Here is a 71,877-nt window from a genome sequence, read left to right as displayed (position 1 = left end):
CAACCTTTATGAACTTGTGGCCAATCTTATTTCCCAACATCATATTATTTTCATCTAGAGTATGTCAGTATGTATTTCTGAAAGATAAGCACTCGTTAGAAAATTAAACCTCAATACCGTGTTTTCAGTTAAAAAATAATAATTCCTAAATATTGTCAAATATCCATTCAGTCTTCACATTACCCTGATTTTTAATATAATTAGGCACATACTGTTGGTTGTCTTTCTCTTAGTGATGCCATTGGTTATTGGTAAGCAGTGCCCGGATCCATTTATTCACAAGGGGTGACAAAATGAAATGTTCTGATCTCTCCTATTTCCTTCATTTCTTAACCCTAATCTCTCTATATAAAAACCTAATATGCTAAGTGTCCATCCGACCGTTCAACCAGTCCCTATGATGTGCACTGACCACCAGGGGGCAGACGCTCCGACTGGTAGGTTAGCTTGCTGCTGGGGTCCGGCCGATCGGGACTGGGCCAGACACACGCCCTGCAGCTAATCTCCCGTGCTCCCTCCCTGGCCTCTAAAATATTTCTTCTAATTAATTTCCTTTCAATGTGCATGCATCCATGCACCGGGCCTCTAGTATTTTTTTAAAATATATCTTTATTGATTTCAGAGAGAAAGGGAGAGGGAGAAAGAGAGATAGAAACATCAATGATGAGCTGAAACCGGTTTGGCTCAGTGGATAGAGCGTTGGCCTGTGGACTGAGGGGTCCCGGGTTCAATTCCGGTCGGGGGCACGTGCCTTGGTTGCGGGCACATCCCCAGTGGGAGGTGTGCGGGAGGCAGCTGATCGATGTTTCTCTCTCATCGATGTTTCTAGCTCTCTGTCCCTCTCCCTTCCTCTCTGTAAAATATCAATAAAATATATATATATTTTTTTAAAAAAGAAACATCAATGATGAGAGAGAATCATTGATCGGCTGCCTCCTGCATGCCCCCCACTGGGGATCAAGCCCGCAACCAAGGCACGTGACTGGAATCGAATCTGGGACCCTTCAGTCCGCAGGCCGACGCTCTATCCACTGAGCCAAACCAGCCAAGGCATCTAGTATTTTTATAAAGGAGAACTTCCCCTTGCCAACTCTTTGGCTTCTATAAGAAAAACAAAATAGCCAAAACCTGTTTGGCTCAGTGGATAGAGCGTCAACCTGCGGACTGAAGGGTCCCGGGTTTGATTCCTGTCAGGGGCATGTACCTTGGTTGCGGGCACATCCTCAGTGGGAGGTGTGCAGGAGGCAGCTGATCGATGTTTCTCTCTCATCGATGTTTCTAGCTCTCTACCCTCTCCCTTCCTCTCTGTGAAATATCAATAAAATATATTAAAAAAAATAAAAATAAATAAACGCTTGATTCTTCCCTGTATTTACCAGTTTTCAATATAAAGAGTTGTTTCCCCATCATCTTTCCCAAGTTGACCAATGAGCTATCTTTATTTGTATCATCTTGAACTTGTGGATTGTAAGCATGCTTCTCTTTAATGTGTGTCAAGCCATTGCAATTATAATCCTTGTTGATGCTCAAATTGTCCCATCTGCAATCAGTGGGATCACCGTCAACTTGCCTTCCGGAGCCTTTTCTCAGGATTTTGGGATTTTCAACTCTAACAAAGCACGCCTTTTTTTTTTTTTTTTTTTAAATATATTTTATTGACATTTTACAGAGAGGAAGGGAGAGGGATAGAGAGCTAGAAACATCGATCAGCTGCCTCCTGCACACCTCCTACTGGGGATGTGCCTGCAACCAAGGTACATGCCCTTGACTGGAATCGAACCCGGAACCCTTCAGTCCGAAGGCCGACGCTCTATCCACTGAGCCAGACCGGTTTCGGCAAAGCACGCCTTTCTTTCCCATATTACAGGCTCATCCTGTTTGTCCATGTGGCTTGCCACTTTGTCAGAGGTTCCTCTTGGTGACAGTGTTGCTCCAGAAATGCCAAGAAGCCCGCATTCCCTCCACCTACCCCCATCTACATGGCCTCTTTTCCCACCCTCAGGGTCTGGGGAAAAAATGCCACCAAGTTGAAGGCTTCTGGGAAGGAAGCTGCCTGATGGGGGTTTGCTGGAAACCTGCTCACTGCTGCGGTACTTGCCTTTCTTCTTTGAATCAGGAATCAATCTGAGGCCTAAACTGCCATCTCTCATCAGATATCATTTCTAGAATTCCATCTTTTGCATTTCCAGAATTCCATTTCTACTTGACCTAGGCTTTGTAAGTCCGCCCCAGTGAACTCCACATTACATCCCACAATTTTTCTGTGTCCTGCGTTGTCAGAAATTCTGGAAACTAAAGGCCTGGAGGGGTGAGCCATCTGCAGCTACCAAGCTGTAGGGTGCAGAGCCTTGCACACCTTAAAAAAAATAAAAATAAATAAATAAATAAATAAATAAATAAATAAATAAATAAATAATTTATATATAATTTAATTGATTTATTTTAGAGAGAAAGAGAGGGAGAAAGAGAAACATCAATTTGTTGTTCCACTTATTTATGCATTCATTGGTTGCTTCTTGTATTTGCCCTGACCCGTGATCGAACCCGCAACCTTGGTGTATGGGGATGATGCTATAACTAACCAAGCTACCCGCTAGGGCTGGCCTCTCACACCTCTGGGCTACAGGTGGCCTCCTCCATTTGCAGATCCAGATACTAGGCCAGTGGTTCTGAAAGTGTGGTACTTAGAAGCATCCACAACACTAGGAACTTTTTAGAAATGCAAATTCTGAGATCCTCACTCCAGACCCACTGTGGGGGTGGGCCCCTTAGCCTATGTCTTAACAGACCCTCCAGTGGATTCTGAGAACCAGGGCACTAGACCAGCTGTGCTAAGCAGGAAGTAGCTACTGGGGGCAAGGCCTTGAAGGACCAGACAAAAGGTCCCCATCGGTCCATCAGTGTGGCCCATGCGATGCTCACCCAGAGGACACACACATGGTTCCTATTTCTTTCACTTTCATTTCAGAAAGAGTACTTTCTCTTACCACTAGCAAAGGCATCCACACTGCGTGCACGTGTTTCAGAAAAGAAGGAACTCTGTTGTAGAAATAAATGGCAGACATAAACCCAATATCCTAGCAGTAACTTCTCATTTCTGTACTTTGCATTTATGCATTTCTAAATCTCCATGTTTATATTTACATAAATATGTTTATATAAAATTGGGTTCACTATTGTTAGGGTCGCCAAAGGAGGAATGCACAAGGGCAAAGTGGTGAGGGATTATAAATTTATGAGGTCATCTGGAAACCAGATGGGCTGAGCCCCAAAATGATACCAGCACCCAGGGACAGGGAGTCAGAGATTTTAAAGGACTCCAGGCGGGCTTCTTCAGGGCGGAGAATTCTCTATGCTGGTCTGGATCCTGGGAAGGTCCCAAGGGGAGAGATAATGGTCTTAGCAAGTGGAATGTGTGGTCTTAGCAAGTGGAATGCGGTCTCAGCGAAAGGGAATGTTGGTTGTGAAGTGGCCTAAAGGTCAGTTCCCAGGGGAGGGGTATCGATTCAATGATTTGATCAAACCTAACATATCATTTTGGATCATACTTTTTCACTTCTGCATGCACTGTTACATCATATGCAGTTTTCCAGTAACAATAACTTGTGAATGCATATTTCACCATCTATACTAATAAAAGGGTAATACGCTAATTAGACTGGACATCTTCTGGATGTCCTTCTGGACAAAGCTGTGGTGGCAGGGGCGAGGCAGAGGCAGTTAGGGGCGATCAGGTCAGCAGGGAGCAGTTAGGGGCATCAGGCAGGCAGGCAGGCGAGCGGTTAAGAGCCAGGGGTCCCAGATTGCGAGAGGGATGTCCCGGATTGGAGAGGGTGCAGGCTGGGCTGAGGGGACCCCCCCCCCGCCCTGCACGAATTTTGTGCACCAGGCCTCTAGTTTAAAAATAAAAATGCAGCCCTGGGCAAGAACCAGGAGAGAGGGACAGATCTTATCTTGCCTCAGCGGCCTCAGCAATAGCAACCAGAGTTTGTGACCTGCAGATAAGCCCAGGGTTCACCCTCATGCCACAGATGAGATGAGAACCGAGGACAGGGAGATGCTGCTGCCACCACCATGCCCCTGACCAAAGACTGTTGACTTCCTCATGGACCAGTTCTTAGAGTTAGGACAAGCTTTCCTAGGAATCTTAGCAAAAGAAGTATGTCAGCCCAGCCAGTGTGGCTCAGTAGTTGAGAGTCCACCCCGGAACCAAGAGGTCAAAAGGTCAATTCCCTGTCAGGGCACATGCCCGGGTTGTGGGCTCAATCCCTTGCATAGGGTGTGCAGGAGGCAGCTGATCAATGATGTTTCTCTCTTCCCCCCTCTCTAAAAATCATATATAAAGAAGTATTTCATTTTCTTGGCTTGAAATATATATATTGATTTCAGAGAGGAAGGGAAAGGAAGAGAGAGATAGAAATATCAGTGATGAGAGAGAATCATTGATCGGCTGCCTCCTGTACACTCCCCCCCCCCCTGCGCCGACTTGGGATCTAGCCCACAACCCAGGCATGTGCCCGTGACTGTAATCAAACCTGGGACCCTTCAGTCTGCAGGCCAATACTCTTATCCACTGAACCAAACCGGCCAGGGCTTGAAATCAGAGTTTTCCAGGCTTTCACAAATAGACTAGGGTTTCTGTGCTAGCTCCCACTTTCCCCCCAACTCATCACCAATAACAAGTGAGGTGCAGTCACATCAATTTCTTAAGCCAAGAAGGGATCACAGGTGCTCCTGGGCCTTAACACTATGAAAAATACCTTTGTTCCCTACTTCCCTCAAAAGATCTCCCAAAGTTTTACCAGAACCCCCACGTTTATTTCCTTATCCCTTCAGGAGATGTCCCATCCTACATGACCTTGAAAAGTAGAAGAAGTTTCCTTGCCTTCTCTCTCTCCTGTTCAATCTTTTTTTTTTTTAATATATTTTATTGATTTGTTACAGAGAGGAAGGAAGAGGGATAGAGAGTTAGAAACATCGATGGGAGAGAAACATCGATCAGCTGCCTCTTGCACACCTCCTACTGGGGATGTGCCCGCAACCAAGGTACATGCCCTTGACCGGAATCGAACCTGGGACCCTTCAGTCCGCAGGCCGACGCTCTATCCACTGAGCCAAACCGGTCAGGGCTCTCCTGTTCAATCTTTAACATCTTCACACCCATTCTTGCTTCCTTCTCTGGAGCTCACCAGGATGACTGGCTATATACTAAAATTATGTCCTTCCTATTTTTTTTATGTGAAAATAATTTTTTATTTTGTAAAGTGATGGTGAGAATAGTTACAAGTTGAGGCTTTGTTAGTTTGTTAGTGTCCAAAGTTGGCAAAATTGAAAGTTGGCCAACCTTTTGTCCTCTCCTACACATACCCATACATGGATACACGTGTGTGTGTGTGTGTGTGTGTGTGTGTGTGTGTGTGTGTGTGTGGAGGGGGGGCACGAGGAATTCATTAGTCCATCAAAACTTGACTAGTGTCCATATTGTGTTTAAATTTTCTTAGACTTTAAATATGTGCTCTCTCTCTCTTTCTCTCCCTCTCTTCCTCTCTCTAAAATCAATAAACATATCCTCGGGTGACGATTAAAAAACAAAGAAAGAAAAAAGTGAATGTCCTGTGTCTAATGTGTGGCCCAGGGTATCATCCTTGTCCTGTAGTCCCACAGACTTATATAACCAGGAAAGCACAAGACTTTTAGAGACAGTGATATGAACTGCCAAGAAGTAAATAATATGTAATATATATAAAAAAAAAAAAACCTGATGAGGTTAAACCATTTATTAAAGAAGTTTGCCCAGCTGGCATGGCTCAGTGGTTGAGCATCGACCTATGAACCAGGAGGTCACGGTTCGATTCCTGGTCAGGGCACATGCCTCGGTTATGAGCTCAATAACTGGTGTGGGGCGTGCAGGAGGCAGCCGATCATTGATCCTTTCTCATCATTGATGTTTCTATCTCTCCCTATCCCTTCCTCTTTGAAGTATATATATAAAGGAGATATAGGTCTGGGGCTTGACCTGCCCAGTTAGGAATTTATGATTGGAACATCCTGTGAGGTTACTTTCTTTTTTCACCCACAGTTTATTTTCGTTGACAAATTAAAAATTGTATATATTTAGGTTGTAAAACATGTTTTGATGTATGTATACATTGTGGAGTGGAATGATTAGAACTATCAGCCTAACATTTTCATCACCTCTAATTGTTATGTCAATGTAAGAAGCATTCAAAACTGTGAAGAATTTTTGTGAGTTTATTTAAGCCAAACTGACGACAATTGCTGGGAAGCAAAATCCCAACAGATTGAGATAATGCTTGGGGAATGGCAGTTTTGCAACTTATTTTATATATTGCAATGAAAAGAGGAGACATCGTGGGTTACATGAAATCCATTGGTGATAGCTTAGGGAGGTGGGAGAAAGCAAAGGGGGGAAACCTCTGGGATTGGATAGAAAGTAAAATGATAGACACATCTTTTACATCGGTGGGTACAGGATAGTTAAAAAAATACTGATGGCCGAAACCGGTTTGGCTCAGTGGATAGTGTCAACCTGCAGACTGAGGGGTCCCGGGTTCGATTCTGGTCGGGGGCACGTGCCTTGGTTGCAGGCACATCCCCAGTGGGAGGTGTGCAGGAGGCAGCTGATCGATGTTTCTCTCTCATCGATGTTTCTAGCTCTCTATCCCTCTCCCTTCCTCTCTGTGAAATATCAATAAAATATATTTTAAAAATAAATAAATAAATAAATAAATAAATAAATAAATAAATAAATACTGGTGATGATGATGACGACAGAATAATACAATGTAGGGAAACTTGGACTCTGGCTAAGGAGCCTTGTTTCATGAACTACATGGGATTTAATGTCAAGTGCCTCTGTCAAAATTCTGTTTTCCAGAGGCCCTGTTCTTTGCATTCTATCCTTCCTTTTTATTTATTTATTTTCCAATTATAGTTGTCCACATGATTTCACTTTATGTGGCATCTAAAGAACAATTTAAAAGAACAAACAGAAACAGACTCATAGGCACAGAGAACAAACTGGTGGTTGCCAGCGGGGAGGGGGTGGGGGACTGGGTGAAAGAGGTAGAGAGATTGAGAAGCACAGATTGGTCGTTACAAAGCAGTCACCAGGACGTCAAGTACAGCACAGGGAAGATAGTCAATATATTGTAATAACTAGGTATGGGGCCAGGTGGGTACTGGAAATATCAGGGGGAACACTCAGTAAAGTATATAAATACACCCCACCTTTTTAAAAAATATGTTTTTACATCAACTGAAGGACTTGTATGCATGCATATAAGCATAACCAATGGACGCAGGACACTGGGGGTGGGGTGGGGTGGGGTGGGCTGAGGGCATGTGCTGGGTGGGGGGGGGGGAGTGGAGGGGAGGCCGGGGGAAGGTCAACGGGGGGAAAAAAGGAGACATGTGTACTACTATTTGTAATACTTTAAACAATAAAAAAAGAAGAAAAATATGTTTTTATTGATTTCAGAGAGGAAGGGAGAGGGAGAGAGAGACAGAAGCATCAATGATGAGAGAGAATCATGGATCGGCTGTCTCCTGCACGCCCCACACTGGGGACCGAACCCGCAACCCGGGCACGTGCCCTGACCGGGAATCAAACCGTGACCTCCTAGTTCCTAGGTCCACGCTCAACCACTGAGCCACTCCAGCTGGGCCCACCCTTTCTTGACGCTGTTTCCAAAATGTGTGTGTCTCTGGTCGGGGAAATAGCTTTGCACGTGGGTATTGGCTCCCCCTGATTCTGTTCTTCCTCTTGCACCCCGAGCCCCTCTTCAGCAATACATTTCTGGAGAGGAGAAGCCAGGCCAGTTTCATTACCTTTGGCATTGCCGGGCAAACTGCCTCGTGCAACAAGGTAATGAATACATTTTAAAAAAACCAACAAATCCAAAACAATTTCTAGTCCCTTGGGAATCCCTGGAGAACTGCGGCCGAACAAAGGCGGTAGAATTCGGTGGCTAAAGGCCCAAAAGGGATGCTATTTCTACCGTGAAGATTTCAAACACATGCCAACGGCGTAGTAAAGGAATGAATTAAAAGGATGTGTCTTCAGCAACATCCGATGTTTTCCCTTGACCGTAATCAAACATTGACTTTGGTTTTTCACGTCCCCACAAGGTGGCAGTAGGAATCTCTTCTTAGCGCAGAGTTGCCCAGAGGGCAGAAGAGGAACAGCGGGAAGCAGGGGGGGCCTGGGAGGCAGGTGGAGCGACCGGGAGCAGCGGGGAGCCAGGGGAACGATGGGGGGCAAGGGGGATCAGGGAAGCAAGGGGGCAGGGGGAGGCAGGTGAAGCAGCAGGAAGGGGGCTGGGGGAGCAGCGGGGAGCAGGGGGGCAGGTGAAGCAGCAGGAAGAGGGGCAGGGGGAGCAGCGGGAGGCAGGGAGTCAGGGGAAGCAGGGGGGCTCCTCCCCACCTGTGGCCCAATTAGGAAGCCATTGATTTCACAGAAGGCCGAGGAGACTCACGGGGCCAGGCCTGGGGTTCTCTTTGTTCCTCCTCTTTTCCCATGCAAAGACCTGAAAGAAAAAAATGCTGAATGACAAGAATTAATGGTGTCACACAAATACCATCAAAGACAATTTAAGAATTGCTCTTCTCTGTCTGAAAGGAATGAAGAAGACAGAAGAGTGGTGGCTCCCTTTTTACCATTAACTACTCTATTTTGGAGAGAACAGATGAAAAGTGTTTTTCACTGCGTTGTATTGTCATTCAGCTTGATCAATGCTCACAAATTAACAGTTTAAAAGAGTGTTTGAGCGGACAGTTTGCTACAAATCATAGTTTTTGAATGATCATAAGCATAACCTTATTTATAATCATAACCTTGTTTATAATCTCAGAATGCCAACATGCCTAAAATGACTATAAAATTGTCGTTTCGAATCTTTTATAAAATAGACTTTTTAAGAGCAGTTTTTGGTACACAGCAAAATTGAGCAGAAATTGTAGAGGGTTCCCATATACTCCCTGTACCCACACACGCACAGGTTCCGCCCCCCCCCCCCCAGCAACACCTGCACCAGAGTGGTACGTTTGTTACGGTCAGTGAACCAACATTGACACATCATTATCATCCAAAGTCCACGGTTCACATTAGGGTTCATTCTATGGATTTGGACAAATACATCATGACGTGTATCCATCATTATAGCATCGCCACTGCCCTAAAAATCCCTTGTGCTCTGCCTGTTCATCCCTCTCTCCTCTGTAACCCCTGGCAACCACTGATGTTTTTACTGTCTCCATAGCTTTGCTTCTTTCCATAATGTCATATCGTTGGAATCAGACAGTGGGTAGCCTTTTCAGATTGGCTTCTTTCACGTAGTAATGTGCATTTACGTTTCCTCCTTCCTTGTCTTTTCCTAGCTTGGTGATTCATTTCCTTCTGGCACTGAATACTGTGCCATTGTCTCGATGTATCACAGTTTATTTTTTAATATGTTTTTATTCCTTTGTAAGGAGAGAGGACGGGAGAGGTAGATAGAAACATCCATGAGAAACATCATCGATCAGCTGCATTCTGCACACCCCTTACTGGGGATCAAGCCCACAACCCGGGCACGTGCCCTGATGGAAATGGAACCAGAGACCTCTCGGTTCATGGGTCGACACTCAACCACTGAGCTACGCTGGTAGGACAATAAAACATGTTTTTTTTGTGATTTTTAAAAAATTTCTTTATTGATTAAAGTGTTACATATGTGTCCTTCTTCCCCCATTACCCCCCATTCCCCCCCACTCATGCCCTCACCCCCCTGTTGTCTGTGTCCATTTAAAACATGTTTTTTACAAATACAAAATAAAATGGGGATAATAATAGTGTTTACCCCATAGGGTTATATATAAGAGATTTAAAGCAGATCTTGAAACATTTGTTATATAATTAATACTAATTTCAATATTTAAATGATTTGGTGAGGACAAAAGGTATAGTTTGTCAAGTGTCAGAGACATGAATGAAAAGGAATGGTGGAGCCCTAGCCGGTTTGGCTCAGTGGATAGAGCGTCGGCCTGCGGACTGAAGGGTCCCGGGTTCGATTTCGATCAAGGGCATATGCCCAGGTTGTGGGCTCCATCCCCAGTAGGGGGTGTGCAGGAGGCAGCTGATCAATGATTCTCTCTCATCATTGATGTTCCTATCTCACTCTCCCTCTCCCTTCCTCTCTGAAATCAATAAAAATACATTTTTAAAAAAGAAAAGAAAAGCAATGGTGGAAATCTAAGTTGAAAGGCATGGCGGTTGCACTCATTCTCCACTGAGCAGCACCAGTTCTGTTGCGGAAGCTGCTTCAAAGCTACTTTCTTTCTTTTTCTTTTTTGCCAAGCAACTTCCATCTATTTTGTACAGAACGCTAACAGTGACAATGAAGCAAATTGATAAGGAATTTTTGGACTGGAACCCGGATTCTTTATCTGCTGGAATCGAAGAATGAATCCACGGACAGAAAGTGGTCTAGCAAAGGTGGATATTTATTGAAGAACAAGGATAGACTCCCACGTGGGGAGAGGGAAAGAGTCCCACAGAATGGACTCCCACGTGGGGAGGGGAAAAGGGGTCCCCTGAGTTCCTTTTCCCTATGGCTTATACTGGTAAAGGCTGCAGATCCTGGTGCCTTGATATCCCCTCTGAGTGGTCACTATTCCCCTAGACTGGTTACTATAGTAACTGCTAGGCTTAAAGGTCCAACCTCACATGGGACATGTGAGGTTCTCCCTGCTCCTTCCCTATTGCTTTCCTATTCCCTTTGGGCTTTCCTCTTCTCCTTCTGGATGAAGGGCTTCCTTCTCTGTATTTTGTAAATATCCACCTTTTGCTGTTCCCAGCTCCCTCATTGTATGGAAATGTACCTGTTGCAGCTTTTCAGCTTCCCTATTCTATGGAAATATACCTTCTGCTGCTCTGAAGCCCTGTGCTTCCTCCATGGACCCCCTAATTTCTAAAAGTTCCTAAACCAGTCCTATTTTACCCCTAAAATTCCTGTTTCAAACTGAAGTTGAGACATCTGAGGTCTCTCCACAAATCACTTTACTCTTCTATGACCAAGTTATGTGTTACTCATTTTTTAAATTATCTGTATTTTTTCTGTATTTTATGGTTTACGCTGGGACATTTTGGAGCCTTGCTAATCCTGGAGAGACTACTCTCCCAAGGCTAGCTAATTCCTAGAGATAGCAAACAACAAATTCGACCTTGAGCAATGCCTTTGATCTGCAAACCAACCAATCCCAAATCCAGACCCTCAATCCCTCCTTTATCTGACTTCCGTGTGTTTTAGAACAACTTCTGACAGCAAATGTGTATCAGTCCTTACCCATAGCTTTAAAATCCTAAGAATTTCATAACTGACTCAAAGGGGATTTTCTCCCATTTCCATAATTTGGTTTTTGAGTTTCAATGTTGAAGCAATGTGCCAAAACTGCTTTTATTTTCCCTAATTAAAAATATACTATCTGCCGAAACCGGTTTGGCTCAGTGGATAGAGCGTCGGCCTGCGGACTGAAGGGTCCCAGGTTCGATTCCGGTCAAGGGCATGTACCTTGGTTGCGGGCACATCCCCAGTGGGAGGTGTGCAGGAGGCAGCTGATCGGTGTTTCTCTCTCATCGATGTTTCTAGCTCTCTATCCTTCTCCCTTCCTCTCTGTAAAATATCAATAAAATATATTTTAAAAAAATAAAAATAAAAATATACTATCTATTCTTATTAGCAAAGAAACAAAGATATATTACAGAGGGAAAAGTAACATAAAAATAGGATAGTCCTCTTCCTTTCAGGATCACAAAAAGAGCGTAAAGAATTAAACTCTATACATTTCCCAAATTCTGAAACAGAAACCTCTCGTGGAAGTTCTCATTCTACTCCCTGTAAACATTCCTTTGGCTCATCCACCTGCCCTCGGGCTGCCCAGCAGGTGATGACAGGTGTGGTATTTGGCCTGGAGCTGGCGTTATGTCTACCTGCAGCAGTGAAATCTGAAACTATTAGACCAGGAAATTCTGCATTAGGCTCTGAGGGACAAACAGATTGCTCAACATATTTATAAGGAAGCAGTACATTACATATCACACACATATATACCTTTATCTTTTTAAAAACATTTTTTAATTGATTTCAGAGAAGGAGAGAGAGATAGAAACATCAAGGATGAGAGAGAATCATTGATCGGCTGCGTCCTGCACGCCCCACTCTAGGGATCGAGCCCGCACCCCAGGCATGTGCCCTGACCCGGAATCAAACCGTGACCTCCTGGTTGGTTCATAGGTCGATGCTCAACCACTGAGCAACGCTGGCCAGACTACCTTTCTCTTGATCTGACCTGAGCACTGTGGAGGGAGCACAGAAATATGAGTCACTCAATAGTCTCATCCTTCTTGGGAGTTCAGCCCTGTACTGTCTAGAGAACCGGCTGAGCAAGGACGGGAGCTGGGAGTCTGGAGGGAAGGGAACATACGACTGAGTAGTGCACGCTCCGTGGAGGAACTGGGCTTGAGAAGGTGAGAGCCTTGAGAAGGGGACAAAGGGACGAGCGAAATGCCCTGGAATTACTGGCAAATAATAAGCCGCTTGTAATAATGTCCACTTGTATAATAACTCACTCACAGGTAAGTGTGTTTATTCCATTTGTCAGCATCTGCCTCTAAGGATGTCAGTTTCTTTTTTTAAAAAAATAAATCTTTATTGTTGAAAGTATTACATATGTCCTCTTTTTCCCCGCATTGGCCCCCTCCAGCCCACTGCCACCCCCACCCCAGGCCCTCACCGCCCCATTGTCTGTGTCCATGGGTTATGCATACATGCATACAAGGTCCTTGGTTGATTACCTCCCACCCACCCACCCTCTAAAGGTGTCAGTTCATAATGTATATTCATGTAATTTTTCTCATACATATTTGAATTGAGAAACTCATTTGGACAAACCAAGCATTGTTTGCCTCATCTCCCTTAACACCAGTTTATTTTCCTTCCCTCCGCAGACCTCCCTCCGCCCCACTGTTTTCTCCACCACACTGCATTTCCCTCCGTTGTTTTCGGCATTGTCTCCCTAATTAGCAGTTAACCCACCAGGTGGGACTCATTCATTTCTGTTCCCTGTGCCCCACCCCAGGGGGCTCAGCCCCGGGCCAGCTCTAAATAAGGAGGCACTTCTTGTGATGAGAAACTCTGGGAGGTTGTGGAAACCTTTGGAATGCATGTCATGCATTCATTTATTCACTCATTCAACTGCTATTTCTTTCTTTTGTTGTTTTTTTTAAAAAATATATTTTATTACAGAGAGGAAAGGGAGAGGATAGATAGTTAGAAACATCGATGAGAGAGAAACATCAATTAGCTGCCTCCTGCACACCTCCCACTGGGGATTGCCTGCAACCCAGGTACATGCCCTTAACCGGAATCGAACCCGGGACCCTTCAGTCCGCAGGCCGACACTCTATCCACTGAGCCAAACCGGTCAGGGCTCTTTTGTTGTTTTTTAAAAATATTTTTTATTGATTTCAGAGAGGAAGGGAGAGGGGGAGAGATAGAAACATCAATGATGAGAGAGAATCATTCATAGGCTGCCTCCTGCACGCTCCACACTGAGGGTAGAGCCCTCAACCTGGGCATGTGCCCTGACTGGAATCGAACCTGTGACCTCCTGGTTCATAGGTTGATGCTCAACCGCTGAGCCATGCCACCCAGGCCCTTTCTTTTGTTTGTTTAAGATCTTTTATTATTGAGGTAATATTGGTTAATAACATTATATTACCCCTCTGGTAACCACCAATCTGTTTTCTGTATCTATGAGTTTGCATTTGTTTTGCTCCGTTCATATCTTTCTTGTTTGTGTTATATTGTACATACACATACATGAAATAAGATTTTTGTCCTTTTTTCTTTGGATTTATTTCACTTAATACCCTCAAGGTCCATCTATGTTTTTGTGAATGGCGATATGTCATCCTTTTTAAAGGTCGAGTAGTATTCCATTATACATATGTACCGCATCTTTATTCATTCGTCTATTGATGGCTGTGATACGGAATTTTTAGACTGGAACCTGGATTCTTTGTCTGCTGGAATCGAAGAATGAATCCACGGACAGAAAGTGGTATAGCAAAGGTGGACATTTATTGAAGAACAAGTACAGACTCCCACGTGGGGAGAGGGAAAGAGTCCCACAGAATGGACTCCCACGTGGGGAGGGGGAAAGGGTCCCCCTGAGTTCCTTTTCCCTATGGCTTATACTGGTAAAGGCTGCAGATCCTGGTGCCTTGATATCCCTTCTGATTGGTCACTATTCCCCTAGACTGGTTACTATAGTAACTGCTAGGCTTAAAGGTCCAACCTCACATGGGACATGTGAGGTTCTCCCCCAACCCTTCCCCATCGTTCCCCTATTCCAGCCGTGGGCAAACTACGGCCCGCGGGCCGGATCCGGCCCGTTCGGCTGTTCTATCTGGGGCCCGCGGAGCTGAAAGAGCGGAGCTCTTGCTCTCCCCTTCGCTCCTTCACCAGCAGCAGTGTTAACATGGCAACGTCGGGAAACACGGCCGCAGCTCCTTCTTCTGAGTGGGCGGATTTATATCCGCCCATTCAGTAGAAGGAACAACCTCTCCATCTTCCAGAGGCTCCTTGCAATGCCCGCGCCGCGTCCCCCGCCATCACCCTGGGAATGCGTAGACACGCTATCGTGGTGATGTAGGGAGACACGCCCCTGGAGAGCACAGGATCAGAGCATTAGCTAAAAAGGAGACCAACAACACTGTTCCCACTGAAGTTGATGTTTTAAAGACCAAAAACCTTTCAACCCAGTCTACATTGCGATCTACATCTACGTCCCGGGCATAATTTGGAAGCTGCACTAAAGAAAATGTTTAATTTACTGTTTACACATTTTGTTCTTTTCTATTTGTTTTAGTTTTAAATTATTTTATTATATTTAAGTTTAATTGGAAAGGCTTTTGTACCTTTCCTTTGTTAGGCAATTTTATTTTGCCTTTGCCATCTTCAATATAAGGTATGTTATTGTGCTAGGATTCCTCCATTTTTTGAAGTTTCAAATTATAATAATTAGTGTTTACATTCTTCTTGTTAAAATGTTTGAAATGAATAAAACTATTGAAATAATAATAAAAAAAAGACCGTACCCTTTTATGTAATGATGTTTACTTTGAATTTATATTAGTTCACACAAACACTCCATCCATGCTTTTGTTCCGGCCCTCCGGTCCAGTTTAAGAACCCATGTGGTCCTCGAGTCAAAAAGTTTGCCCACCCCTGCCCTATTCCCTTTGGGCTTTCTTCTTCTTCTGGATGAAGGGCTCCCTTCTCGTTATTTTGTAAATATAGACCTTTTGCTGTTCCCAGCTTCCCCATTCTATGGAAATGTACCTTCTGCTGCTCTGAAGCCCTGTGCTTCCTCCACGGACCCCCTAATTTCCAAAATTTCCTAAACCTGTCCTATTTTACCCCCCAAATTCCTGTTTCAGCTGCTTCCATATCTTGGCTATTGTAAATAATGCTTCAATAAACATAGGGTGCATATATCTTCAAATTAGTGTTTTCATATTCTTTGGATAACTACTCAGAAGTTGAATCCCTGGATCATATGGTAGTTCTATTTTCCAAAACTTATTTCTTGTCTTTTTTATAATAGCCATTTTAACAGATGTGAAGTGATATATCATTGTTATTTGACTTGCATTTCCCTGATGATTAGTGATGTCAAATGTCTTTTCATGTGTTCCAACAGCTCTTTCCTGACCGGCAGCTACGAACCTGAAATTGGGAAATAAGGCTGGCAATTTAGTACTTACAGAGGAGGGATACATGAGCGTAAATGTGATGGGTAAGTTCAAGGGGCCATAGGAACATACATGAGAGGCACAGAACCTGAACTCAGGGTGTGAAGGTACAAATCAGGGAAAGTGAGGTCTCAGCTAAGATCAGAAGCATGAATAGGAGTTTGATAGGTGAGTGAGATGAAAGGATGGGCAGCTGGGGGCAAGATTTTAGAGTACATAGTTCTCAGCTTTATCTGTGCTGGTTGTGGGCCTTGATCAAACGGGTCACCTAAATTCTCTGGATTTCAGTTTCCTCAGTAGTAAAATGGGGACAAAAGTAGCTTCTTCATGCATTTGTTCAGACGGTTAAAGGAGAGACTGTATATATAGCATCTGGAAGAATTCTGGTAATCTGATGGTGTAGAGCAGTGGTCGGCAAACTCATTAGTCAACAGAGCCAAATATCAACAGTACAACTGTTGCAGAAGACCAAAGAAAACCAAGGATGCTTCTGAGAAAAAAAGGAGGGACACTGTTTAATACACCGGTGGACTCAGGGAACAGCCTTCGAAATCTGAGTGAAGGAACACGCATGGGGCTTTCCTTTATATCCCACAAACATGGATTATGCTTCCGGTCCTTTTCGAGGGCCTTGCAAGAAGGCTCCCAGGTGTTGGGGGTCTCCAGGCCATATCTGATGGTCTGGCCTGGTGCTAGCGTTAATAACCCTCCCTCCGGGGCAGTGCACTGTTCACAGTAACAGGTTCTGCAAGACCAGTATCTGGGAAGGAGATAGGGACTTAATTATGGTTATCAGGAATGTACACTGAGCTTGCTGGCTTGGATTCAGATCACTAGCCCCAAATATCAGGGTTACATTGGAATTAGCCTTTTTTAGCCTTCTCACAATGATTGAAATTTCTTTTGAGAGCCAAATTTTTTAAACTTAAACTATATAGGTAGGTACATTGTTATTAACTTAATTAGGGTACTCCTAAGCTGGCCTTTGCTAAAAACTCAAGGGGCCAAAGAGCTGCATGTGGCTCGTGAACCGCAGTTTGCTGACCACTGGTGTAGAGATACCTCAGTCATTCTGAAGCATAGTAACCTCCATCTTGGGTAAAAACTGCTGTTTGAAATTTTAACCCTGCTTTCTTGGTTTCTGTAAATACTTGCTTGCTTAAATAATAGGGAAAAATAAGACTACTCCCATTCCAGAGAGGCCATAAACTATGCCCCAGACAGAATTGTCAGTGCTGCCGCCAGGCCTTGAGATACGGTCTCACAACCCTGTCCCAGCACACAGGACTTTTTCTCAGAAGGTCTGGAAGTCTCATTTCAAATTTGGAAGAGAAAGAACTGAAAAAGGTATATATAGGAAAGACTTCCTCTATTTGGGGCCTCAGAATTTGAGAAGCAATATTTCCTCTGGGCTCGCTAGCACTAGCGAAATGAAAAATGTCTCCAAATTAATTTGGCTTATTGATTAAGGCGTCTTCTGATTTACAATATAACAGTTCATCGGCTCAGCTCCCCTCTATTAAAGCAAGGAAGTGTTTTGGGGCAAATATCCAGTTTTAGAGTCAACTCACCTTGGCTTTGCAAACTGAGTAGATTAGACTGAGTGGACTAGGAAGGCATCAAAAGTTTTGCTGCCCTGGCTGGTTTTGCTCAGTGGATAGAGCATTGGCCTGTGGACTGAAGGGTCCCGGGTTCGATTCCTGTCAAAGGCACATGCCTGGGTTGTGGGTTTGGTCCCCAGCGTGGGGCTCGCAGGTGGCAGCCATCCGATGATTCCCTCTCATCGATGTTTCTATCTCTCTCCCTCTCCCTTCCTCTCTGAAATCAATAAAAATGTTTTTTTAAAAAAGAGTTCTGTTATTACACCCTGGACGGTTTGGCTCAGTGGATAAAGCATCAGCCCGCCCACTGAAGGGTCTGGAGTTCAGTTCCAGTCAAGGGCATGTCAAGGCCCTGGTCGGGGGTGTGCGGAAACCAGTCGATGTGTCTCTCTCAAATAGGTGTTTCTCTCTGTCTCTCCCTCTCCCTTCCACTCTCTCTAAAGATCAATGGGGGAAAATATCCTTGGGTGAGGATTTAAAAAAAACACACACAAAAGTTTTCAATTAAAAAAAAAAAAGAATTCCGCTATTACACAGACAATAGGGTGACGGAGGCCTGGGGCAGGGGCAGGCTTGATGGGGTAAATGGGAAAAAAAGGGGGACATATGTAATACTCTTAACAATAAAGATTTAATAAAAAAATAAACAATACAGCCGAAACCGGTTTGGCTCAGTGGATAGAGTGTCGGCCTGCGGACTGAAGGGTCCTGGGTTCGATTCCGGTCAAGGGCATGTACCTTGGTTGCGGGCACATCCTCAGTGGGAGGTGTGCAGGAGGCAGCTGATCGATGTTTCTCTCTCATCGATGTTTCTAGCTCTCTGTCCCTCTCCCTTCCTCTCTGTGAAATATCAATAAAATACATTTAAAAAAAAAATAAACAATACATTCTCAAAGAAAGTAATAATAATAATAAAGAGTTCCACTATTGATGACAGCTAACCAAACCAGTAGGTGGTTACTACAGATGCAGGCCATCAGAGGCCAAATAATTTTGTTTTGCAAATTATATATCAGAACAAAAGGGAAATTGATCCCAAAAGTTCCAATTCGTAGATGCAGGGATGCACTAAAGAAATCTCTAAAGGCTGGGGAAGGAATGGCTGATGGTGCTCTAATTGGTTTATCACCTCCTGTCACCAGCAGCAGCTTCCTGTTTTAATAAGAGGGCAGATTTGGGGTTTAGGGTCCTACATATATTGAAATGGTCTGAAATATATGAAAATAGGCCATTTTGGCCAGCCAGTGTGGCTCAGTGGTTGAGTGTCGACCTATGAAGCAGATCATGTTTTGATTCCCAGTCAGGGTTGGAGCCCTGATTGGGGTCTCGATCCCCAGTAGGGGGCGTGCAGGAGGCAGCCAATCAATGATTCTCTCTCATGATGGATGTTTCTATTTCTCCCTCTCCTTTCCTCTCTAAAAGAAAATTTTAAAAAAAGACCTAGAGAGAAAAAAAACATTAAAATTGCTTATTTTATTTTTTATAAGCCTTTTAAATTTTTTATTAAAATTTGTGTGGAGTTTGCAGGTTCTCCCCATGTCTGCATGGGCTTTCTCCCGGGACTCCGCTATCCTCCCACCTCACAGAGCTGTGCGAGTAAGCTGTAGCGTCTCCATTGTCCCAGTCTGAGTGAGCGTGGGTGTGGGGGTAGTGCGTCCTGTCCAGGGTTGGGTCCGTCTTTGCATCCTGAGCTGTAGGGATAGCGTCCTGCCATCCGAGACCCTGAACTGAAATAAATGCGTTGGAAAAGAATGATCTTCTTGTATAGATCACACTATGTCAATGTTTAATACTAGAAGTGCTTTGGGCATTTATTTATTTATTTTTTATTTTTTTTCATTGATTTCAGAGAGGAAGGGAGAGGGAGAGAGATAGAGACATCCATGATGAGAGAGAATCATGGATCGGCTGCCTCCTGCACGCTCCATACTGGGGATCGAACCCGCAACCTGGACATGTGCCCTTGACCAGAATCGAACCTGGGACCCTTCAGTCCACAGGCGGATGCTCTATCCACTGAGCCAAACAAGCCAGGGCAAAGTGCTTGTTCTTTTAAACACACGTTGTCAAGGGCCTCACCGTTAGGGCTTTTAACTGCTGTGTATTTTGTAATCAGGAGTAAAATTAGTAACTTTAGTACATTGAATTCAAAGACCACAAGATGTCCACTTTTTTATTTATGGGAAAGCCAGACACCCCACTGTGCCTGCGCTACTGCGCCAGGATTTAATTTTATTATTATAGCTTCCGAGAGTTTTCCTGAAACTCAAATTCAAAGGACACTTTTTGTTTTGAGTAGAGAATAAAGGAACCATCAGGTGCAGGCACGAAAACCCTACTGGGCTTGTTACAGAGATGATGATTGGATCGCCCCACGCCCTGCGTGTGATGGCACTAACTCCCAGCAGTGAGCACCACTTCTGCCCCTTCCACAGGTGAACAATCTGACCCACCACCCCAAGTCCCCAAAGTCCCGCTTCAGCGGCCCGGCTCACGGGTCTGGCATCCACTGCGCATGCCCAGAACGCGTGACCAATGGGAGCCTGGCGCACGGGAGCAAAGGCGGGGCTACGTTATTCTCCCAGGCCAGGTAGAATATGGCCGTGGACCAATCAGAGCCTACGATGGCACTTGTCGGCTCTGGTGCATTGACAGCAATCGCGCGGGGCGGTGAGGTGGTTAAAATGGCGGATGTGAGAGAGGCCGGCGCGACCCGAGAACCAGGCTCGCCGAGGCGGGTGGGAGTCGGGAAGATGGGAATGGGGGTCGTGGGACCACCGGGATTTCGACAGTCCCCTCTCCATGAGGGGATGAGGCAGCCGTCGTATTTCTCCCCCACAAATAAAATGGTCTTGCAATAGGGCCGCCCCTCCCCCGCGCTGGGATCCCAGGCGGACTGTTCCATTTTGCGTCCCTCCCCATGTCCGCTGTGGTGCGGTCCAGGCTGCGGCGGTAACCCTCCTGGGACGCGGGCGCGGTGGGGTGGCCCTGTCAACCTGGGCGCCATTGTCCCCTGGCTCCTGCACCGCTGGCAGAGGCTTCAGAAGGGCGGTGGTGCCGGCTGCAATAGTGGCCTTAACGTGGACGGCTCCGACTGTGGTGGAAGCGGTGGCTTGACCTCCCTCAGCAATAATCCCCCCTTGGCACACCCCACACCTGAGAACCAACCCCTCCCTCCAGGCACTGGCTGGGGCCCAAGGCCCTCTCTTAGCAGTTCTGGTGATGGGCCCCCCTCTCTGCAGCAGTGACAGCCCCCTACGCTGCCTGAACTCCCCTCATCCCCCCACTTTGCCCGCCCCACTGAGGGTCCCTGGTCCCCTGGCCCTGGTCTCTGTTCTGAGTGTCCCAGTGGGAAGTGAAGCCAGGGCGGGTAGGAAAGGGCTGGGGGGACCCGAGGGGGAGCCAGCCTCAGGGAGCCCCAAAGGCAGCACCCCCAAATCTTAGGCGCTCCTAGACTCAGCCTCAGCCCTGATACCAGCACCGATGTCTCACCACCCACTGTCCCCAGGGCAGCCCAGAACATTCCTTGCTTGGGCAGCAGTGCTCCTGAGAGTGGCATGCCCAGATGGGCTTCCGGTGACTTGCCTGCCCCTGCTATGGAGCGCTATAGCCACAGAACTGAGTGGCTTTGGCTTCCATATCTGAACTCTGACCTCTGGCTGCCTTAGCCAGAGCACCAAAACTGAGTGGCCTAGATTTCTTTCTTTTTTTTTTTTTTAATATATTTTATTGATTTTTTACAGAGAGGAAGGGAGAGGGATAGAGAGTTAGAAACACTGATGAGAGAGAAACATCGATCAGCTGCCTCTTACACACCTCCTACTGGGGATGTTCCCGCAACCAAGGTACATGCCCTTGACCGGAATCGAACCCGGGACCCTTCAGTCCGCAGGCCGTCGCTCTATCCACTGAGCCAAACCGGTTAGGGCAGATTTCTTAACTTGACTCCTGATGTCTCATCCCTAGTCCAGGGCCTGGACTCTCCAAACTGAGGCAAGCAGCCTCCCAGAGACTCCCTAAGAGCCAAACACATGGGCTGGGCTGCTTTAAGGACTGATTTGGCCTCTGGGCCTGCACTAGCCCCAGAAGCAGCCCTTTGGTTTCTGGACCCGGGGCTGAAATGTGGGAATAGTGATTTCTCCCCTCCTTTTCCCTCTCCCCACCCCGGGTTCTTCCAAGACACCAGAATTAATAACACTTTTTATTTTGGAAAACAAAAACAACACTCCTGGGATCACAAAGTCAAGGGTGTGGGCAGCCCTTGAGACCTACAGATTGGGAAGTGGACACTCCTTGAGTCATACGCACAGGGGTTTGGACACTCATGGGGTCACACACATTGGGGAGGAGATACTCTTAGGGTCACGCATGGGTGTGGACACTTCTGGTGCCACAGGCTGGGGAATGGACACTTGGGTCACATAGATTGAGGTGCAGGGCCATAGAGAACACCCGTGTAGAGAGAATTGGTAGTGACCTTGAGGGTGTGGGCAGTGCAGGGACTAGAAGAGGACCTCTGGCTCCCTGGCTAGCAGCCACAGATCTAGAAGGGAGGACAGCTGGCTGGCACCGTGATTTCTTGTGCAAGTGGTGGTGGTGGTGGGGGGAGTAGGGTGGGAAACATGACGGGTGAGACCTCTGAGGTTGGCCAGGAGGGCTCCAGGAACATGTCACAGTTCTGGAGGACTGTGGATGTGTGGGTCCGCGGAATAGACCTCTGAGATGGGCTCTGCAGCAGGGAGAGGTAGAGAAAGGGCAGTGGGAAGGTGACCATGTATTCTGGGTCTCTGACCGTCCACCAGTGGTGGTGGGACCTGACAGTCTGATGAAGGGTGAGGAGAGGATGGGAGGGGGGAGACACGGGAAATGCTAAGCTGAAGGGATGATAATTCATTTATCCAATTTCGCTATTTCATAAAAACAACAATACAGAATTATAACATGTTAATCTCTGTACTGATCACTGTACATGAATTATCTCATTTAGTCTTCACAACAACCTTAACTGCTATTGCTATCTTCACTTTATGGATGAGAGCACTGAGGCAGGAGAGGTTATCAGACTTTAAGCGGCTGCTAAGTGCCAGATCCAGGCTGGAGGGCTCCAGAATCAGTGGTGCTAACCATTGAGAAATTCTTATTTCTTCAGGTGTCTCTGATTTTCTGTGCACACCGTCCTCACTCCACCGACCAGGACTAGTAATTGCACCTCCCCTGAGGGGCCCTAAAGCACCCATTTGCCTGTAGCGTCAGTGAACAGTGTGGACATCTCTGTGGGGGGAGCTGGCCCCTGCACACTCTGAGTTTTTCTCTCCCCTTTCCCCAGGTGTGGGGGTGAAGAGATGACAGGGGAAGCCTTGTGGGAAGAGGACAGTAAGTTACAGCATAGAAATCTAGACTGTACAATGATTATTCAACAAATACTGGTTGAGCTTCTTCTGCATGCAGGGTCCTGTGCTAGGGTGGTGGGGATTCGGCAATGAATAAGACAGACAGGGCCTGGCCAGCATGGCTCAGTGGTTGGGCATCCAACTATGAACCAGGAGGTCACAGTTCCATTTCCGGTCAGGACACATGCCCGTGTTGTGGGCTCAATCCCCAGTGCGGAGTATGCAGGAGGCAGCCAATCAATGATTCTCTCTCATCATTGATGTTTCTATCCCTCTCTCCCTCTCCCTGAAATCAATAAAACATATATTTTTTAAAAAGAGCAGGAAGGTGGAGAACCAAAGACACAGAGAAGGAGCAGAAGCATTTTATCTCAGCCCCCATGTGGCACTTAACAGTTTAGGAACTCACATACACTGAGTGGCCAGATTATTATGATCTCTGAATGCATGATAATCTGGCCACTCAGCATATATATATATTAGAGGCCTGGTGCATGAATTCGTGCATGGGTGGGGTCCGGCCAGCATGGCCAGGGGGAGGGGACATGGGCAGTTGGCCAGCCTGCCTGCTGGTTGAACTCCTGGTCGAGGGGACAATTTGCATATTAGCCTTTTATTATATAGGATATACACTGAGTGGCCAGATTATTATGTGTTCAGAGATCATAATAATCTAGCCACTCAGTGTAATTAACCTAAGCTCCACAAAGCTGTGTGATCTCAGGCAAGTTAGCTAAGCTCTGGGCACCGGCATCCCTATGGAAGGGACAGTTGTGCTTACATCATGGTATCCTCTGTGAAGAGGAAATGAATTAATAAAGTAAGGCACTTAGAAAAAACTCAGAAAACACTAGGTCAATTAGACATTAATCCCTCATTCAATCCTCCGTTTATTGAATGTCTAGTTTGTGCCAGATACTGGAGATATGCTTTACACACAGTGAGAGCTCAATGAGCAGTGTTAAAATGAACGAATGGCCTGGCCAGCATGGCTCAGTGATTGAGTGTCAACCTATGAACCAGAAGGTCATGGTTTGACTGCCGGTCAGGGCACATGCCCAGGTTGTGGGCTTGACCCCCAGTGTGGGTCGTGCAGGAGGCAGCCGATCCATGATTCTCTCTCCTCATTGATCTCTGTCTGTCTGTCTCTCTCTCCCTTCCTCTCTGAAATCAATAAAAACAAATTTAAAAAGGGGGGATGATAAGCAGAACATAATTTGGGAGCAGTGGGGAGGCAGGGGTAAGGGATGGGGAAGTGAGCCGGGTTGTTGGGGTCTCAGGAGAAGGGTGGGACCCCAGGCACTCGCTGTGTAATGAAAGGAAAAGTTCCAGCGCAGTAATCCTTCAGCACTAGGGGCCTAGGACCCCAGGCCTCCCAGGCTAACTGGACACTTTGGGGAAGAAGGAGGCCACTCAGCCCCATGACTGTTCTCAATGACCGACCGCAGAATGCCTTACAGAAGTGTGGTAGTGGCCTCACTCTTGCTGCCAATCAGAGGTAGGAGGATCTCAGCCAGTCAGAGGGAGATGGGCCCCAGAGAATAAGAAAGAAGGAATAGGACATGGGCTGGTCCAAAAGGTGGGTCTACACGGTCAAATGAGGAGGACCCCAAACTCAGGGCAGAGGGTCCAAGACTGTCCTAGGGAGGAGGAGCCCAGGCCCACGGAGGGAGCTGTGGAGGACCTGTTTCCCTTGTGGTTTTTTGTACTTCCTGTTCCCCTGTTCACTGCGGAAGTTCCTCTTCTTACCCTGCACCCAGAGCCTAGCCGGAGAGGACAAGAGCAGGAGGCACCATGAGTGGGGGCCCTGTGGGAGGCAGGCCTGGGGGCCGCGGAGCACAGGCGGTTCAGCAGAACATACCCTCCAGCCTCCTCCAAGACCATGAGAACCAGCGAGTCTTCGAGATGCTCGGAAGGAAATGCTGGGTGAGCTGGGGACCTCCTGGCCCTCCCTGTCTTTCTCCCTTTGCTCTTCTCCTCATTTTCCTCCTCCTCCTCTTTCGCATCCTCCTTCTCTCCTCCTTTCCTCCCCTTCCTCTCTCCTCATCTTCCCCAATCTCCTCCTTCTCTTTTTTCCTCTCCTCCATTCCCTCTCCATCACCTCCTCTCCTAGAATCCACTTACCCCCATTCATCAATCCCAGGAAGATCTTCATGTGTATTCACTTTCTCTCTGGTTGCGGCTCTTCCTTCGGGGCCACAACAGCCATGGGCAATGGAGGACCAAGTCTGGTTCCCAGACCCTCTGGTTGCCCCCTCCCAGACTCCACTGAACCCCGCTCTCCCCTCCCAGACATTAGCCACCGCAGTTATTCAGCTGTACATGGCGATGCCCCCTGGAGCCGAGCGCTGGACCAAGAAGCATTGTGGGGCTGTGTGCTTTGTGAAGGATAACCCCCAGAAGTCCTACTTCATCCGCCTTTACAGCCTTCAGGTGATCCCCGCCCTCCCCCTCTGCATATGCAAACCCATTTTCAACCTGCAGACCTAAATCTGTGTCCCGAGCCCTGAGCTCTCCATAGATAAGTGAACCCCTGGACCCCAGAACCAAAGACTTCATCCAGATGTCAAATCTGGTTTGCCTTTCTAAGTCTGTGATGATTGACCCTAGAGTCTTCATTTCAATGTCTATAACCCCCATATATTAGTATACTGCTTAAATCTAATCTGTTCCATAAACTTCCCCCACCCCAAAAGTGAGCACTATATTTTTCCTGAAACTCAAATCTACTCTAAATCAACATTTTGGGTCTCGGAAATCCCCCATCAAAACGCCTGAACCTCAGATGTTTATTTAGCTCCTAAGTCATAAACCAGTCCCCAAACCACAAACCTGAATATGCCAAAATCTGTCCTTTTAACCCCATAGCATGGACCCCAGAATTCCTGAATCTGTTCCACAAGCTCCCAACCTGGACTTCCTAGGCATATATCCCAAATTCATCATTCTACCCATAAAGATGAACCCAGCATACCCACGTCAATATCCCAGAGCCATCAAATACTAACTACACTCTTAAGCCATAACTCTGTTCTTCAAACCTCAAATTGCACATACCTTGCCTGAAACCCTCCCCACAAATTCCCAAGTCTGTATGTCTGAACCTCAGATCTCAACCCCAACTCCCAATACTGGAGCCCTGCCTGCCCAAATGAAGGCCTCCATAAGGGGGGTATGGGATGGAGTCTAGAATGCGCTCAGTTTCCTAGCACTGGAGTCCAAAAATCCTCAAATTCAGGCCCCCAAGTCCCACATCTAGGGCCCCAAACCCCAAATCCAAATCTCTCACTATGGTGCCTAACTCCCATACTGTAACCCAACCCTTTACATCTTGACCCCTAGACCCCCAACTCTCTGATGCTGAGTTAGAAATATCTAAATCAGATCCCGGGGCTCCAAATTTGGACACCATGTTCCCTGCCCAGATAACAGACACCTGTCACCCAGGGCAAGCCTCAGTGCCAGTGTGTTCTCCTCCTCTCCAGGCAGGCCTGTTGCTCTGGGAACAGGAGCTATACTCACAGCTGGTTTACTCCACTCCCACCTCCTTCTTCCACACCTTTGCTGGAGATGTAAGTGACCACCTGACCTCTGGGCCTCATTTGGGATGTTGGGGGGGGGGGCGGATATGGGAAAGGTATGGGGGTCCTGGAAGGCTGCTGACCCCAAGGTGTGTGCAGGACTGCCAAGTGGGGCTGAACTTTGCAGATGAGAAGGAGGCCCAGGCCTTCCAGGCCCTGGTGCAGGAGAAGATACAAAAAAGGAATCAGAGGCAAAGTGGAGGTGAGGAGGCCTTGGGGGAGGAAAGGAGGTTGGGCTGAGGTGAATGCAAGAGTGGGGAGCTGTAAAAGCCCCTCCAATGGTTCTACCTGTCTCTCTACAGATAGACGCCAGCTACCCCCACCACCAGCACCAGCCAATGAAGGTGAGTCCTCTAGTGCAAGTAAGGATAATAAGAGGCTAGCACAGGGACCTGTGGCAAGGTTGTCAGAGCTTTCAACCCATTCCATCTTCCCAGAGAGAAGAGGAGGGTTTCCACCCCTGCCCTCGCACCCAGGTGGAGACCAAGGGGGTGAGTGCTAATTCTTCTTTTTCTCTGGATGGACAGGTGGGTCGGTGGATGAGTAATTTGGTGGGTGCAGAGATAAGTGGGTGATTGAGTGGGTGGATGAATGTACGGATGTGTGGGTGGAAGGATTGGTGGTGGATAGATGGTTGAGTAAGGGGATGAATTGATAGGAGGATGAAAATGTAGATAGATATATAGATGTATAGGTAGGTGTATAAATGCATAGGTAAATTGGTATGTGAATAAGTGGATGAATGGATGGAGGGATGATTTAGTAAATTAATGAATGTGTGAGTGAGTGGATGACCTGAACAGTGAACAAATGAAAAAGTGATATAAAATTTCAATCGGCAAAGAAATCAATGATTGAATGAATGAATGAGTGAACAAATAATTTAACAAATTAATAAGCCAGTGAATGAATGAGTCAATACTTAAGTGATAAGCATGAGTGACTGAATAAATAATTGAATCAGTGAATGTATGAATGGTTTTTGGGAACCACCCATTCACTTCTCCATAAACTCTCCCTGGATCCCTCACCCACTCCCTCCATGACCATCAAACACACACAGAGATTTCCCCAGTCTTCCTCTCTCTTGCCCCTATACTTTGGTTGGTAGGTAAGTGGGTCAATGGTTTAGTCACTCTATTTCCCCACAGGCCCAGCAGCTGGACCACTGTCCCTGGGGATGGGGACAGTGGACATCCAGAACCCGGACATCACAAGTTCACGATACCGTGGGCTCCCGGCACCTGGCCCTGGCCCAGTTGATAAGAAACGCTCAGGGAAGAAAAAGATCAGAAAGGCTGATATTGGTGCACCTAGTGGATTCAAGTAAGAACCTTTCTCCAGGGGGCCTACAGATCCCTGGGAGGGGGGCAGATTAACAGGTGGACAGGAGAAGAGCTAAGTGGATGAAAGGATGGGCAGATGATTGGGAGGGTGGGTGGGTAGATGAGTGGATGGGTGGGTGGGTGCAAGGCCAGGACTAGGGAGAGACAAGTGAGGCACCAAGGTTGGAAATTTTTCAGGGTCATGCAAGTTCAATTCATGACTGAGAGTGAGTGCCTCCTTAAATGTTGTACCCTAGGCATCTCACTTGCCTCACCCTAGTCTTAACCTGGGTGGGCTGGAGGGTGAGTAGATGGGTGGGTAGATAGATAGATGGATGAATGAATGAATGAGTGGGAGGAGAATAAATGGATAGGTGGTTGGATGGATGGGAGGATGGTTAAATGGGAAGTGGGGATAGAAGGATGGATCTATAGGCTGATTGGTTCACAGACAAGGTAGATGGGGATGGATAGATGGCCAGATTTGTGGATGAATGAACAGTTCAATGGATAAATGGACAGAAGTGTGTGGATGAATGGAGACAAATGAGTGATGAATGGAAAGGTGAGCACATGGATAGATGGATAGGTGGATGGACAAGTGTGTGTGAGGACAGATTGATGGACAAGTGGGTAAACAGATGTGTGTAGGCAGATAAGTGGAGAGACAAATATGGATCAGCAGTCTGACAGGTGAATGGAAATGGCTAGTTGGACAAATGGATGGTGGATAGATGGTGGAAATAGGGATGAAATGGATAGATGGGCACCACAAGCTATGGACCCCTTCTAATTCCATAACTACTGCTCTCATTCATTCACTCATTTATTCACTTATGGCTCATTTGTTAATTCTGGCCCCTCTGGGCAGGAGAGGGCAGGAGGGCTTCACTAGGAAGGGAGGGAAGGAAGGGCAGTAGAGTTTCAATGGGGTCTCCTCCCCTCCCCTAGACATGTCAGCCACGTGGGGTGGGACCCCCAGAATGGATTTGACGTGAGTAACTCCAATGTCCCCTGGACCCTATTCAGCTCCCACCTATCCTTCCATAGTCCAGCGATCAGACCTACCTCCAGACCCTCCCCTTCCCACAGCCCTCTCAGCTCCCTCTCTGGGGTGGACCCGATGACAATCCATGTCCCTTCCCTCCCCACCTTATTCACCCACTCCTGCCCCTGACTTTTTCCTCTGGGGCAGGTAAACAACCTGGACCCGGATCTGCGGAGCCTGTTCTCTAGGGCGGGAATCAGTGAGGCCCAGCTCACTGATGCTGAGACTTCCAAACTTATCTATGACTTCATTGAGGATCAGGGCGGGCTGGAAGCTGTGCGGCAGGAGATGAGGCGCCAGGGTGAGTCCCTTTTTCTGGACACCCCCTTCTTCTACAACCCTGGTGGCTGATTTCCAAAAGTAATCACTTAGTCCTCCTGGAAACCCCTCTACTGCTACAATTGGGAGTTGGTCAGTTGGGTACCCATTAAAAATTTTTTTTTAAATTGATTTCAGAGAGGAAGAGAGAGGGAGAGAGAGAGAGAAACATCAATGATGAGAGAGAATCATGGATTGGCTGCCTCTTGCAGGCCTCACACTGGGGATTGGCCCGCAACCCGGGCATGTGCCCTTGACTAGAATCAAACCTGGGACCCTTTAGTCCACAGGATGAAGCTCTATCCACTGAACGAAACCGGCTAGGGCTCGGGTACCCATTTTACAAATGAGTGAAACAGGCGTGGAAGAAAGCTATAATAATAGCTATGTGTTATTTCCCTCCTCAGAGCCGCTTCCACCACCCCCACCGCCATCCCGAGGAGGGAACCAGCCCCCCCGCCCCCCAACTGTGGGGAGTAACAAGGGTCGTTCTGGTCCACTGCCCCCTGTACCTTTGGGAGGCGTGCCGCCACCACCACCACCAACTCCCCGGGGACCCCCACCTCCGGGCCGAGGGGGCCCTCCACCACCACCCCCTCCAGCCACAGGACGTTCTGGGCCACCACCCCCTCCACTCCCTGGAGCTGGGGGTCCACCCATACCACCACCACCACCTCCACCACCACCACCGCCCAGCTCTGGGGACGGGCCAGTGCCTCCCCCAGTCCCTCCTCCTCTGGGGCCTGTGGGGGGCCTGGCCCCTGCTGGAGGTCGGGGGGCCCTTTTGGATCAAATCCGGCAGGGAATTCAGCTGAACAAGGTGAGGACCAGCAGGATGAAGGACTGGGGGCCTGGGATTCTGGGTTGTACTGTGCAAATAAGGATGTTAGAGGACTGGGGCTGAAACTGATGGGGGTCCCAGGCTTGTGGGGTTCAGTGACAGGGTTGGGAGGTTGATGCAGAGAGGTGGGTTTAGAGTCTTGAAGGAGACTGGAAGGGGTGGGGAGAAATGCTTTCATAGGCCCTAAACCCTCTGTGTTGGACCCTGCTTGCTGCAGACCCCTGGAGCCTCAGAGAGTTCTGCGCTGCAGCCGCCACCTCAGAGCTCCGAGGGGCTGGTGGGTGCCCTGATGCACGTAATGCAGAAGAGAAGCAAAGCCATCCACTCCTCAGGTGAGAGTCTGCCCTCCCCTGCCACTTGCGGGCTGCCCTCTCTGGAGTCCAACCTGCCAGGACAGTGACCCTGCTTTCCATGGCTCATGTTGGCCTAAAAACAACCCCAACAGTCTCCATCAGTAGTAGCATCAGCCCCATCTGTTGATGATAGTGATAAGGTGTATCTTGTATCAGTCTCTTTTAAAAAAAAATTTTTTTTATTGATTTCAGAGAGGTTGGAAGAGGGAGAGAGAGAGAGAGAGGGAGAGAAACATCAACGATGAGAGAGAATCATCTATTGGCTGCCTGCTGCATGGGGTGCGAGCCTACAACCCAGGCATGTGTCCTGACCAGGGATCAAACTATGACCTCCCGGTTCATAGGTTGACGCTCAGCCACTGAGCTACGCTGGCGGGGCTCAGTCTCCTTTTTGACAATGTTAATGTTGTCATTATGTAACAATAGTATAATTAAGTCTATCTTTGACAATAATATTAACATTAATGACAAGGTATGTCCACATTATTAACATTAATCCCATTTGTTCAGTAGTGTTAACATTAGTCCACTCTGTTATGATAATATTAGAGGCCTGGTGCAGGAATTCGTGCATGGGTGGGATCCCTCAGCCTGGCCTGCGATCGGGGCCGATAAGGCTGGCCAGCCAGGGGGAAGGACCGGGGGAGGTTGGCCGGCCACAGGAAGTTGGCTGTGGGAGCACACTGACCACCAGGGGGCAGCTCCTGCATTGAGTGTCTGTCCCCTGGTGGTCAGTGTGTCGTCATAGCTACTGGTCAACCGGTTGAGCAGTTGACTGGTCAAAACAGTTGCTTAGACTTTTATATATAGAGATTAGAAAGAACCCCATCTTTGACAGTATTACTCACCCTACTTGCATGTGTCAATAGATTAACAGTAACTATGTGATAGTATTATAACTAACCCAATCTTTTTGCATTAATGTTAACAGGAATCCCCTAATGCAGTGGTTCTCAACCTTTCTAATGCCTCGACCCTTTAATACAGTTCCTCATGTTGTGGTGACCCCCAACCATAAAATAATTTTCATTGCTACTTCATAACTGTAATTTTGCTACTGCTATGAATCGTAATGTAAATATCTGTGTTTTCCAATGGTCTTAGGCTCTACAGCAGTGGTTCTCAACCTGTGGGTTGCGACCCACAGGTTGAGAACTGCTAGCAGGGTCGCCTAAGACCATCGGAAAACACAGATATTTACATTACAATTAATTAACAATAGCAAAATTACAGTTATGAAGTAGCAACGAAAATAATTTTATGGTTAGGGGTCACCACAACATGAGGAACTGTATTAAAGGGTTGCGGCATTAGAAAGGTTGAGAACCACTGCCCTAATGTGTCAACAATATTGTTATATGACAATTATGTGAGGATAATATGGAGTTCAACCTATTAGGTGACAATAATATAATTAACTTCAATTTGGACAATAATATTAACATTCATCCCAGAGTGTATTCACAAGATTAACATGAACCCATTATATGACAATCTTCTATCTATATCTATATATATAAAAGGATAAGTGACTGACCGTACATACGTCCGACTGTATGACCAACCGACCGGCCAGTACATATGATGCACACTGGCAATTTAAAAATAAACGTTGACTTGTGCAGTGCAATACATATAAAGCTCTTGCTGTCTCCAATCGCATGTGTATGTTTTGATCTGTCATTGTCGATTGTGAATTTGGTTGTTTTTGTTGACATTCTGAAGCTGAAAGAAAGCATGTCATTGACAGAATATATATAAAAGGCTAACTATAATGTCTCAGTGTTGTTCTGCATGCTATGCCATCGGCCATAGTACAAATGAGTTTAAAGTACTGTAGTGTTTGGGGATGTTTCAGACAGTTGCCTCTTAAAACAAATATGAGATCAGAAGATTCTGCTTATAGCGAATGGTTAGTAAAACTTGGAGATGGCAACTGACACTTCTATTGTAAAGAAAAGGCGAATAGCTGTATTAAAATATTTCTTCTAATTAATTTCCTTTCAATGTGCACGAATCCATGCACCAGGCCACTAGTATTATAATAAACTCCATATCTTTTGGAGTTAATATTATTATTAACTCCATTATGTGTCAACAATATTAACATTAACCTGCTGTGAAACAATAATATTGTAATTTAGTCCACTTTTGCTGATAGTATTTAAATTCCGCATAAAGTGACAAGCCTGTTAATGTTAACCCTTTGTGTGACAATAATATCCCAACTAACCATACATTTTTGACAATAATATTAACTTAAACTCCAACTAGAACCCAGACCCCAAGTATATCTTGTCCCAAACAGAAACCCTAATTCTTTCTCCTCTGAGGGGGCCTCGTCCTTAGCCAATGCACAGGCCCGAGACCTGACTTCCTCGCAGGAGACTTTAGCCCCCCAGGACCCTGAGTCCTGACTTCTTAATCTCTAGGAGCCCCCCTCTCCAGGGCTTGTGAACCCTCCTGCCCATCTGAGTTCCACTCTTCCTGTCCCCCTCTAGACGAAGGGGAGGACCAGGCCGGAGATGACGATGAGGACGATGAATGGGATGACTAGGCCAACACCATCTCCACCTGTTCTGCACCTGATCCCCTGGCAGATGTTGCTTACGGCCTTCTTCCTCGGCTTCCAGGTCCCCAAGGCCCGTTTCTTCTCTACCAACCCCTCCAATGCTGTTATCTCTGACTGGCCCCCAGTCGCCTTAGCAATAGCCCCTTTTTATACAAAATTTCTCAGTTCTCAGTCAAGACTTTTAAAATAAAAATAAAATAACTGTCTTTTTGTTTCTCTAAATCTCAGTTTGTTTATATTCCAAATGTGGGAATTTTGGATCCTTTTCTCCCAAAGTCCCTTTTATTCATTTATCCTGTTTTTTAAATTTACTTTTTAATTTATTTATTATTGAAAGTATTTCATATGTCTCCCCCTTTTTTAAAAAAGTATGTATTTTTTGCCCTAGCTGGTTTGGCTCAGTGGATAGGGCGTCAGCCTGCAAACTGAAGGGTCCCCAGGTTTGATTCTGGTCAAGGGCAGATGCCCAGGTTTTGGGCTCGATCCCCAGGGTGGGGTGTGCAGGAGGCAGTCGATCAATGGCTCTCTCTCATCATTGATGTTTCTATCTCTCTCTCCCTCTCCCTTCATCTCTGAAATCAATAAAAATATATTTTTAAAAAAACATAACATGACTTTCTTAAAAAATATGTTTTTATTGATTTTAGAGAGAAAGGGAGAGGGAGAGAGATAGAAACATTAACGATGAGAGAGAATCGTTGATCGGCTGCCTCCTGCATGTCCGACAGAATCAAATCGTGATCTCCTGGTTCATAGGTCAACGCTCAACCGCTGAGCCACTCTAGCAGGGCCACATATGTCCCCTTTTTTTCCCATTGCCCCCTTCCACCCTGCCCCCCCCCTCGGCTCATCTATCCTATTTCATTTACTTAGCTTTACACACACATTCCTTCATTCACTTGTTTCCTCAGTCATTTAACCTGTATTTCTTTGTTTCCTTCTGCCCTTTTCTTCCCGCAAATATTTATTGTCAGCCACTACTTTAGAGTCTGGGATAAAGCAGTGGGAAAAATCGACAAAAATTCTTGCCCTAGTGGGGTTGACATTCTAGGGGAGGAGACAGACAAGAAAGAAGGAATAAAAAGAAACAAAAGATACTTACAGACCATGATAAGTGCTGTGTGCTGAGGGGAAATGACATTCAGATATGGTGTTCAGGGAAAGCCACTTGGAGGAGGTGACAGCTCTGCTGAACCTAAAGGCAAAGGAGTCAACCAGGTGAATATTTGGGGGAAGGGCATTCCAGGCAGAAGGAACAGCTAGTGCAAAGGCCCTAACGTGGGGGAAAGCTTGGCATGGGGCTGGGTGTGGTAAATGAGTGGGAGAATTCTTTATTTATTCACTTATTTATTTTTTAAAAACTGTTCAATCAACACAATACTAGACCAAGAGAGTTCTCAATGGTTAGACTTCCCCACTCTCCATGCACACAACTCACACAGGATCCTAATGGGCAGAATCCCTCTCTTTTTTTTTCTACAATAGGGTTTTTATTATTTGTAACAGGCACAATTATTTAAAGTTAATGAATTTTTATTTAAGGAATTTCACATGTTCTGAGCTCTTCCACTGCCTGAGTTCCTCCCAAGTTTGAGTCTTAATCATCTTAATCCCTTTTTTTGCTCAATCCAGTTGTAATTTCAGTCAGTCCTGTATAACAGGAATAGAGATGGTCATGTGATCACAAACTGTATGTTCACTAGCAACCCAGAAGGACAAAGGACATCAAGGCTCCAGAGATCTAAGACAGCTATTATAAGATCTCATCGATTACCAATGGCTATTACAAAATCACATATAGCTTGTGCTATATTTATAGTGGAAAACAGAGACTCCCCCCTTTAGTATTAAAATTTGGTTCTGCCCAGTTCCCTGTGTAAACTAACTCCTGGCCAATGGCCATGGAAGAGGCCATCAGCTAGATCTGCTGTAGAACCCAGGCAAGATGCCACACCTCTGAGTCTCAGTTTCCTTGTCTATACAATGGGGGTCACAACATGTAACAAATTTCCAACGGGGAGCCCACTGGGTTGCCCCTCCTCCTCCTCCTCCTCCTCCTCCAGGACTTGCCCTCCAGAATACTTGTTTTGGGAATGTATTTATAGAAAAAACTGGAAAGGAACAGGGAAACATTGTGTCTAGGAGTTTTTTCCTTTTAAAATTCCTTTAACGTTATATTTTTAAAGTTTTAAGAAAAAAAACACACCATCATACTTTAAACCACTCCCAGGGGTTGGACAGGTCTCTTGGACGCCAGGGAGTGGGAGGGAATTGCCTGCCCCAGGAGACTGGGGGCCTGTGAGGACTAACATCAGACTCTCTTCTAGATAGAATTAGGGAAGGAAGGGGAATGTATGGTGGGACTTATGCTGTTGACTGTTCCACTTATGGCAAGCAGGGGCTGATGGAACCTGTCATTTCTCCAAACAGCTCACAGCTGGACTGACAGACAGAATCCTATATAATAAAAGCTTAATATGCTAAGTGTCCAACCGTTTGTTCGACCATTTGACCAGTCGCTATGATGCACACTGACCACGAGGGGAAGGTGCTCTGCCAGTAGGTTAGCTTGCTGCTGGGGTCTGGCTGATGGGGACTGGGTGAGATGGGCCGGACATGCCCTGGAGCCCTCCCGAGGTCCCTCCCCAGCTGGCTAACCTTCCGTGGTCCCTCCCTGGCCAATCATGCACCAGTGGGGTCTCTACTCCTGGCCTGCGCCCTCTCACAATCCAGGACCCCTTGGGGGATGTTGGAGAACCAGTTTCAGCCTGATCCCCACAGGCCAGGCTGAGGGACCCCACAGGTGCACGAATCCGTGCACTGGGCTCTAGAAACCTTATAACTGTATAACCCTATACAGTTATAAGGTTGACTATATAACTGTTTGGTTGACTATGTAACTCATGGACCGACAAAGAGAGGGGCAATTTCAGGAACTGACATAAGGTTTCCTGATGCTGTGCAGTACTGAATAGTTAACAATTACAGCCCACCTGGGACTGACTGGGGCTGGGGTTCTGACAGTGTAGAAGACTGGAAGCCTCCAGAAGGACTGACATGCTGGATGACTCCTGACCCATGGATGCTGTGGGTGGAGGATGACTGTTGCTAGGAATCACACCTGGCCGGAGGGAGTGTCTGGATGTTACTCTGTCTGGTGATGTGTAAAGGAGGGCTAGCCTGGGGAGACTTCAGGCTGGCTGATGGACAGATCTGTGGCCCTCTGATAGGCAGCTGTCTCTGGTTACTGACTGTCCACCCTGACCAAATTACAGCATGTTTGACAGATCACGTGCTCAGTTGGATGCTGAGCCTGGCTACCTGGCTGATCTACAATATGATGAAGGGCAGACAGAATGAGTCACAAGCCAGCTGACCAAGAAAGAGCAGTGTAGCTGCCTGAGTTGATGAGTGTATGAGGTTAGAATCACAGTTGCCCAGCCCTAGCCGGTTTGGCTCAGTAGATAGAGCGTTGGCCTGAGGACCAAAGGGTCCTGGGTTCGATTCTGGTCAATGGCAGGTACCTAGGTGTACCTTGGTTGCAGGCTCCTCCCCAGCCCAGGCCCTGGTCAGGGCGTGTGCAGGAGGCAACCAATCGATGTGTTTCTCTGACATCGATGTTTCTCTCTGTCTTTCCCTCTCTCTTCCACTCTCTCTAAAGGATCAATGGAAAAATGTCCTCGGGTGAGGATAAACAAACAAACAAAAACAACAACAAAGAATCACAGTTGCCCTGATGGGTGACTGTCCAATGGGGGGGCATGCCTCCCTGAGAAAGGACAGACTGCTGACCCACTGACAGGTGGCTTGGAGGCTTAATGCTACCTTTAGTCTCTGTGACTATTTGCTCTGAGAGAATAAACTACCTGCTCATGGTCGGAATGAGGGGGGAATGACAGTCATTTGACAACTGATGGTGGATAGTGTGACTGCCTGACAGGGCTACATGAGATGCCGACAATGCCAGCCAGGCCTGACCTAATGGCAGCCCGCCCGAGGGCATGGCTGGTGTCTGGGGCTTCCTGAGTGGGGAGTGAGATGACTTCCCCAGGGAGATTCAGAGCAGGTGCCAGTGCAAGGATAGGCAGAGAAACCGCTGCTTGAGGGGCTGCCAGCGAAGAAGGGACGGGGACCGGCTGGGGCAGTGACAGGCTGACTAGCAGTGTGGCTGTTAGTAAGCCTAGCATGTCCGCCTCTAGGGACTTGCCGCTGGCGGGGGGTGGGGGAGTGCCCGCGGATGGCTGCTGCTGGTGACTGATAGTGTGAATGGCAGGCATGGCAGGCGGGGTCTGATACGCAGCTGTGATGAGACCCATTGTGCCATTTGAGTCGGGACGGATTCTGAGACCGAGCAGCAGTCTGGGAGCGTAGTCTACCGTAGGCGGGGATTCACGATCTGCTGGGGCTTAAAACGTGATGGGCTGCCTGGCGGGTGGTAATTGGGGGTCTGACAGAACGACGGATTTCCGCCAGCAGCCTTCCAACCCCTGCCGCCCCGGTCTGGCCGGCTGACAACACGATTGGCTGACAGCGTGACAGACAGACCGGAGGACCGGCAGGGCCTCCCGCAACCTCCGTAGCCGCCGCCGCTGCTGCCGCCGCCGCGCAGACGCACGCTGGGAAAGCGCCGGCGAGCATCCGCCTCCGGGACCGAGCAGAGTGGCGGGAGGGGTCCGGTCACGGCTCGCCGGTTGGTCCGCGCGGGCACTGCTCGCGGAGCGGTGCGGCCAATAGGCTGTGCGTTCTCGGCCACGCCCGCGCGAGGTCTCTTCTCGCGAGGCCGGTTAGGCCCGAATGTCGTTAGCCGTGGGGAAAGATGGCGGAAAATTTAAAAGGTGAAGGAGTGGTGGAAGCGGCGCCGGCCTACTGGCCGGGCTGCGTGGGCTGGAGGGGTAGCGTCGCGGGCTCTGGACCCGGGCGTCCGAAGCCACGGAGCCGGGAGCCGGAAGCCCAGCGCCGAGAGGCTGGGGCCGGGGAGCGCGGGCCTGGCGCGCGAGGCAGGGCGGGGCTGAGAGGAGGGGGCGCGTGCTTCGCGGCGGCGGGCGCGGGGTGTAGTGGGCACTGGCGAGGGGGCGCGCGCCTCGGAAGCGACTGGACGGCGCGCGCGCGCGCGCGCGGGGGCAGCTGGTCTGGGAGGCCGTGCCCGCGCGCGGGAAAATCAGCCGCCGGTGACCGTTACCCGCTTGGTGTCCACGCGAGACGCCGGAAGGAGAGAGAAGGGGAGGGGACGAACCTCCTTTTGAAAGTGGGGGGCGGGGGGATCTTGTGCTCTGGGTATCTCCTCTCAGCGTGATGAGGGAAGGGTCTGCGCTAGAGAGGACTCCCTCAGGAAGAGGGGCAGGGTCTTCCGGAATGGGAGAGCTGGACTCCTCCGTGTGCAGGGGGAAAAGGGGTGATTTTCTCAGTATATTGGCGGGGGGGCTCCTCTGGGTAAGGAAAGCTGCGGGGAGTATGGGTTCCATGAGTGTGGAGGGGGACGCTAAGGGATAGGAGATTCCACCTGTGGTCAGTGCGGCGCCAGCAGCTGGAGATGTGAGTTGGGACCACTTTAGTGGGGGTTCAAATGCAAGTTAAGGGATTTGAAAGGGAGAGACGTCATAGGGAGAGGAAGGTGTGGGCACAGGCCGTGTCTCCACTAGGCCTAAGTGTGTGTGTGTGTGTGTGTATGTATGTGTGTGTGTATGTGTGTGTGTGTGTGTGTGTGTGTGTAGGGGGTAGTGCACACGAAATAGTGTTGCAAAGCTCTTATACATGTTGAGGTTGACACAGCATTTCATCATGAGTTTCAATGTTTTATTTTTTGAATGGGAGGTAGAAAATATTAACAGGGTTAGGAATGAATGTACGTTTATGATGTGTGAAATGATCTGATAAAATGGCTTCTAAAGCACATTAAGAATGTACCTTGAATCTTGGAATCAGAAGGCTTTTTTAAAAAGACCTGTGTGTCTTGAAAATTTTTGGTAGCCCCAGAAACACCCCAGGTATATTTAAAGAATCATTGTCACTAACCTCTTACTGCTTTGCCTGTTCCTGAATTCCTTTGGGCAAGCTTTACCCTTCACAGAAATGTGGATGAGGCTGAGAAAGTCAGAATGTAGTGTGAAAAAATATACCTCGTGGGTTTAAGGCACCCAGATAATCATTCAGTGAGGCTTCCTGTAATCTTAACACCACTGCACACTCTCTTATTCATAATTCCAAAATGTAAAAAGCTCTGAACTCTTAAGTTTGGCACCATTCAGTGGCAAAACTAGACTATAAGGTGGGACTGTTCAGTGGCGCTCCCTTACCTCTTTATTTCTCCTATTTAATGTGAAAATTCAGACTTTTGCTGCAGAATTATCAGTGTTTGATTATGACTTGAAGCCCCTGACTAGACTGGGGGTGTTAGGTAAGATGTGGGCTATACCTAGAACTGCACTTGTAAAATAAAATAAAAAATTTCCAAAACACATCTGGCCCCCAGGGATTTCAGATCAGGGCTCGCTGACCAGTCTTTCCAGTTTTGTGCCCTGGATATATTAACCTCATACCACCTACACTCTTGGGGCAATGTTCCCTCCTGCGATGGGAGGTTGTTCTCTTTTTGCAAAGTGTGGGGGAGAGGAGGATTAGGCCATGAACGCTTGGGTGGTGTTGCAGGCAGTTTTAGCAACAGTACAGAGGGAGTTGGGAGGCTCTGGGAATAGATTCCTTTAGGACAATCCATGCAGCAGATCCTCCTTTGAGGTCTTTTGCTCCAGGAGTAGCCTTGGATAGTGAGCATTGGGGTTGAAGGAACTGGCACATTTTTGTGGTAGAAAGGTCTTAGCATTTGGAAGACCTATGGATTAAGTTTCACTGACTCTGAGGGAATTCTTCAGAAGTCCCAGGAAGGACTTGGGGTACTCTTTGCCTCCTGGCCTCGCCAGGATGCCCAGTAATGTGTTTTATGTTCTAGGCTGCAGTGTGTGTTGCAAATCTTCTTGGAATCAGCTACAGGACCTATGCCGCTTGGCCAAGCTCTCATGCCCTGCCCTCGGAATCTCCAAGAGGAATCTCTATGACTTTGAAGTCGAGTACCTGTGTGATTACAAGAAGATCCGCGTGAGTCTGGGGTGACCATGGCCGGGCAGGGGTGTCTCAAGGAAGCTGGCTTCCTGCTCCCTTGCCCTACTGTCTGCATTTGATTCTAAATGGAATTTTCTTCTCTGATCTTAAAAAAATAGCATTAGTAGGCCCTCTTCTCATTTCTATCTCACTGGTGGAGAAACCTAGTAACTTTCTGAGGGAGCCAGAAGCCAGGATGAGACCCCAAATAAGTCTCTCTTCCCACTTCCCTAAGAATACAAACCAGTTGAGTTGCTGAGCCCAGGAGTGGGGATGAGGATAGCTAATGGTTATTGAGCACTTGTGCAAGGTGCTTTTCCCTCAGAAACTCATTTAATCCCCCCAGCAACACTGTGAAATGGGAACTGCTATCATGGCCACAGGAGGTAATGCTAGGATAGTTTGGAGAACAGACTGGAGTTAGCACGCTTCAGTTCAAATCCTAGTCGTGTAACCTCAGGATACTTAATGCAAATTCTCTGTACTTTATTTTCCTTATCTATAAAATGGGGATGCTTAGTAGTGTCTACCTCATATAGAGTTGTGAGGATTAAATTAGTTAATAATTCAGTACATTAGAACAGTACATGCTGCATAATGAATGTTACCAACAAAATTTAAGCTTGTTTCCTTATTTACAGATGAGGAAATCAGGGCTCAGCAAAATTAAGTAACTTGTCCAAGGCCATACCGCTAGGGAATGAAGGTTCAGAATTTGTACCCAGGGTGTCTGTGTAGTTAAACTGTGTCCTATAGCCGCCCCCAGCAAGAAAAGGTCCCTCTGGCTGCTGTTTGGAGAACAGACTATAGGGGCAAGGGGACCAGTGAGGAGGCCACTGCTGCAGTCCAGGCGAGTGATGATAGTGGTGGCAGATGGTTGGAAGTGGTCGAATTCTGCATGTAGTTTGAAGGTGGGGTTGACAGGATTTGCTGAGGGTGGATGTGAGGAGTGTTAGAGAAAGGAGTCAAGGATGACTCCAAGAGCTGGGGCCTGAGCTGCTAGCAGGAGGGAGCTAATGATGAGGAAGACAGAGAAGGGAGTAGGTTTAGGAGATAAAATTAAAATTTAGAATTTAACCCTGGCCAGTGTGGCTAAGTTGGTTGGGCATCGCCCCATGCACTGAAAGGTTGCTGGTTCCATTCCCAGGGCACATGCCCAGGTTGCGGGTTTGATTCCCTGTCGGGGGCATGCAGGAAGTGGCCGGTCATTGTTTCACTCTCACATCGATGTTTCTCTCTCTCTCTTTCTCCCAAAAAATAAAAATTACTTTAAAAAAAGTTAGAATTTAGACAGTACGAGTATAACAGGATTTGAACCTACTGATCCTGGCTTTAGAGCCCATGCTTTTTAACCAATGCATGGAGCCATTCCAGAAAAGGGTGGGGTGTGGTTTGGGTGTTATCCATTGGTTTTGGAATGGAAATCTCACGAGGGCTCGCCCAAGGGTCTCGCCACTTATGGTGGCCCCCATCCCCCTGGTCCCCCCAACAGGAACAGGAGTATTACCTGGTAAAATGGCGTGGATACCCAGAGTCAGAGAGTACCTGGGAGCCACGGCAGAATCTCAAGTGTGTGCGCATTCTCAAGCAGTTCCACAAGGACTTAGAACGAGAGTTGCTCCGGCGGCGCCACCGGTCAAAGCCACCCCGGCACCTGGACCCAAGCTTGGCCAGCTACCTGGTGCAGAAGGCCAAGCAGAGACGGGCACTCCAGCTCTGGGAGCAGGAGCTCAATGCCAAGCGCAACCATCTGGGACGCATCACCGTGGAGAACGAGGTGGATCTGGATGGTCCCCCTCGGGCCTTTGTATACATTAACGAGTACCGTGTTGGTGAGGGCATCACCCTCAACCAGGTGGCCGTGGGCTGTGAGTGTAAGGACTGCTTGTGGGCACCCGCTGGAGGCTGCTGCCCCGGGGCATCGCTGCACAAGTTTGCCTACAATGACCAGGGCCAGGTGCGGCTGCGAGCTGGGCTGCCCATCTACGAGTGCAACTCCCGTTGCCGCTGTGGCTATGACTGCCCCAACCGTGTGGTACAGAAGGGCATCCGCTACAACCTCTGCATCTTCCGCACGGATGATGGGCGTGGCTGGGGTGTCCGCACACTGGAGAAGATCCGCAAGAACAGCTTCGTCATGGAGTACGTGGGAGAGGTAGGGAGTCAGGACCATGCATGTGTGTGCAGCTCTTCCCACCTTGTGTTCCTACTGTGTGCGCGCAGCTCTCATCACAGTGTGCCTACAACTTTCCTGCTTTCACTGTGGAAAATGTGGGGGGGGGGTGTTTAACCCAAGTGCTAGGGATATCCAGGCAGGGGAGAGAGTATTCCAAGCTGGTAGTTAAAAGTATATTGAAACACTTCTAGACTGGGTTGATTTCATAAGGGGTACCTAGCAAAGAGAAGAGTGGGAACTGAAATCCAGGCAGTGTTCCTTTTAATGGGCCATGTGGTCTGCACAAGGTTGCATACCCTGAAAAGGCATTTCTCATTTAACAAGGGTCCAGCTTACTGCTAAGCAGTGTCTTCCCAGGAGGAGCGCCTTTTACTAATCTGCACAAAAAGAACAGTCAGGAGTAGGACATATGACATGCCTTACGGAGGTTGGCTGCTTCCTCCTCTAGACTTGCAGGATACTGGAAAGACCAGCTATATTAGGCAGGCTAGCTGCCGGACCAGACAACTTGCAAGTCTTAGTGACTTTGCACATTAGAAGTCTGTTTGCTCCTGTAACTGTCTGGCGTGGGTGTTTGGGTAGTGTCCTTGTATACAGTGGTGCGCCTACGAGGCTCTTTCCCTCTTGTGCCTTTGCCATGCCTGAGAGCCTTGGAGCTGCCTCTGATCCTCAACCTTGCCTGGTAAGTAGACCAAGAGTGGGGGTGGTAAGGGGAGGTTCCTAATGGGCCAGGCCTAGACCCAGTGCACATCACTTCTGTCCACATCCACTGCCTGGAACCGAATCACGGGCCTTGCCTCCATGCAAGGCAGGCTGAGAAGTATGACTTAGCTATGTGCCCAGGTGGAAAACAGGGATTTGGGTGAATAACTAGCAAGTGTCTGCAGTGTCACTTTCAAAGGTGGGAGGCATTGAGCATTTGGGGTGGGGCAGTTCTTTGTTATGTAGGACCATCTCATGCATTGAGGAACATTTAACTTCCCTGGACCATTTAAATCCATGATTGTGCCCTGTCATGGTGACAACCCTAAATTCCTCCATATTTCCACAGGTTTCTTAGGGGTTGCTATGATTGGGAAGTGACAGAAATTGGCATAAGGGATATACCCCTGAGGATGTCTAGTAATGAAGAGGAGAGGCTCCCACTTTGACAAGCTATAAAGTAAAGAGGGTCATTGCCCTGAGGGGCAGAGACGATCTGGAGGCAGAGCAGTCCACACTGCAGAGCACCCTGACAGTCTGGATGAGGAAATGTCCATCCATACCCCAGGTAATCCTGGCGGTCTGGTGGAGGGAATGTCCACACATCAAAGGACCTGACAGTCTGGAAGGAGGAAGAGGTGGCATTACCCCAGAGGGGTCCTGACAATCTGCAGGAAAAGATGTCCACATCCCAGAGTGACCTAGAGGATCAGAGCACACTCTCCACACTCCAGAGGACCCTGGTGGTCTGCCTTAGGAGGTGCCCGCACCCACACTGTCCTGACAGTCAAGAAAAAGAAGTGTCCTCACCCAGAGGGATTTTGACTGTCTAAAGGAGATCAGGTCTACACCCAAGAGGACTCTTAAAGCCTAGAGGAACTGTCTAAACCCTTGGGTCCTGACACTCTGGAGGAGGTGTCTAGACCTCCGAGGGATGCTAACAGTTGGGAGGAGATGTTAACACCTCAGAGGGATGTCACCATTCTGGAGGAGGATGTGTGCATACTCCAGAGCCTCTGATGGTCTAGAGGAGGAGGTGTCCTGACCCCACAGGAGCCCGGCAGTCCTAGAGGAAGTCCAGGACAGATAGTGTCTCTAGCCCAGGGGTGGGCAAACTTTTTGACTCGAGGGCCACAATGGGTTCTTAAACTGGACCGGAGGGCCGGAACAAAAGCATGGATGGAGTGTTTGTGTGAACTAATATAAGTTCAAAGTAAAGGAGCGGAGGGGAGAGCAAGAGAACCGGATAGAACAGCCGGATCCGGCCCGCGGGCCGTAGTTTGCCCATGGCTGCTCTAGCCTCACTCTACTATACTGACGATCTTAAAGAAAGGCTGTCTACAACACAGGATCCTGAGGCAAAGAGGAGGAAAAATCTGCAGCCCCCAGGCACCCCAAAGTCCCCTGAGCCGGGTACTTTTCTGGCTGTTCTTCCTTAGTGTGCTTACTCCTCTACACTGGAAACATCAGGGTTTCCAGGGACCCTCTTATTCCGTCTTTACTCTTCCTACTCTCCACACATTCTCTCTGAGCTATTTCTTAGCCTCCCTCCTGCTACATTCAGCAACTTCCAGGCCCCCCTCCAGTACCCTCAGACCTGTGGGACCTCCTGATGGCAACAGAGGCCCCCAAACACTACCAGAGCCAAACTCATCTTGCATCCTCCTGAGGAGGCAGCATGGCAAAATGGGCAGGAGTGTGGAGCCTGGTGCCCGAGATTGAATCCTAGCTCCCCCACTCATCAGCTGTCACTTCATCTCCTTGTGTCTGTCTCCTAATCTGTAGAATGGGGATGATAATTGCACCCACCTCGTACACTTGTGTAAGAACTAAATGAGTTGTCACGTGTGAAGCATTTAAACACTATTCAGTATAGAGTAAGGCTCCAATCAGTGTTAGCCATTACATTCTAAAATTCAGAAACCCAAAAGTTTTTTGTGACCCATCTGGCTATAAAACCTAACTGGACCTGATTTGGGCATATTTAGAGTCTTTCTCTTACTTGGTATAACTATTCATAAATTTCATTGTAGAAATATTAATTTACTTGATTACGTGGTGTTGTCCCAGACCCCACCTAGTGTTACACAATCGAGGGTACACATCCCATATCTGTTCGCCACCCTGTCCTACAATCTGGACACGGCATTCACTCTCCTACCTCTACCTCTGCACTGAGAGTTCCTTCACGTGAGCTGCCCTTCCTCTCCTTTGCACCTTTCCACCTTCTGTCAGAACATCCCTACCCTCACTCAACAGAGAGCCATAGCCTGTTTTGTCCATTCTAAAACATCATTGTCTTCATATTTTAAAAACTCTGAAGTGACAGTGAGTCTCAGTTAGTTTAACTAAATGATTGCATATCATTTAATGAGCAGCAGTTTTTCCTTTCTTGGGGAAAGGGCACATAAAATAAAGGGAGCATCTTAGATTTTGACAAGATACAGGACGCACAACCTCTCCAAACACCGCTTTGTTCCTAACTGAAATGAAAACAGAAACACCTTTCACATCCCTCATCTTGTTGAATCTTTACAACAGCCCCTGTCTGGCTGGGATTGTTGTCATTGTCATCCCCATTCTACAGATGGGAAAACTGAGGCCTAGAGTAGTAGTAAAGGGCTCAGAGTCATCAAGTTAGTCAAGTGGATACCACAAAAAAACAGTCCAAGCGTTTAAAATTGGTGTCCTGCCAGAACTGGTGGAGTTTTTTGTTTTCTGTTTTTTTGGCTGAGGAGACACGCGTAGGGAGAGAACATTTAGTGTCCCATTACCTGGAAGGGGGCAGAGTCTTCTGGTTCCTGTTCACGTCAACAGCCTTTCTAAGCTGCTAGCTTATAGCCCATCTATCTTCCCCAGTCATTCTGGAGAGTTGCTAGGGAGCAGAAACACGAACTGATTTGTTCCCGAGTTTTCAGGGTGGCCCAACCCTTACAGAATGGGACTGAAAAGAAGACAGCAGGAACGGTTTGTGCCCTGGAGGGCTTGTAGTGTGACTCATTCCTGGTGAGACTAGGGGAGCAGGTAGGGGCAGAACAGGCAGGAAGAAGAGACTGGGGAAATTATGGGGCATTCCCTCTGGTTGGGGAGGGGCTGAAAGGAAAAACCTGGCTCAGACACCACCCGGTATGCCCAGCAGAGGCTGCCTTTTGATCCCAGGGCTTCAGAGAGGCTTGGTGGGTCGGCTCTGGGAGATTGAGGAAAGCTGCACAGAGAAGTAACATCTGGAGCTGCCGCCACAAAAGAGTGTGTGCTCTCCAGGTGGTAGAGGGAGATTGGCCTTCCCGTTCTCTTCCTCAGAACGCTGCTGTGTCTCCTGTTGTGTCCCTCAGGAGAGAGTCTCCACTCTTCAACCTAGTGTCAAAGCCCTTTTATGGTCTGCAGCTTGCTTTCGATGGTGTTTCTCTTTCCCATTGCTCCTGAAACCCTCCTCATTCTTTCACTGTGAATGTCTGAGTCCATCTCTTCTCTGTCACAAGACTGACCCATGTAAGATAGGACTGGGCCTGGTCCCTGTGACTCACCCACTGAACTGACCCCTGAGGGCCAAAACAGAGCTTGGTTCCTGTGTTGTCTCCCCCACCCAAGTGTGACCCATGTCTGCCTCTGTAGACACTGACCTCTGAGCACTAGGACCAGGCACAGGGTAAGCCTCATAAAAATCCACTGAATGAATGAGTGGATGAATAAATAAACCCTTTTCCTTCAGGTTCCTGAAGGAAAAGCTGGAGTACGGGGCAGTGAGCAGTGTGATCTGAGGGATAAATCTTGCTCTCCTAAAGGTGTTGTTGATCAGCATTTGACAGGGGATAGGGGCTGAAGGTGATGGTGTAAGAGGCAGGTAGGAGACAGGACACTAGTGTGGCCATCCAGAGTGGAGAAAACGGTGCTCAAAGCTAGAAGGGGAGATCTGAAAGTAGAAACAGCATGGCTACTAGCTGGCATGTAGGTGAGCAAGAAGGAGGCAAGGGTAGATCCAGTGTCAGAAGGGGGCTGGTGATGGCCACTGGGTCTGCAACAAAAGGAGAGGGAAGGAAGAAGGCGCGCGTGCGAGTGTGTGTGTGTGTGTGTGTGTGTGTGTGTGTGTATGTATGTATGTATGTATGTATGTAGGGGGAAGAGTGTTTGAGTTGCCAGTAGGACCACTGCTGGACAGGGAATAGGTTGCTGGGCTAGAAAGAATAAAATGGCATTTCTTGCGAGTCTGCTTTGTGCTGTACACTGCTGGCACTTGTTTTTTTTTTTTAAATATATTTTATTGATTTTTTACAGAGAGGAAGGGAGAGGGATAGAGAGTTAGAAACATCGATGAGAGAGAAACATCGATCAGCTGCCTCCTGCACATCTCCTACTGGAGATGTGCTCGCAACCAAGGTACATGCCCTTGACTGGAATCGAACCTGGGACCTTTCAGTCCGCAGGCCGACGCTCTATCCACTGAGCCAAACCGGTCAGGGCTGGCACTTGTTTTTGAGGACTGGGCGGAAACCTGAGAGAGGAGAAAGATCTGCCTGGTCTGGAGGGACCCTAGGCTGAGGCGTGGGCAGTTTTAGGTACCAGGGAACCCTCACCCAGAGACTGGCATGGTTAGCTACATGTGGGGGTTACCAGAAGGCTGTTATGGTTGGCCCCAGGGGGAAGAAGGAACATGAGGGATGGAGAGGAGCGATTGAGCTGGATAGGGATGGGGTGGAGAATCCATCTATAGCATTTGGGAGGCAGGGACAGGTCAGGGCTAGGATTGTGGAGCAGCTTCATGTTTACTAGGTTAGCAGGGGACCCAGCCTTTGAGAGATGTCTCCTGTCAGCTTAAGTTCCAGTAGTTGACACTACATAGCCTCGGGGCTGAGGGAGGGGTTCCTACCCAAGCTCCTGTCTCCTCTTTCATCTTCCTTCTGTGTTTTTGGCCTCAGCCTTTTTCTTGCATCTGAGATTCTCAGGTATCTTGGTCTTATCTCTGGACCTGGATCTTTCCTATTAAGCTTGTCTGTGTTTCTCACTGTGCCTCTAGCTCTCCTGTCTGAGCCTCCCATTCAGTCTCCCTATCCCCACCAGCCCAGGGCTCTTCTGCTTCTCTGTGTCCTTCTCACTGCTGTGTACATGGCCCTGTGCTGGCTGTCTTGTCTTGTGCTGGGTCCTGCGAAGCCTCAGGCCCCCTTGCCCTGGATTAGTCAGCCTCTCATTCTCCCTGCTTTCCTCTCCCCTCTCTGTTGAGCCCTGGGTCCTTTTCTTTCTTGCCCTTGATTTGCATCTCCTATATCTCACTATGGGTCTCATGATGGGGCTATATCTGTGTCTGTCTCTCTGTCTCACCACTGGACCTTGTGGGCAGCCTTCACTCACCATTGAGACACTCCCTAGACCAGCGGTCACCAACCTTTCAGACCTCACGGACCACCAGTTGGTGACTGCTGCTCCAAAGGTTTCCTTAAACCAGCAGTCGCCAACCCTTCAGACGTCACGGACCATCAGTGGTCTGCCGACCACCGGTTGGCGACCGCTGCCCTAGACCATCCAGAGGCCTGAGGATGGATGGGTGGTGGGCAGCTGAGGACCAGCCCCCTGGAAGGACTGACAGACCCTCTGCCTCACTGCCTCCCATGTGTCCATGCCTGCCAGCCACATGGGTAGGGGTGCCTCCCTGCTCACTTGTTTTTCTCCTCCTGGGGGGCCAGGCACTGTGCTGGCTTTCTTGAGCCTTCTTGGCCAATCCCCTCTCTCCCATGACCCTCTCCCCAGATCATTACTTCGGAGGAGGCAGAGCGGCGGGGCCAGATCTACGACCGCCAGGGTGCTACATACCTCTTCGACTTGGACTACGTGGAGGATGTGTACACCGTGGATGCCGCCTATTATGGCAACATCTCCCACTTTGTCAACCACAGTGTGGGTACCCTGCAGGTGGGCGAGGGTCGGGAAGAGCAGGCTGGTCCCCTCCTCACCCTCCTGCTATTCTTTTTCTCCCAGTGTGACCCCAACCTCCAGGTGTACAACGTCTTCATAGACAACCTTGATGAGCGGCTGCCCCGCATTGCTTTCTTTGCCACAAGGACCATCTGGGCAGGCGAGGAGCTCACTTTTGATTACAACATGCAAGGTGGGGGTGTCAAGGGACTGGGGGCAGGGGCACACAGTGACATGGGACACAAAGACCCCTCCCCAAGGAGCTTTAAGATGCTCTTTCTGACTCCCAATCTCCCACCTGGACTTTTGGAACCCTGCCTACCTTTTGGGGGTCCCCTCATTCCCAACCCTTGGACCAACTTCTCCCAAGACTCCTGGGGGAGGAAGATGTTTGACTTGAGAATTAGATATTTCTCCTGACTCCAATCTTGTCTGAAATATCCCCAGTCCCCCAACCCTCCCTGCTCCTAACCCTTTTTGGCTTTCCTCGTTACAAGCCTCTGGACACTCTATGGCCTCCAACCAGTCCCCTACTTGACAAACTAGCCACCTCTGAGACACTCAAGAGGGGATCTTTGGCAGGAGAGTTCAGATATCCCTCTGATGCCCAGGTGACCCTTCATTCCCGGACCTCTGCCTGACACAACCCTCCTGGTTCTCCCCGACACCCCCTGCCTCCCACAACCCACAAACCCTGGCCATCTTCCTTTCCCCCATAACCCCCAGATCCTGGCCATCTTCCTAACATTTGAACACCCTCTAGTGCTAAGCCCTGGCCCCAGCCCCAGACTACCAACTCCATGACCCCCCTCCTGACCCAAATCCCAGACCTGTTCCCAGCCCCCAAGATCCCTGGGTCTCATGGTAAAGGGGCAGTGGGACACTACACCTAGGCCTTCTAACAAGTCCCCTCCCCCCTCCTGCCCTCCCTGGCTGTGTGACTCCACAGTGGACCCCGTGGACATGGAGAGCACCCGCATGGACTCCAACTTTGGCCTGGCCGTGCTCCCCGGCTCCCCCAAGAAGCGGGTCCGTATTGAATGCAAGTGTGGGACTGAATCCTGCCGCAAATACCTCTTCTAGCCCTTGGAAATCTGAGGCCAGACTGACTGTGGGGGCCTAAAGCCCATCTCACCCACCCCCGTACCCACTTGCCCTCCTGTTGAGGAATGACTGCCAGGGCCTCCCGCCTGCTTCCACCTACCCCCACCTGCCCTGTGCTCGGGGTTGTGGTGAGGACTGACTGCCAGAAATCTCTCCCCGTCCCAGTTCCATGGGTTGCACTTAACAACCCTCTGCCCATTTTGCGAAGTAAGTTGTCAACATCAGGTGTTTCTGCAGTTGAGATTCACAGCCTATCATGGAGGTCCAAGGGGTGAACCCCAGCCCCAGAATAGAAAGATGGTTATGCACTTGCTTCAGTCTGGAGCTTGAGAGGTCTGTTGCAGGCCCTCTCCCTACTGCTCCAGGAGTGTGGAAGCTGCCCCAGGGCAGGCTGACATCAGAGTTCAGACTTCCCAGCCCACTTGGTGAAAAAAAGAGGGTCTGCAGGGCTGGGGACTGGTTTCTGCTTATGCTCACATGTAGGCTTTGCATCCCAGAAGTAGACGCCCACATGCCACTGGAAGGAGAGTGGATGCCCATGGCTCACTGGTCACTGGCCAATGAGAGGAAGGCAGTCCAGACTCTCCGAGCCCTTAAGGTGGACTGGGATTGAGCTCTGCCCATGAGGTGCACAGAAGGCGCCTGGGAGCCCCGTCGGCGTGTGACGACTGCTGGGACTACTCAGAGCTGGAACCAAGACCTAGGTAGGCTGTAGATAGCACTTAGGACAAAAATGTGCATTGATGGGGCGGTGATGAGGTGCCAGGCACTGGGCTGAGCACCTGGTCTACATAGATTGTCTCAGGGAAGCCTTAAAAACTGTGGAGGTGGATCCTAGGAAAGGGCCCATATGGCAGGAGGCCAAGTACAGTCTCAAAAGTTACCTGCCCACAGATGTACAGAAGACGAAGGCTCTGATGGCTGCCTCACCCCTTGCTTCCCCTGTGAGGTCTTCTCCAGGAAGCCTTCCCTGACTACCTGTGTCCAGAGTGCCCCTCTGTGAGACTGTGCCCTGCCACCAGATCTGTGTGGCTGTCTGTGTGTCTGTGCTCCCTGCCCCTAGACTGAATTTCAGGCATGGACTGAATCTCGTTCTCCTCTTGTATATTTCTTGGCCCGACCCAGCCTGGGGTAGGCATCAATAAAAAGAGTTGTTGACTGAAAAAACCAAGGTGTGGGGATTGAAGACCTCACGTAGGTGGGGTTGGGGGGATTAGAGGCTGGGAGCTGGGGTACCCAGGGACATGTTCTTCAAACCTCAACCATTTGACTAGAACACCCCCACAGCATACCACCTCCACCATTGTCTCCCTAACATAAAATAAGCTTGTTTTATACTTAAATTTTAAAATGCACTGAAAAAGCAAACTAAACCCATTGCTGTCTCAATAGACAAACCATTATCACTTGCCATAAACAAAAATAACCCAAGAAATAAATACAGTGGAAATACAGAAATATGATACAATTCTAGCTGGGCCCTCCCGGCCCTTAGAGACTTTGAACCCAAAGCCTGCTACTCCATTCAAACAGAAAACTTTGTATTTTTATTGTATTTACATTTTCTGCAAATATTTACTGAGCACCTACTATGCACCAGGGTAGAAAGTGGAGAATAAGGAGATAATGTTTCAAATACACTTGTTTTGATCATCCCTCAACCTGAATGTGAGGCTGTGCCTTTTGTTTTTGCTCAGAGATGTCATATGCTGTGACACAGTTACCCAAAGCTTTCAAAGACTTGACCCACAGGTGACAGAATCCTGAAAAGCTCAGAGATCTCCACACGCAGCACGTAGGACATAGGCCTCCAAACAGCTCACAGACATATACTCTGGGTAGTAACCCCAGACCTCAGAGTCCTCACACCTGGGATACACATCTCCATCCAGCTCGGAGATCTCGGACGCAGGCCCTGAATAACTAACAGGCTACACCAAAACTAGGGAGCCAGACTCGCAAACAGCCCCAAGACCTAAATGCTGCCTCCTATGCTGGGATCTGGACCCCAAACACATCACAGAACTTTATTTTGGGATAGAAATGTACAAACATCTCAAAGACCTCATAGCCAGGGATACTGTTACCTAAGTTATTCAGAATTTTCACACCCTGATAATCGATTCCCAGACTGCTTGGAGCCCTCCCATCCTGGGACAGATCCCCAAACAGCTGAGATGTCACACCCCAAACACCTGAGACCTCACACTCGGAACACAGATCCCTAAATGATCCTGAAACCTTACTTCTTGGACACAGACCCCCAAATTGCTCAGAAATATCCTGAAAAATAGAGCACTAAACACCCCAAAGACCTCACTATCTAGAATATGGTGCCACAACAACTTAGAGCATCAAGTCTTAGACATAGACCCCAAAGAGCTTAGAGATCTCAGCCCAGAAACGCCATGTTTAGAGAATTCTGACCCTGGGAAGGAGATCTGTGTACAGCTCAGAGACCTCCCACCTGACACAGACCCCAAAATAGTTCAGAATAGGGCACCAGAGGAAAGACTACCAAATGCTTCAGAGACCTCAAGCTTTGTAACCCACACATCTGAAAGTCTGCCTACAGACCCCCACAATGTTCAGACACTTCAGAACCAGGGATACAGACCCACCAATTCCTCAGAGAACTTACACACTGGGAGAGAGATGGACAGATAGTTCAGAGACCTCACACCCTCTTCTCAGACCACCAAACAACTAAGAGACCTCACACCCTGAACACAATACCCAAGAGCTCCCAAGTCCTACACTCAAACACAGGCCCTGAACCAGCTCAGAGAACATGGTCTTGACACAGATTGCTGTTCACAGTGGTCATGTACTGGACACAGACTTCCTAAAAATAGCTCAGAACCTTCATATACCGAGAGATCCCCAAGAGGCCTCACTTGGTCCACAGAGGAGCTTAAAGATCTGAAAATCTGAATACTAATCCTCTACATAGTTTAGAGACTTCACACCTTGTGACACACACCCCAAATACACTGAGTGGCCAGATTATTATGATCTCTGAACGCATAATAATCTGGCCACTCATTGTATATCCTATATAATAAAAGGCTATATGCAAATTGTCTCCTTGACCAGTTCGACCAGCAGGCAGGCTGGCCAACCGCCCATGTCCCCTCCCCCTGGCCAGGCTGGCTGGACTGCACCCATGCACGAATTCATGCACTGGGCCTCTAATACACACACACACACACACACACACACACACGCAGCCTGATTATTATGATCTCTGAACACATAATAACCTGGCCACTCAGTGTATGTCTGAGATCACACAACCTGGACACAGACCCCAAACAGCATATAAACCTCACATCCTGGCCTCAAGTCCCCAAACAGCTCAGAATCTTTACACTCTAAGCACGGACCTCCAAATGATTCGGAAATATACCCTGGACTCAGACCTCAGAACCATTCATGGAACTTACCCTTTGTACTCATATCCAGAATTGACAGAGATCAAACAGCCTAGAAACCTCACATACTGTGCAAAGTCTGCCACCAATAGCAGAGACCTCATAACTGGCACAAAGACCCAGAGCAGCGGAGGGACCTTACATTGTGGACACAGGCTCTCAGACAACTCAGAGAACTTTTTAAAAAATATTTTTATTGATTTCAGAGAGGAAGGGAGAGGGAGAGAGAGAAACATCAATGATGAGAGAGAATCATTGATTGGCTGCCTCCTGCACGCCCCCTTTTAGGGATCGAGCCCACAACTTGGGCATGTGCCCTTGACCGAAATTGAACCTTGGACCCTTTAGTCCCCAGGCCAACGCTCTATCCGCTAAGCCAAACCAGCTAGGGCTTCAGAGAACTTCTAACCTGGGAGATACAAAAAGAGCTCAGAGACAGCACATTGGCTACATAGCCCACACGGCTCAACTACTTCACATTATGTGACAGAAGCTCTCAGGGAGTTCATTAACCTCACAATCTGCAAAGCAGACCCACAGGTTTTCCAGAGACCCCACACATTGGACAGACAATGCCAAAATGCTCGGAGTTAACAAAACTCGCATCCTAGGACACATCCCCACACAGCTCACATACATAACCACCTGGACACAGACCCCCCCCACAACACCTGAAAGACATCACACTGGTCACAGAACCCCAAGCCACTCAGAGACCTCAGACCCTGGAACTGAGACTCCCTCAATAGGAACTACTGGGCTCTTGGAAACACACCCCAGCTGTTAGGGACCTCACCACCAAGGGATACGGAGATCAGAGATCTCACACTCGGGGACACACCTCAGAAGTCTGAAACAGTAGAAAGACATCAAACTCAGGAAACAGATTCTGAAACTGCTCTGAAAAATCACACCCAGGACAAAAGTCACAACATCATAGAGAACTCCCTCCCTCCCTAGAACATGGGCTCAAAAGTGTTCACACCCTGAGCACAGACACTCGAAGACATCAGAGTCCTCATCTGAGGGTTACGGGCCCTCAGACCTGAAAAGAGAGACTTCTAAATAGTTTAGAGACACCATATTCTGCACAGACACCACCACAGCACTGAGATATTTTACACGCCAAATAAAGACTTTCAAACAGCTCAGAAAACTAACTGGGGCATATGTGCATACACACACACACACACCACTGAAAGCTCATACACACACACACACACACACACACACACACACACACACACACACACCACTGAAAGCTCACACACCATACCCTGGAACAAACCCCTAATGAGTCACACCCTGGGACTGAGACCTCCCAAGAGGAAGAGGTTTCATACCTGAAAATATATCCCAAACAGGTCAAGGAGTTCTCGAACCAAAAGAGCTCAGGGACCATGTATTCTAGGACAGTCACCCAAACAGCTCAGTGAACTCACCCCTGGAATGTAGACCAGAAAAAGCTCAGAACTCTTGAATCCAGGATTCAGAGAATTAATATGCTGGATGCAGAACATCAAATAATCCAGAGACCTCAAATCGTGGGACATATACAACCAAACAGGTCAGGGACCTCACAGCCTGAGACATACACACAAAAACAGCTCAGAGAATTGAAATTCTAGGAAATAAATGCTCCCAAGGAACAGACCTCACACCCTGTGACATATGCACAAAAATATCAACCACATGAAGTGAGCTTTATACCCACAAATATTTCAGAGAAATAGCATTTATGGACATACACCCACCCACAGATCAGAGCATTCACATCCTGGGAAATAAATGGATCAGGTAGCTCACACATTGAGACCTATACCCACAAAGAGACCAGAGACTCAAATCATGGGGCATAAACTCAAAACACCTCAGAGACCTCACATGCTAGATCGAAGGAAAGTAGGTGGTAACCTGGGACACACAGCCACAGACAGACCAGAGACCACACACTGTTGACAAATATACAAGGACAGACTGTCACACCTGAGACAAACAACCATAAGAGATAAGCTATCTCACATCCTGATGGACACCCACAAACAAATCTGATACCCTTGGACACGGATCCTCAAATGGATCAGACTTCACTCACACTCTTGGACACACCCCCACAGACAGTAGAGCTTGCAAGTTGGAAAGACACACAGACCTAGATGAAAGACTTCTCATCCTGGGACATAAACCCAAAAAGAAGTAAGAGAACTCAGGTCTTAGCACACAACACCCATAATTACAACAGAGACCTCCTATCTTAAGGCATGCCTGCAAAACATCAGAGCACACCCCATGGAATGTACACCCACAAAGAGATCAGATACTGCCCACCCTTGGACGAACATAAAAATAAATCCGAGAGATGCATGTTCTAGGAAATACACTTCAAAATCCTGGGAAATACATTCACAAAGAGATTAGAGACCTTAAACCCTGGGATATATACCCACAAACAGATCATAAACTACCCACCCTGAGAAACATACCCATAAACAGCTGGGGATTTCACATCCTGGAACAAACAGCAAGAAGCAAACCAGAGACCTCAAAAGCTTGATAATATACATGAAGAGGTCAGAGTTATCACATCTTGGGACATATAGTAACAAGATGTTTACGACTTCACATGCTGGGAAATATGCACAGAAACAGATCAGAAACCTCACATCCTAGGACACACCCTCAAACAGATCACAGACATAAAATCCTGCAAAACACAACCCATAAACCATTCATAAACATTGCATCCTGGAGCAAACAACGACAAACAAATCAGAGACCTCATATCTGGGAACTACCCACAGAGAGAATACAGATAACAGATCCTGAGGCACACACCCAGAAACATGTCAGATAAAATCCTGGGAAGACAGCCATAAACAGATCAGAGACTCCCACCGACAAAATACAGAGTGGAGAGAGACACGTTCTGGAACACATACCACAAACAGCTCAGAAAAAGCCCATATGTTGGAAAATACAACCACAAACCCCTTAGAGACTTCACATCCTGGGATATACGCCAACAGATCAGACACCTCAAAACCTACAAATCACACATGGAAACATCGGCCCTCATATAGGGGAATCCACCCAAAAACACATCAGAGGGCTCACGTACTGAGATGTACACTGACCAAAATTTTAGTGACCTTGACACCTGGACATGCACCTACACACAGGTCAGAGACCTCCATCCAGCAACATACATGAACAAATGGCTCAGAGACCTCATCCTGGATCATACAAAACAGATCAGAGACTTCAAATCTTGCAACATACACCCACAATCAAGTCCGACACTCCACATGCTGAAAAATACACCAGATGGTAGACAAAGTCCACAAAGAGATCAGAGGATCCAGCATTTTAGCTTCAAATCTATCTCTGACCTCTGCTTCTGCTGTCACATCAATTTTTGTGACTCTACTTCCCTCATCACATGTCCCTCCTTGTCTTGACATATCACTTAGTCTTTTCTGATCTTGAAGTTTCGGCCTTCCTCCTATAATGACCCTTGTGATTACAAGTGGGACCCCCTAGATCAGGGGTGGGGGGCCTTTTTTCTGCCAAGGGCCATTTGGATATTTATAACATCATTTGTGGGCCATACAAAATTACCAACTCAAAAATTAACCTGCTAGCCCTAGCTAGTTTGGCTCAGTGGATAGAGCATTGGCCTGTGGACCAAAGGGTCCTGGGTTCGATTCTGGTCAAGGGCATGTACCTTGGTTGCAGGCTCCTCCCTGGACATGAGGGGCTCATGCAGGAGGCAGCCAATCGATGCGTTTCTCTCACATCAATGTTTCTCCCTGTCTTTCCCTCTCTCTTCCACTCTCTCTAAAAATCAATGGAAAAATATCCTCGGGTGAGGATTAACAACAACAAAAGATATTAACCTGTTATATTTGGTCAAACATTTTTTTGGTCAAACATTTCATTAACTCACCCCTAATGTCTTGGCAGGGCCAGACCAAATGATTTCTCGGGTCTTATACGGCCTCGGCCTGGACGTTCCCCGCCCCTGTCCTAGATAATCCAGGATACCCATCTCAGGATGCTTGCCTACTATGTATCTGCCTTTTCCAGGTAAGACAACATATTAACAAGTTCCAAGAATGGGGTGAGGACATATTTGGTGATCCATTATTTGAGCAAACAGAACACATATACACACACAAAAGAAACATCACATCCTGGGACATACATCCATGAAGTGCGCAAGGACTTCACGTCTGGAGTCATACACCTCCCAAGAGATCAGAGACCTTCCACCCTGAGACATATGTACAGAAGATAAGAAAGCCACACATTCTGGGACATTTACCAAAGAATGCTTAGAGCCCTCACACTCCGGGAATTAAATCCACAAAGACATAAGAGAACTCACTCTCTGGGACATATATCCCACTAAGAGACTGGGGAGCCACATTCTAGGACCCCGAAACAGACTAGATCTTTGAGTTTGGGACATATTCACACAGAGAGCAGGAAAAAGCGCACATTCTCTGACATACATACACAAACAGATCTCACAGACTGGGACATATAACCACATAGAGAGCAGACCTCCTACCTTTTACAAACACACCCAAGGAGTTGACACACTCATATATGTGACATACACACATAAATAGATCAAAGATCTGACCTGAGAAATACAACCAAAACCACACCAGATACCTCCAATCCTGTAGCATGAGCCAACAAAGAGGTTACAACCCTCACAGGCTGGTAAATGCAGCCGATAAATACAGATGCCTGAAATCTTGGGGTGTACAGACTCAGGGAGATCAGACAGCTCAGATCCTGGGATACACACCCACGAACAGAGATCCTCCCAGAAACAACATGCATGGAAATGCACCCAGAAACATATCACAGAGCTGTCAATGTGGGACACGCACCCACAAACAGATCAGAGGCCTCACATCCTGAAACATATGCCCAGAACCAGCTCAGAAATCTCATATCCCAGATATATTTCCTTAGCAGATAAGAATTTCACTTCATGGCATATATCCCAGAAAACAAGTGAATGCTTGTGCCCTGGCCAGCATGGATCAGTGGTTAGAGCACCAGCCTGTGCACTAGAGGGTCACGGGTTCAATTTCCAATCAAGGGCACATACCTGGGTTGCAGGTTTGATCCCTGGCCCCAGTAGGGGTGCATATAGGATGGGACTCTCTCACATTGATATCTCTCTCTCTCTCTCCCCTCCTTCCCTTCCCCCTTCCTTTCCACTCTCTCTAAAAATCAATGGGAAAAATATCCTTGGGTGAGGATTAACAACAAAACAAAAAGTGCTTGCAAATATCCACATATGATATCAGACATCCGACAACCTAGAACATACACCCACATACAGCTCAGACCTCACACTCTGGGATATATAGTCACAAAACATGAGAGACCTCACACCCTAGGACATGCATTGAGAAACAAATCAGAGCCTCAGCTACTGGGAAAACAACTTCAAACAAAAAGATCAGACACTTCACATTATCAGACAAGTGCCCACAAGCAGAAGAGGGGATTCATACCATAGGACATACACCTTGCTTCACTCACCAGAAAACATACCACAGGGAAACATACCAGCAAACATGTCTCATGAATACCACAAGACAGACACAAACAAACAAGACAGGAAGCCTCACATGCTGGGATATAAACTCAGAAATGGATCAGAGGTTTCACGCAAAGGGAATATTCCCACAAAGGGCTCAGAGTCCTTACACCCTGAACATACACACCTCAGCAGTTCAGAGAACTCACGTCCTGGGTCCTGTACACAAAACCAGATCAGAGACCTCCCCTCCTAGCACATACACCCCCAAACAGCTGGGCCCACAAGTTCTGTGACACACACCATCAAAGAGACCAGAGACCTCACACCCTGGTTCATACACCTTCAAACAGATCTAGGCCTCCCATCATCAGACACTCACAAACAAATGTGGAGTTCACCCTGGATATGCACCAACATCCAGAGACATCACAACCTGGGACATTGTCTGTCTCCCTCCCTCCATCCCTCCCTCCCCCCCCCCTCCCTCCCTCCTTTCCTTTTTAGAAAAGAAGGCCACACTTAATTCCATTTCTTGAAGGAGCAGACCTTTTATCTCCTCAGGGCTCTGGACTTGCTGCTGTAACAAATCACCACCATTTTATTGTCATAAAACAACACAAATTTATTCTTACATTTCTGCAGGTCAGAAGACTGACAAGGAGTCTTACAAGGGTAAAAGTCAAGCTCTCTCTTGGGTCCTCGTTTCCAAGATGACCAAGAAAAGAAAGAATAATGGTGATGCCAAAAAAAGGCCGCAAAGTTCATCATTCGGAACATACTAGTAGTAGAGGCCGCAGCCATGGGGGACATCTCCAAAGCAAGTGTCTTCAACGTCTCCGTGCTCCCTAGCTGTATGTGAAAGTACGTGACCGTGTGAGCTGTGCCATTCACCGCAAGGGACTAAGAAATAATTCTTGTGAAGGCCGGAAGGATTGAACACCCCACCCGGATTCAGACCTGCAGTGCAGCCCCACCACTTCCACCAAAGCCCAAGTAAGGAGCTAAGTCCTTGAGGACTGAAGAAAAGTTCTCTGGGGGGGGAAATAAATGGAAATTGTACTTAAAAAAAAAAGTCAAGGTGTCATGTCAACAAAGTTGACTTCCTTCTGGAGTTCCTAGGAGAGAATCCAGTTCCTATAGGACGCCTGCACTCCTGAGCTCATGGCCCCTTCCTCCACTTTCGAAATTAGTGTGTCATCTTCTAATCTCTTTCTCTATATATCCATCTATCTCTACCTCTATCTCTGCTTATATCATCACATCACCTTTTTTAAAAATATATTTTTATTGATTTCAGAGAGGAAGGGAGAGGGAGAGGAAGAGAGAGAAACATCAATTATGAGAGAGAATCATTGATCTGCTGCCTCCTGCATGCCCCCCCACAACAGGGATCAAGCCCACAACCCAGGCATGTGCCCTGATGGAAATCAAACCGTGACCTCCTGGTTCATGGGTCAATGCTCAACCACTAAGCCATGCCAACAGGGCTCACATCACCTTTTCTAACACTACATCTTGTTCTCTGACGCTTGCCTTCATTTCTCCCTCATATAAGGACACTTGCTATGACACTGGGCCCACTTAGATAATTTAGGAGATTTTCCTAATCTCAGGATGTTTTACTTAATCATGTCTGCAAAGTCTCTTTTTCCATGTAAATTAACATGATCATATGTTCCAGGGATTAGAAAGTAGACATGTTTGGAGTGTTATTATTCAGCCACCAGAGACATACATGCACAAACAGCTCACAGACCTCACATTCTGAGTCATATATTTTCAAATATAGGGTGTCCCAAAAAATGTATATACACACTTTGAATAATTATGAAGGCAGTGTTTATTAAAATACATTTCATTTTCAAAATGGAGCTATCAGCTGTTAAAGTGTGTATACATTTTTTGGGGACGAACACTTCCCACCTGCTAATATAAATCAAAAAAGAACAGAGACACACATTTTAGGACATATGTAGCAAAAAAAACGTCTTCAATCACTTGGAATTAAACTCACAAACACATAAGAGAACCCACTGTCTGGGAAATATACACATAAATTGCAAAGTGAAATACATTTTAGACATAAACCCACAAACACATACCTCCCAAACGTGGACATGTAACAGCAAACTGAATAGACCTTACACCCTTGATAAACCCACACAAAGAGATCAGACACTCACATACATATCAGAGACCTCACAACCTGAGATAGAGACCTACAAACAAATCAGAGATCTCAAATCCAGCAATATACATCCACAATCAAGTCAGAGACCTCATATGCTAGGAAAAAGAGCCAGGAACTGATCAGAGGCCTGAAATCTTGCAACAGGCACTCATTAAAAGACCAGGGAGTTTGTATTCTGGGATCTACTCCCAAGCAGGTTAGAGGTTTCAAACCAAGGGAAATGGAACACACACCCCAAAAGACCTTGCAGACCTTACACACTGACATACATACCCACAAAACAGAGACCTCGCACCCAGGTTCATACAACCACAAACATATCAAAGAACTTATATTCTTGGCATACTCCCATGAAAGACACCTCACACACTGATAATTATGGTAACAAGCAGATCAGACGTCAAATCCTGGGCCTATATGCACAAACGGATCAGACACCCACACTCTGGGACATACACCTGTGAACATTCTGGTGAATATACTCACAAACAGATCAAAGGCCTCACAACTGGGACATACACAAAGAGATCAGAGACCTCACATCCTGGGACACACTTGCAGAAACAACCCTAAAATTCTAGGACATACAGCCACAGACACCATGCAGACATTACACCTGGGAATTACAACCACAAAGAGATGAAAGACCTCAAACTCTTGCTACAGCTATGAAAAGATCAGACACCTTCCACACAGACACCTACCAGGACTTATTACTGGGAAGCACACCCAGAAACAGATCAGAGACCTCGTACCCTGGGAAATATACACACAAACAGGCCTTGACATACAGCAATGAAGACAGATACTAGTATCAGAGTAGTATACAGCAACAAATGGGCCAGAGATCTCACACCCACAAACAGAGCAGAAACCTCACATCCTGGACACACACACACACCCCCAAACAGATCAGAGAACTCGCATCCTGGAATATATACCCACAACCAACTCAGAAATCTCTCATCCTGGAGAACAAACACCCAAACAGATCAGAGACCTCATAATCTCAGATACTCCTCCAAAAGCCCAGATGCGATGCCTCACACCTGGTACATGCGTCCATGAACAGAGACCTCGTATGCTGCAACATACAGCCACAAGCATGTCAGGGACCCCCCACTTTGGGGACATATACCCACAAAAAGCTCAGGAACCTTACATCCTGGGATACACACCCATAAAGAGTTCAGAGAGATGATACCCTGGGACACAGATTCCCCCATCCTCAAAAATCATTAAAGCAATATCTGGACATAGACTCTCAAACTCCACAGAAACTTCACATCTAAGGGACTCAGTGGCCCAAACTGCTCTGACACCTAACACCCTGGATGCAGACTCTGGTCACCTCAGTGATGTCTGGGACTTAGAAATCCATACAACTCACAGAATGAACAAAACTCGTACAGGGTCCTCCAAGGAGTTCATGGCTGTGAAACCTGAGACAGAGACTTCCAAACAACTCCATGCCCCCACACCCAGAACACAGACTGCCAGAGATCCGAGACTTCAAAGCCTGGCCCCAAGGACAAAGTCTCTTAGAGACATCAGACCCTGGGATTAAGAATCCCAAATAGTTATGATCACATTCTGGACATGAACAGAAAACAGCCCAGAATTCCCACACTTTGGGACACAGAACCCCAAACAGTTAAAAGATCTAAAAACCTGGAGATCTAAAAATGTGAAACAGCTCTGGCAGGTGTGGCTCAGTTGGTTAGAGTGTTGTCCCGTGCACCTAAGGGTTGCAGGTTCTTAGGTTCAATTCCCAATCAGGGCACATGCCCAGCTTCCATCCACCAGTAGGGGTGCATCCTGGGTGGGGGTTGGGATAGGAAACCCATGGATATTTCTCTTGAGTCAATGTTTTTCTCTCTATATATTCCTCTCCCTTTCTCTCTCCCTTTACAATCAATAAAAATATGTTGTCCAGCTGGTGTGGCTCAGTGGTTGAGCACTGACCTATGAACCAGGAGGTCACGGTTCTATTCCCGGTCAGGGCAGATACCCGGGTTGCAGGCTCGATCCCCAATAGAGGACGTGCAGGAAGTAGCTGATCAATTTCGCTCTCATCATTGATGTTTCTATCTCTCTCTCCTGCTACGAAACAATAAAAATATATTTTTAAACAATGTCCTCAGGTGAGAATTAAAAAAACAATTAATAAAAAAGTGAAACAGTGCCCAAAATACCCCTATGTGGACATAGATCACAAAAAGCCCAGAAATATCAAACCCTGGACGGAGACTCACAAAGACCCCAGGAACACCACAAATGACCCTAAAAGGTAGCAGCTTAGTGCTGGCTTTTGGCTGGGATTCATCAGTTCTGTGGTCCATGGATCTCTCCATGGGCTGCTTGAGTGTCCTCATAATTTGTATATGGTGGCTGGCTTCCAATAGAGCGAGTGATCAAGATAGAGCAAGGTGGAAGCCCAATTCCTTTTAAAATTTTTTAAAAATATATTTTATTGATTTTTTACAGAGAGGAAGGGAGAGGGATAGAGAGCTAGAAACATCGATGAGAGAGAAACATCGATCAGCTGCTTTCTGCACACCCCCTACTGGGTATGCGCCTGCAACCAAGGTACATGCCCTTGACCGGAATCGAACCTGGGACCCTTCAGTCCGCAGGCTGACGCTCCATCAACTGAGCCAAACCGGTTAGGGCCCAATTCCTTTTATTTTTTTTAAAATGTATTTTATTGATTTTTTACAGAGAGGAAGGGAAAGGGATAGAGAGTTAGAAACATCGATGAGAGAGAAACATTGATCAGCTGCCTCCTGCACACTCCCCACTGGGGATGTGCCCGCAACCAAGGTACATGCCCTTGACCGGAATCGAACCTGGGACCCTTCAGTCCGCAGGCCGACGCTCTATCCACTGAGCCAAACCAGCTAGGGCCCAATTCCTTTTAAATTTCCCTCTAAGTAAGCAGCACTTTGCTGCATCTCACAAATCTGCATTTTGTTCAAACTATTTTTAAATTTCTTTAAGGCTCCTTTGACTCACTGAGCCTCTGCACCCTCCCATAAAGCCTTCCTCTTGAGCTCAGGCCCTGCCTCTTGCATAAATGTACAAACCTGTGTCTCTTATAACCAGATTCACGTTTTCACAAGAGGAACACTGGTTTTTCTTTCTTCCCCTTTTTTTTCAATCCTTGCCCACAGGTATTTTTTCCATTGATTTCTAGAGAGAGGGGAAGGGAGGGAAGAGACGGGAGAGAGAGAAACATTGACGTGAGAGAGACACATCAATTGGTTGCCTTCTGCACGAGCCCCTACCAGGGCTGGGAAACCTGCAACCGAGGTACATGCCCTTGACCAGGAATCAAACCTGAGGCCCTTCAGTCTGCAGGTGGATGCTCTAATCACTAAGCATAACCATCCAGGGCTGCTGCTGCTTTTTTTTAACCATCACCTGAGGATATGTTTTATTAATTTTTAGAGAGGGGGGAGGGAGAGAGAAACATTGATTGGTTGCCTCCCATACATGCCCCTACCGAGGATCGACCCTGCAACCCAGATATGTGCCCTGACTGGGAATTGAGCCTGTAACATTTTGGTGTACAGGACGATGCTTCAACTGACCCAGCCAGAGCAGAAGAATGCTTTTTCTCACTGTGCATCCTTGCCTTATGATGCACAGTCTGTTATGTATGTTCTTGAGAGAAAAGCTGAAGTAATTGTGGGTTTACTAGAGATGGAGACCCAGTTCTGGAGAATTTTTACTCTTTCTTGAATCCAAAACACATTTATATAAAACGATTATGTCCGCGTTACTCCTATGTTTCAACTGAGACAGTCTCAGACACAAACTGGCCCTGGCCAGAGATGGCATTTACCTGGTTCATGTCTTCTCCCCCAGCCCTGAATTCTGGTTTTAGAAGGAATGTGTGATTAAGGGGAAGGGGCTGAAATTAGGGGAGTATAGGTGCGTGGGTTGTACATTGTCCTACTGACTCAGAGCAGTCTTGTAAATCTTCAGCAGGCCAAGTTAAGGCTTAGAAAGATGATCCAAAAAGCTAGACTCTGCCTGGCTGGTGTGGCTCAGTGGTTGAGCATCGACCTATGAACCAGGAGGTCATAGTCTGATTCCTGGTCAAGGGACATGCCTGGGTTGTGGGCTCAATCCCCAGTGTGGGGGGTGCAGGAGGCAGCCAATCAGTGATTCTTGTCATTGATGTTTCTCTCTCTCTCCCTCTCTTTGTCTCTGAAATCAATACAAATATTTAATTAAAAAAAAACAGCAACCAAAAGCTAGACTCTCCTACCATTAAACCAGGACTTGGGGGTTCCAGGCTCTGAAATAGGGTCTACCAGGCTCCAAAACCCACCTGCACTAGGTGTGAACTGGTAGTACTGGGTGTGAATGAGGTCTGAGGAGAGATGGACTCCGTTCATTTAAGCAATGTCCATCCTGAGACACAGGGTTTCCACTCCAGGGCTGGTGTCAGGAGACACAAGCACCTCCCTACACAGTCTCCACAAATGTTGTCAAGGGAGAGTGACTTCCAGAACAAAGGGCATGACAGAAGTTCTTAAGGAGGTCGCTAGCTATACTTCATGGTCTAGACAAGGAAGCCAGAGTTGCTATGATCCCTGTGGAGGAGTTCATAGCCAATCACGTGACTCCTACTTCTTACTGCCTTTCTGAACGTGCATATGGCCAGGAGCTGCCCTGTCTCATTAACTCTTCATTCCCACCCCTCATGCTCTCCTTGTGTGTGCGACCTAGGAAGGGCTGTTTCATCTCAATGTCGCCCTGGCTAGTGTGGCTCAGTTAGCTGGGCGTGGTCCGGTGCACCAAAAGGTTGCCGGTTCGATTCTCTGTTGGGGCACATGCCCAGGTTGTGGGTTTGATCCCCGGTAGGGGCCATGCAGGAGGCAGCCAATCGATGTTTCGCTCTCACATCGGTGTTGTTTTTTTTCTTTCTCTCCTCTCTCTCCCTTCCTCTCTCTCTAAAAAAACAATTTAAAAAAAACCTTGAATACATCTTGCCAACAGGCTCAGAAAACATTATTATGCCCCTTTGATAGAGAAATGACAAAACAAAAATGAAATTCAATTTTAAGAAGAAAAAAAAACAAAAAAACCTGTACATCCAGGGACAAGGACCCCCAAATAGCTTCGAGACTTCACACCCTGGGGGAGAACCACAAAATTGTGGAAGACCTAAACCTCTGTGACACAGACCCCACCAGCTGAGAGACTTCACAGTCTGTCATACCCTGAACTGGGATTCCAAAACAGGTCTGAGACTTCACATCCTGGACACAGTCCTCCCAACTGCATCTTGCTACCCTGGAAGAGCTTAGGAGTTGACTGACTTGAGAACCACTTTCCTCCCAGTAATCTACTACTATACTCAGCCCAACACCTTCCCTGCCAGATCTTGCCCCTTCCTCCCGCAAAATTCTTTTCATTGCCACCCATCTTTCCATCTCAAAGCATGAAAACATGCATTTTTATCATTTATGTCCCACCCTCACCCTGCTCACACACACACACACACACACACACACACACACACACACACACACACACACACACACCCCTCCACACACACACACCCCATCCACACACCCTTGCTCAGGCCTAGCCCAGAGGGGACAGGGTGCCTCCAAGTCACCCTCTCCAAGGGAAGGTGGGTATGGCTTGGAGGAGGATCATGAGATCATCTTGAACCTTCTGTGCAGGACTCGGAGCTACAGACTGCCTGAAGTACAGATGTCAGGAACTCTGGAGAAGAATTGTTCCCAGTGCTGTTGTGAATGGTCATGGGTTCCAGAAACTAGTATAATGGGATGCAATAAGCATTGCTTTAAAAAGAACAGGTAAAAGAGAATAGAAAAGATTACCCGACACATTCTGTGCCAGCCAATAATGCCAGCTTCCTTTACAGGTGCGTAAACTGAAGTTTCTATACAGGATTCGAACCTGACCTCCAATAGCCAAAGCCCTGCCTCTGCAACCCCGAAAGCCAGCCCAGGAACCACAGCGTCGGCGCCAAGCCGGCAGCCAATAACAATGCATAGCCAGAGGAGCCGACTCACCACCCGAAAGTGATTCTTAAACCCTTGCTACCCTGGAAGAGCTTGGGTCGGTTATCTCGTGGCAACCAATCAGAGATCAGGGAAGGATTTAAACCGGCCCTACCCCCACCCACCTCCTCCGTTGATTCGAATATGCACAGCCAATTGGGCGGGACTAGACATAAAGTCATGGCGTTGGCTTCCGGATAGGTAGAGGCTTTTGAACAAGGGTGGGGTGTGTCAGGGCAGCGCTATTCTCTTCTTTGTTTGGGGTGGGGCCCGATCCACGCGTGGGATCTGGAGACCTTTCATGTCCCCACATATAAAGTGGTTTCTTCCAAAATACACGATGCCCCCTACCCCCGTGGTACCTCCGAAAGCGGACTGTTCCATGTCCACATAGCGATAGGGTGTGTCCTGGGCTGCCCTGTCTCATTAACTCTTCATTTCCACCCCTCATGTCAATGTCCCAGGAATGGTTCAATCTTCGGTTCACCCCAGCACAACTAAATAGACTCTCTCATGTCTTCCCCACCCACGTTTCCTCCCTGTCTCCCCTCCAACATGTCGCCCAGTGGACCATCCCATCCCTTTACCCTGATGATCACTGAGAGCCTAGTGAAGGTGTCCCACCCCTTGCTGCAGAGCCTTGAGCCATGCACAGGCATTCATCCCCCTGGATGCCACTGACAGAAGTGGGAATTTGTGTAGCAGCATCTATCAGAATAAAAAAAATTGGCGCCTCTCCGCACTAGAATGTCAATACCACCTGGGTGTGTGTGGAGTTCCAGTTCCCCCGTGTTTCCACAGCCCCCAAAACAGCCCTGCACACAATAGTTGCTGAAAAGGGGCTTTGTTGAATAAATGACTCCTTTGAAAGGACAATTCCACTTGTAAAATGTGTGTTCTGAGGAAACACACATGAACAGGTCTGTGTGCACAAGCATGGGAGGAGCAAACACATAGGAGTAAACGTGTAAATGAAAATAGGTGATTCACGTTATACCAGGGAGTGCTGGCTGACAGACAGAATGAGGCGCACCACAGGAAACATACCCCAGATGGCTCAGGGATGCCACATCATTGGACATACTGCACAAAGAGCTTGGACACGGTGACCACAGACCACAAAACAGCCTAGAGACCTCACACTCTGGCCACAGGCTGGCAGAAAGCTCCTGGAACTCACATAACAGACGTAGGTAATCTGTTATGTTACAGATCTCATCCTCTGGTCACAGACTCCTACAAACATCTCAGAGCTCTCACACCTTGGAACTCCAACACACCTCAGGGACCTTCCACACTGGGACACAAACTCCAAACAGCTCACATTCCACACACCATGGACACAGAGCCCAAAACAGCCCAGAGACCTCACCACCTGGGATATACATTAAAAATCTTGGCAAAGACTTCAGACTTTTAAAAAATATATATTTTTATTGACTTTTTACAGAGAGAAAGGGAGAGGGAGGGAGAGTTAGAAACATCGATGAGAGAGAAACATCGATCAGCTGCCTCCTGCACACCCCCTCCTGGGGATGTGCCTGCAACCAAGGTACGTGTCCTTGACCAGAATCAAACATGGGACCCTTCAGTCCACAAGCCGACGCTCTATCCACTGAGCAAAACTGGTTAGGGCCTTCAGACTTTTTTGAAATCCTTAACTGAGGATATTTTTTCCATTGGTTTTTAGAGAGAGTGGAAAGAAGGGAGGGCGAGAAAGAGAGCAAGAGAGAAACATCGATGCAAGAGAGACACATTGGTTGCTTCCCGCATGGGCCCCTGGGTCTGGGATCAAACCTGCCTGCAATCCAGGCATGGGCCCTTAACCGGGAATATGCTCTAACCTTTGAACACACAGACCAGGGCAGACACACTCGACATAAACCACAAAACAATTTAGAGGTCTAGACACAAACATAATGGTGACACAGGTGTGCCCATTGGAGGGACTGTCTAAAAGATATGCTGTTAGTGGACGTTTTTGAACAAATGATTCAAATTGGGCATCACCCAGAAGTGGGTACGAGCATTTCATGACAGAAGCTGAGGCAAGGCTTTTTAAAATATGTATTTTTTATTTTTTAATATATATTTGTATTGATTTCAGAGAGAAAAGGAGAGGGCGGGAGATAGAAACATCAATGATGAGAGAATCATTGATCAGCTACCTCCTGCACGCCCCACACTGAGGATCGAGCCCACAACCCAGGCATGTGCCCTAACTGGGAATTGAACTGTGACCTCCTGGTTCTTGGGTCAATGCTCAATCACTGAGCCACACCAGCCGGGCGTGGGACAAGGCTTTTATAGAGCAGATGTGGAAGCAAAACGAGGTGATCATTTGACTGGTTAGAGCTTAAGGCTGTCTTATTTGGGAAGGCCCAGCTGGCTGTTTGTCATTGGTTTTTCATTAATTTTGATTTCTCAGTTACAAATGCGTTGACTCTGGCTTAGTTTTCAGTTTGCTTATGCAGGATAGCAAGGCATCAGAGCCACCTCAGTCTAATGGCCCCTTGTCTAACTACTTTAACAGGTGGTATTTGAACTTTTCCTTCTTCATTCCTGGTCTCCAATACCTGCCTCCAGCATCACTTTCTCCCCAGTCTGTGTGACGTCATGAGCGTGTGCACCCGTGTGTGAAGCCAGAAATGTCCCCATCCCAGTGTGTGATCCTAGAAGTATCCAAACCCTGATCTGTGTCGCACCAGCAGTGTCCACGCCCCAGGCCATATAATCAGGAGTGTTCAAACCATCATGTGAGTGACCCCAGGAGTGTTGACTTCCCAGTGTCTTTGACCACATAAGTGTCCAAATACCCATTTGTGTGACCCCAGGGCTAACCACACCACAGTCTCTGATCTCAGCAGTGTCCACTTCCAAGTATATATGGAGGAGTGTCCATCAGCTACTCTGTGTGACCACAGGAGTGTCCTTGCCTCAATGTCTGACCCCAGGGGTGTCAACTCATCATGTCTTTGACCATAAGAATGTCCACACTCCTTTCACTGAGATCACAGGAGTGTCCACAACACAGTCTGTGTGACCACTGGACTGTCTCCACCTAAGTCACTCTGATCCCAAGAGTATCCCCTCCTCTGTGTAACGCCATGGATGCTTACACCCCAGTCTGTGTGACATGAGGAAATGTCCAGTCTACAACACATGTGATTCAGGAGGTGTCCAAGCCTCAGTGTGTTTAACTTCGAGAGTGTCTCAAACTCCTTCTGGAGACTCCAGGAATGTTGACTCTCCAGTTTGTGTGACCCCTGGAGTGTTCACATCCCTTTCTGAGTGACCTCATGTCTATCCACACTCTAGCCTGAGTGACTCCAGGAGTGTCCAAACCCCCAGCTTTGTGACTCCATGTCTGTGCACACCCATTCTGTGTGACCTCACAGCTGCCCACACCTTAGGTGGTCTGAGCCCAGAAGGGCCCACATCCCAGTCTGAATAACCCCAAGAGGCTCCACACTTCAATCTGTGCTACTTCATGGGCATCCACAACCCAGGGGCATCTACAACCCAGGCTATCTGACCCCTAGGATGCCCACAACCCAGTATGTGTAATCCTATGAATGTCCGCTAACCAGTCTGGGTGACTTGGGAGTGTCCACCCCCTAGTGTGTGTGTGACCCCAGATGTGTCCATGTGCAAATCGGTTTGACCCCAGGACTTCCCACACACCAGTTTCTTTGACTCCAGTACTGTTGACATGCTAGTCAACCTGACCCCTCTGGGTGATCCCAACAGTGTATAGTCTCCAGTGTGTGTGATTCCAGGAGTGTCCACTCTCCAGTGTGTGTGACTTCTGGAATGCCCTGAGCCCCATCTGAGTAACCCAAGACTGTCCACACCCCTTTGTGTGTTACCATATATGATGTCCACACCCCTGTCTATGTGGCCATAGGAGTGTTCACACCCCACTCAGTGTGACTCCAGGATTATCCACACTCTGTCTCTATGACCTCAAGGGTGTCCACACCCCAGTCCACCCCTAGGAGTGTCCACACAACAATTGCACAGTGGTATGTTCCAAGATAGTAGTGTATTCCTCAGTGCTGCTGCTCCCGACACCCCCTGTGGGTGTGGCCTGGGAGAGGCGGTTCATGCCTAATTCAGTGGATCATTTTGTCCCTAACTCCCTCCCATACCATTAAGTGGTCTCTTCCTATTTCCCTTTACTTTCCCCAGTTGACCATTCAATTTCTATATCCCTCTCCCTAACCACACGCGCGCGTGCACACACACACATGCACACACACACATACACACACATACACAATGTGTCCCACATCCCCAAATAGACTGTCCCAGCCACAGTCACTGCAGATCTTGTAGAGAAAGAAAGCCACAGCATCAGCCTCCTGCTGCAGATCCTTCATTGCAGAGAGTAGCGGGGAAGAAACCATTAAGTATACCACTGATGGGAGTAAACCCTTCCAGGACCTTGTGAAACGTCTAAATAAAAATTGAACCCCTTCTCCTCCCCAACCAGAATATCAGCTTCATGTGGGCAGGAACATTTGTCTATCTTGTTCTCTGATGTCTCCCCAGCACCTAGAACAAGGCTCGGTACACAGCATACACACAGTGTTTGTTGAATGAATGAACCCTTTGACCCAGCAATTCCACTTCTAACACCCACACACATGCCCAGAGCTGTGCGCACAAGGCTGGTAGGCACAGGCAACTGGGAAAACCTTGTAATTGTCCATTTGTGCCCAATGACTGTTGAAGAGTAAGATGATGGTGGGAGTTCGTGTTATACCACAGAGCACCAGCCACATGTGATACAGAATAACTGGGACCTGT

General features: G+C 47.7%; 2 protein-coding genes across 4 annotated transcripts; both read left to right on the top strand.

The window, feature by feature from the left end:
- Nucleotides 1-24,562: 24,562 nt before the first annotated feature.
- Nucleotides 24,563-33,066, top strand: WAS (WASP actin nucleation promoting factor). Its single transcript, XM_080652760.1, has 12 exons — nt 24,563-24,734; nt 25,101-25,241; nt 26,294-26,380; nt 26,489-26,591; nt 26,692-26,733; nt 26,827-26,880; nt 27,541-27,715; nt 28,666-28,708; nt 28,910-29,063; nt 29,488-29,900; nt 30,139-30,253; nt 32,776-33,066. The coding sequence occupies exons 1-12, from the start codon at nt 24,603-24,605 to the stop codon at nt 32,829-32,831; spliced, it is 1,515 nt and encodes a 504-aa protein (XP_080508886.1). The 5' UTR covers nt 24,563-24,602; the 3' UTR covers nt 32,832-33,066.
- Nucleotides 33,067-37,479: 4,413 nt separating this feature from the next.
- SUV39H1 (SUV39H1 histone lysine methyltransferase) lies at nt 37,480-59,570 on the top strand. Of its 3 annotated transcripts, XR_013959783.1 has the most exons (8): nt 37,480-37,681; nt 39,790-39,935; nt 41,431-42,093; nt 48,556-48,702; nt 48,784-48,913; nt 49,670-50,528; nt 57,222-57,344; nt 59,470-59,570. XR_013959783.1 is itself a non-coding variant. In XM_080652930.1 (7 exons), the coding sequence occupies exons 1-7, from the start codon at nt 37,663-37,665 to the stop codon at nt 50,325-50,327; spliced, it is 1,191 nt and encodes a 396-aa protein (XP_080509056.1). In that variant the 5' UTR covers nt 37,480-37,662; the 3' UTR covers nt 50,328-50,979. The 3 variants fall into 3 exon arrangements, 2 of the variants coding, with proteins under 2 accessions (XP_080509056.1, XP_080509055.1); XM_080652930.1 differs by lacking the exons at nt 57,222-57,344; nt 59,470-59,570 and having other exon boundaries at nt 49,670-49,749; nt 50,322-50,979; XM_080652929.1 differs by lacking the exons at nt 57,222-57,344; nt 59,470-59,570 and having other exon boundaries at nt 49,670-50,979.
- Nucleotides 59,571-71,877: the final 12,307 nt, after the last annotated feature.

Source organism: Plecotus auritus (genome assembly GCF_963455305.1).
Source record: "Plecotus auritus genome assembly, chromosome: X".
NCBI lineage: Eukaryota > Metazoa > Chordata > Mammalia > Chiroptera > Vespertilionidae > Plecotus > Plecotus auritus.
Note: the sequence above shows the minus strand (reverse complement) of the source record. Positions and strands in the feature narration are given on the sequence as shown.

Coding starts and splice junctions, on each gene's coding strand:
- WAS (XM_080652760.1), top strand. CDS start 24,603: ATGAGTGGGGGCCCTGTGGGAGGCAGGCCTGGGGGCCGCGGAGCACAG. Junction 26,381..26,488: donor TCCACACCTTTGCTGGAGAT/GTAAGTGACCAC, acceptor AGGTGTGTGCAG/GACTGCCAAGTGGGGCTGAA. Junction 30,254..32,775: donor CAAAGCCATCCACTCCTCAG/GTGAGAGTCTGC, acceptor GTCCCCCTCTAG/ACGAAGGGGAGGACCAGGCC.
- SUV39H1 (XM_080652929.1), top strand. Junction 42,094..48,555: donor TCATGGAGTACGTGGGAGAG/GTAGGGAGTCAG, acceptor CCCTCTCCCCAG/ATCATTACTTCGGAGGAGGC. Junction 48,703..48,783: donor CCCACTTTGTCAACCACAGT/GTGGGTACCCTG, acceptor TTTTTCTCCCAG/TGTGACCCCAACCTCCAGGT.